Source organism: Silurus meridionalis, chromosome 22, assembly GCF_014805685.1.
Source record: "Silurus meridionalis isolate SWU-2019-XX chromosome 22, ASM1480568v1, whole genome shotgun sequence".
NCBI lineage: Eukaryota > Metazoa > Chordata > Actinopteri > Siluriformes > Siluridae > Silurus > Silurus meridionalis.
In genome coordinates, this window is record NC_060905.1 from 18,557,390 (window position 1) to 18,629,478 (window position 72,089).

Consider the following 72,089-nt stretch of genomic DNA (forward strand, 5'->3'; position numbering starts at 1 on the left):
AAGCATAGCATTAGTTTAAGCACTGGGATCCTTTCTGCCACATGCTTTAGTTAAGTATCAGTAAAAGAAAAAATGCGGACGGCAATGTATGAAATGTCATTAATGTTAATGCTAATCACTTTTTGCCTATTAAACACAAATTAGTGTAGACGATGTTAAATGTCAGTGGATGTCCTGGGAACCATTTGTGCTTTTAAGAGCAGAGGCTAAGCGAATAACTTCTGATTAGCATACTTTAGATCCTACTAATTCTCTTCTATGCTGATATGAGTCACGGGTCCTCGCAAACCATAAAACCCAGACGCAGTAAAAGACTGCTAGATGTCCGCAAAATATGCCGGCTGTCAGAGTGTTAGACTTTGTGCAATCGAATCTATTTTAGAATTATTAAATAATAGATGTATTTTATTTTATTACATTGTTGCTTGCAAGGATGAATAAACCATTCAAATACATATTAAATGTTTGGGGTTTTTTTTATACATTTTGAGAAACTTAATTTCATTTGTCTAGTTTGTTTTGTCCTCAGGGCAAGTAAGCTTATAAGCTTTGATGTAACGGATGTATTTTCTTTTACATTGCATTGATGTTACACTAATAAAAACTGTGCACCCAATAAAATCTGTGCATTGCTTTAAAATAATAATAATTAAAAAAAGAACAGGCTTTCGCTTGGGGCCTCATTCTCTTGGCTACTGGCCTCATATTTGACAGCAGGCCTGTGAGGTGAGCTAAAGTGAAATGAGTGTGTGTCCCTGATGACTAGCGTTCCCTATCTCAGCTGTTTGGGTGTAAATAATCGTTGATATGCATAAACAGCTCTCTCCATTCATTACTGTCAGCGTAGTGAGAGGCCTGCAAGCAGAGGTCGTCCGCCAGGGGTCCGCTCTCCGCTCTCAACCCCGCGGTACCCGTCATTCCAACCTGCTCCACTGACGCCCTAAACCCTCCATTAGCAAGGCTCCGGGTCACGACCTCTCTGTGGCATTTGCAATTCCAGATCGTTTGATTAGTGGCGTATTTACATATTTCAGCCGCCGAAGCTGTTGGGATGTCGGAAACACTTGAAGTGTTGTAAATTCCTTTGGCCTTTTGTCGAGCGTGGTGACTAGGGCCTGGTGCGTGTTCCCTACTTTCTTCAATTCTCCTTCAACAGAGCCAACGGTGTCCTTAGCGACTTCTGACAACTTCCCAGATTCGCTCTGACCTCTAACCTGTGACAGAGCTAGTACCAACTGGAGTGGATCATACTCCCTGCAAAACACTATGATCGCTCCTCTCAACAGTCATGTCTTAACCTCTTACAAAAGGAGAAGGAAATGCACGGTTGTTTTCCATTTGCTGAGCTTTTTATGTATTTTTAACTAGACTCTTACCAACTTAGGTGTCTAAGGTAAACCAATGTTTTGTTCCCTAATGGTTTTTAAAAATAATAAAAATGCACAATGTAGGGTAAAATGTAATAAAAAAATAAAAAAACCAAAAGACAAAGTTCGAACAACAAATTTCATCTCCGGAACAATAAAGAAAGTGGTGTATGGTATCTAACAAAGTTTTTGGACACCTCACTGTTTTTGTTGTTTTTGTTTTGTTCTTGTTTGTGGTAAGAGACCCACATATGCGCATGCATATATATATATATATATATATATATATATATATATATATATATATATATATATATATGGGGAGGTGGTAGCCTGGGTACTTGAGCGAGGCCATTAACCATCAACTGCTCAGTTGTAAGTCATAATTATGTCATAACATATGTTTGATATATATTGTACATATAATATATTGCCATATCTTGTATATCAATAAGAAGATCTTTGATGATCCTGAAGCTGCTAATGTGACGGTAATTGTAAAGAATATATGATATCAAATTTTGACCAGGAAATGCAAACATGTGATTCTGATGCTAATTATTATTATTATAATTTTTGAATAAAATCAGATTTTCACTTCTTTATAGAACTTGACATGAGTCAAAACATTAAAGAGTACAAAGCAAGTATTTTATCTAAAATAGAATTTCCAGCACCTACAAGCTCGATAATCTCTTTCTCCAGTACAACAGGATAGCAGATCAACAATTGAGCTTAATCTATGAGGTGGTGTTAAAAAAGTTTCAAAAGTAGATTGGTAACACACCAACAGATGGCAGCACAATGCTGCACGCGCAGTCACGGGGGGCACCAATAAGCCAGTGTGTCAAAAGACATCATCCTGTGTACATCGTGAGCTGTGCAACCGGTGCTATTTTGACCACGTGCGTTACCACATCGTCTATTTTGACCACGTGTGCAACTATTTACAGAGCTCTTCTCACACGTGAGTTTCACACTGGAAAGAAAACGATCTCACTTCCGCACTGACCCTACTCACTAGAATCGGCTCCTGCCAACTTCGCCCTCTTCCATAATAAGCTCCAGCTCAAAGGTTGCCGTTTTTTGACGCCGTTGTGGAGATCCAGCATGAAAAACAGAAGGTGCCTGACACATTTCAAAAACAAGACTTTCAGGACACATTCCAGAAGTGTTAGATATGCTGGTAGCACTGTATTGCTGTGCAATGGGACTATTTTAAATCTTACAGTGTGTAAACCTATATAAATAAAGTAATTTGGTGTAAACAATACACCACCTCGTATGTCACTGCTCCTAGATAGTTACACCAGATATCAGTTATAATTTACATTCTGTTTCAACACTCTAAAGCAGGGGGCACCAACATGGTGAACGTGGGCACCAGGTCGCCCGCAAGGACCACATGAGTCGCCTTTTCTAAAAATAGTTCACCATAGATGCAGCTCGCTGGTAAGTGGCGCAAATTTTTTTATTGCTATTCTTCAGATAAACAAACCGGAGTATGGTTAAATTCCTTGCCTTTATTTAGTCTGAACATATACAAGGCAGAGGCTTGAGGAGAAGTACGAACCAGAGAGAGGGTATAAACTGCAATGCGGGTAGAATCCGTAATGCGGGTAGTCCAGGGATGATCGCCAATGTGAACCATTAAAGACAAACATAGTGAGGCAAACCGTTAAAGGCAAACATTGAGCGCTTTCTCGGGAGCGTGGAGCATGGAGGTACGGGGAATACTAGTGGTAGGAAGTCCGGTAGATCTCTCATGGCAATGAGTAGATCAGACTGTGAGTGAGGTGGAATCGGGACCTTCTGAAGGGGAAAGGTAATGGGGAACAGGTGTAGGTGATTACAGCAGGGAGAGGCTGAGTGAGAGTTTGAGCCTTGGAGGGAGGCATGGCTGGTGGTTCCCTGTCAAAATTGGTGTGAATTTAAAAATGACAATATTAAAATATAGATGACTAGATATAGATGAAGATCATTCATTATTAATAATAACATAATTAAAGGTAAATTGAGCAAATTTGTTATTTCAGATGTGTGTATCAAACTGGTAGCCCTTCACATTAATTGGTACCCAAGAAGTATTTCTCAGTTTCAAAAGATTGGTGACCCCTGCTCTAAAGTATTATAATACTTAAAGGCAAATACCCCAGACATTGAGCAAATGGTCAATGTTTAGACCTCACTGATTTTTTTTCTTACTTTTCAGTAGTTTTCGCACATTATGTCCAACTCTCAGTTTAACAACCACAAAACAAGTAGTAGTTTTGAAAGTAATGACCAGGTGTGGTGGAGTGGTTCTTCAGTGAGAAAATTGCTCTATTTGTGCATGCATGGTGCTCTGCAGTTGACCGGCATCCTATCTACTATCCAGGGCATTGTGTTTTCCTGTAGCTCATAGCATCCAGATCCATGATCCTGATCAGAGGATGTTTAGATACTGAACAAAAATTTATGAATATTGCTGTGTATAGGATTTTATCATATTGCATAAATAATGGAATTAGATTCATGTTTCTAAATTTAAAGGCCCACAGAAAATTCATTAGTGTTAATTATTCTAGTTATAAAACAAGACATTTATTTAATTCCTAAAAGAAAACATTAGTGTTTAAATATAGCAATGTTAAAACTGTATAGTTATACTATACAGACAAAAGTTTGTCGACACCTGACTATAATTCCACATTTCTTTTGCAAACTTTTTCCATAAAGTTGGAGGCACACAAATTTTTACGATGTATTTGTATGAAATTTTGCCTTCTCTTGAACTAGGAGACCCAAAACTGTTTCAGCATGACAATTTATATTAAATAAACTTTGCAATGTTTATACATGGGAAAAACATGAAATGTTGAATAATGTGAATAATTTGTTTGTTTACTGTAGTATGTTATTTACTTAACTTTCATTAGAAAAAAAAACATGCCAAAGATAAAATCTTTGCAACACAGATGCATGTTTTCATGATGTATAAGAAACCATTTCACCCATTAATTTCTGCATAATATTTTGATTAAAAAAAAGGTCTGTTAATGTTAGGATTTTTTACATTTTCACATTTTTTAATCCTGTTGGAGCAATTTAACACTTCCTTTTAATTACCATTTTTAATTCAGCTTTAATTGTAAAGTTATTTAACCAATGGGCATTGTCTCAAAATCAGAGATACGTAGATCATAAAATATGAATTTATATTTTAGTACCTATTAGTTTATTGCCTATAAGTTTATTCCTAATGAGTGAGCCAGTGGCGACTGTGGAAACTCCCTTAGATATTATGAGAAAAGAACCTTGATAGGAACCAGACTCAAAAGGGAACTCATCCATATCATCTTTTTGAGGTGTGCTGTGCAGTAATGGGTCCTTTAATCCCTTTAAACCCTTTATAACCATTATTAATTTTATTTTTACTTTACTGTAGACAAGATAGTGCTAATTTCTTTGAAGGCCATTTGACCAGAACCCCTCATTTGGAGGGCTGGTGCACAGGGGGTAAGAGTGTAATTCAGAGCTATTTGTCACAGTAGCAGCGACTATGCATGCACAAGTGGAGCAGATCAATATGCAGGGTGGTCTCACCATCAAAGCTTTCAGTGTTAATGCATCTGAACATGTGCCAAGTGAAAGGGTCAGAGATGGAGTAACAGCGACAAGTTTTGGGTGATTATAATTCCAAAATAAACTTTAACCTGTGGTAATAATATTATAGAAATTTACAGCAATTAAAATACATTCTGTGTTAGTTTGTATATAGGTTTCATTATTATAGAAATTAAATGGACAAAAGGTATAGGTTAAGTTGAGGTTGGATTGTATCTTGTTTTTAAGAGTGTAGGAGATCACTGCACAATTGTTATTCTTTAAAGGAAACTCCCTGTTCCTACAATGATACAAGTGTTCTCCAACCTAGCAATTCTTCTTCTACGTAAGTTTCCTCACTTATGCTTCCTATAGCTTCCATCACTGGTTTAATATTGTAGCTTCTTTTCATATTGAAAGCCCCCACCCCCACCACCACCGAATAGCTCTGAATTACACTCTTACCCCCAAATAGAATTTATTTGTATGGATTTGTGTGTGCATAGTATGCTATGATTAATGGGTGCTACATCTTGTGTGTATTTTCTCCTCAGGTCTAGTATTCAAGGGACCAACTCTGAAAACACTTCTATCCTAACCATCCACTGCAAATGAACAAATAAATAAATAAATAAATTAATTAATTAATTAATTAATTAATTAATTAATATTCTCTAATAATGCAAATACAGACAGAGTTATGATGGTTTATATATGTAATGTTTATACATTGTGGTAGTGTAAATTGCTGTGTTTGGCTAAAATATGTGCTGTAATTTATTAAATTATTAACAGTACTTTAAGACTCCTGGGTAAGCTAGGCCATATCTCAACTTACAATATTTTCAATTTATCACCTGTATTTTTTTTTATCCTTTCACCTCTTCAAATCTTTGTTTTCTTGCATTTCATTATTTACCAAACAAGTCCTGATTCTGTGTGGATAAATTTGTGTAGAATAGACATTTTTTTCTCCGCTTCCGAAATCCACTGATAGGCAATACAAGCTGCATTGTAGATAACGTTCAATCTTTGCCCGAAGTAATAATCCAGGCTTCAACAAATCAGCATTGAAATCAGCAACGACACCAGCGAAATGAAACATTAGAGGTAAACTTTATTTGGGGAGGCTTCAAAACTTAAATAATGGACAGTGTATGTGATGGAATGTCTCCAAACATGTAAATGACAGTTTTGTGTAATTCATTGAGTTATGGAAATTAAATCTGGCAAACACAAGCTCATACCACAAAAAAATCCATACATTGAATTACTATTACTACTCAAAAACACAAAATAATGTTATATAAGAAAAAAACAGAGGGATGGAAAAATAACTACTGTTAATGAAACATTATATATATATATATATTTTTTTTTTTTATGTCAAAATTTGCTATTTCACTCGTTACGTTCTGTTCTAATGAATCTAGGTTTTAGTTCAGCAAACACATTATTTCATCCAGCACAGGATTATTTGTTGCTTGAATGGTTTAATAATTGGATTAATTGATTCATTGTGTTCCTCTCAGCAATACCTCATATACAGGCAGGTGACAAATTAAAGGAAAATGTGTTGTTGCATATATATATATATATATATATATATATATATATATATATATATATATATATATATATATATATATAAAATATTCAAGATTGTACAGAACAGACTCCAGCTGAATTCAAACCCTAAGCACACTACATGGACAAACGTGAGGACATCTGACCTTAAGATTGGTATGTATTTTTTTAACATTCTATTCCACATTAGGTCTCCAATGTATTTTTTAATAACCTCCACACTTTTGGTAAGATGTTCCACTAGATTTTAGAATGTGCTTCTGAAGATTTGTGCTCATTCAGCAACAAGCAACTGGTACTGTTGTGCCCAAATACTTTTGCCCATCAAGTGTATTTCTTATTCGTTTGCAATATGCTCAAAAAGGGATGCCAATCAAACCACTCTGAGTATCAATTACTCTTTCCAAATCAGTTATCTTTATGGGTTGGGTTTATTGGCTAGCTGGCTGTGCCAAAACTTGGCATATCAGGTTTGTTTGTGTGTTTCAAGGATAATCAGTTTTCCAGTATAAAATTTAAGTAAAGAAACAATCTGTGCATTTGTTTCAGCAGGTACATTAGGGGACACAATTCCAGGTCCAAGGAGTCAATAAAAATTGCAACGGCTTATTAAAGACACACATTATGCTGGATTTTCCTTTAATTCATCACCTATCACTTATCCTCTGTTGCATGCACACTATCATTGTTCACCAATGTGTAGGAAAGTTATATGCATACCTTATATGCAGCAATCACTTCAGATAATAACTATCTGAAAAATGAATATATAGTGTATATATATAAATGTAATCATGACCAGGTTAACAGTACGGGGAGGCCTCATGGATAGATTTTTTCTTTGTGAATATTCCTTCATTAAGATTTAGCATGTGTACAGTATATACTGCAATCAGGAAATGTTAAGATAAATGTTCGTTGTTGACTACTGTAAATATATAAACGTATTCCAACTTGCACAAGTGTGTATTCCTAAATGTGCAAATACCTAAGTATATTATTCAACATTCATAGAAATATATGGCCATGAATTTCCTTGCTTTATTAAGTATTTACCATCTGAAAATATGGCATTCTAAAGCTTTTTTTAAAAGGCGTTATAAAACACGCTACCTCCTGATCTATAGATCCGATCAGAGCTATTAAGCAAGTTTTCTCTAATGCAATAATTTAAAAGTAATTAATAACAGAGAAATCGCAGTTCTGTACATTTATATTAAGTCCTCCAGCAATAACTTGAATATCAGGGGAAAAGATCCATCATGGCTTTATGTCCTTATGTGCCATCAGTTTATATCAGTTTTTTTTTGTTTGTTTGTTTGTTTTTTTTACATTTTTCTTCTACATTTTTGTTTTTAGATCGCATAATTTTAGGAAAGACATGACAGAAAAGATAGTATAAAAACTCAAACTAGGTTAAATCAAACAAATAAGTGGAAAATAAAAACGAGTGAAAAGTAATTTCCTGCTATTTTCTGTGACATCACACAAAATATGTCATTCCCAGTACAAGTCGTTTTGGAGCTTAATAAACCTTAGGTATCCAATGAAGCCTTAAAGCAGACTATAACAGGAAAACTGGGTTCAAAGTGGAGAAATAAACCCAGGATGGAATTCCAGGCCATTACACGGCACCACATACACATATACACACACAAATGGACACACTCTTTCACACCTATGGGCAATTCATCCTAACCAATCTGAGAACTGTAGGACTCAGAGCAACATGTAAAAATCCATGCACAACTGGGAACAGTAGTATGAAGTGGTATGCTACCTACTGACCCACCATGTCACCCAGTATCATGAAATGGTTAGAACCCATGAATCATGAATGGTTCTTTAAGGGCTCATTGGATAATTAAGGGTTCCTAGCCTCCTGTTAAAGAATTCTTCCAGCGAGACTTAGACAACAGAACAAAACCTCTGAAATCATAATGACATACTCTGTGTATAATGTCAGACAGATAACCTGCAGGTTCTCTAGAAGTACCACATTTAATCTACAATAAAGCAATGACAACAATAAAATTATTCATAATACAGGCTTTGGAATTCTGTCTAACTGAAGTCCTGAGGATTAAAAGATACAAACACAGAAGCACACAAACTAAGGCTACCATTTCAATTTAGAACATCATCCTGGCCATTATTTGTAAGGAAGCAGCATTTGTAAAGGATCCACTGATGACAGTTTAGGACAGTGCATAAAAACCTACAGTACTTTGCATCAGGTTTGACATTTCGGGGGTCAAGTATGAAATGTGTTCAGGTTAAAGAAAGGAAAATGGAACATATTCGCCACATTGCTGTTTTGTTTGCAAAGTGACTTCATTTGAATTCCTCGTGTTAAAAAATAAAAAACAAAAAATCGTTGACATCGGCTTCCAATTACAGTTGGCACAGAACCTGAAACTAAAGACAAGTGAAGTACAATATATACACTTAAGTGTTTTGAATAAAATCAGCCCTCCTTGATTATGAGAACATATTACCCCCAGGGAGATAACAGATCTTTGGATGGAAATGTTCTCCTCTTTAACCCATGTAGCTGAGGTTTTTCCTGTTCAGGAAGTGGCCGCTCTGTGGGATGATCCGGGACTGGAAGGGTGTGTGTGGTCAACAGATGGGGCATGGTGGAGCCTCCTGTCAGGGTACTGGGCATTGTCAAAGGTGAGCCGATGTACAGTCTGGACATGGGTTTTCAGGTTGCCTTTCTGCGAGGCACTGTAGGGACAGTACTGACACTGGAACGGTCTCTCACCTGGAACAGACACACACAAGGGCAGGCCGAGGTCAGCGTCAAGATGAGACATTGCGAGCAGCGAGAGAGATTTTGGCCGGTGAGCTGGCTGTCAAAGTGATACTTTCCTTTTTTAGGAAGAAAATAGAGGCAGGTTGGGAGCGCAGGGGGTGGAGGAGGGGCCGTAGCCATGATTGATGAGCTGATGACATGCCATATGGAGACGGTTGACTGTTCCCCCTGAGGGGAAGTCAGCCTTTTGTTTTCTGTTTCTGTCAGCTGCTCGTAGAAACACAGAAACCCACAGACACGAGTATCACTGCCTACCTTCCCCTGAGCCATAGAACGTCATAACGACGGCGGATGTTGAAAGTCTGGGCACATGAAGTTTTGCACTGAGAGAAAAAACTTGACAGGCATGCACACACTTAAGCTTTCGCTTCTGCCCATCTCTTTCCGTGCATCAGAACAGGTATAATTGTCTTGGTCCCGCTTTTCTCTGCTTAATTAGACCGATGCTCTGCGTTGTCCTCGTGCAATTGCATAAAAATATCCCCCCACACCTGAGCAAAACAAATGAGTCTGCCATTCATTTGCTCCATATTATTATTTTTGAAAAATGAATGAATTACCCACTAGGAAATAATTGTCATTCCGAGAGCCTGAAAAAGGGGGCATTATCATAAATCACGTCTTATAAAAAAACGGAGACAGACACTATTAATCAAGACTATCTGAGTCTCGCTAGCAGCATGATAAGGTCTGAGCCAGAGTGAGCACTCCTCCCAGGGCAGTGGCCCGGGCTCCCCAGGGAAAAATAAAGTGAAATTCCGTCCAAAACACAACCCACTTAATTACATTAAAGGTTATTGTCAGTACATCACATACAGGCTAGAATACATATTTAATTTGACCTTTCCTCTCTCCCTGATTTTACCATTTGTCGTATGCAACACATGCAACGGGGGTAATTCATTAAGGGAGGCACCCTTTGCTGCAGCAGGCCACATCTCTTATTGTTAAAGCAGACGCAATACATTTGTCCTTCCAGTTTTTCCGAGAATGCCGGGCACAAAGGGACCTGTTTATTTTTAGAAAGTTGTGTGGCAGCGGTGGTCATAGCGATCACACATAATAGCTGAAGTGACATCACAGCACATGGCACAGTGGAGCATGTAGAAGATGGTACTAATGGTCTAGATGAAAAACACACACGCACATACACTCACACAACACACACACACACACACACACAGACACACACACTCAACCACACATACACACACACACAAACCCCCAAGAAAAAAAAAAATCAACATACTTGTTGGGGGGCTTCTGCAGAGGTTGGACTCCCAGGAGTCCATTGCACTCTAAAAGGTCTGCAGGAAGAAGGTGGCCAGCTAAGAAAACAAAAATTAAAAACAAAATGGAAATGAAAAATGTAATGTCTTACAATTAAATGAGTATCGCCATGGACGATGTACAGTACACATGTCTATGCTCAACATTTTTTTGCGTCAATATTTTAAAATCTTAGTTAAAGACACCGCGAAAAGGTGGTACTTTTAAAAATAAACAGGTTCTTCAATAGGACTCCAATGGGGGGTTAAAGGTCCGATCCAGGATTTGAACTTTTTCACTTCAGAACGTTTACTATTCAAATCCTTGAAATAATATGCAGTGCATACTTGTATATACATGTATATGCATTATAAAATCTGTATTCCAAATTATAAACAAATCACAATCATATTGTAACTCCTCCATCCCTCTTTTATTCTCATCAACATAAGGAGTCATACACGAGCTACCCTGGCTGCTCCCTTGCATGGAAAGACTTTCCTTTTTTATTTATTTCTTTTTTATATACGCAGATGCTGTAAAATTAAGCTGTATTTAATATTGAGGGATCACTCATGTGTCTCACAATTCTGTTTTTAGTTTTTGACTGGTTTACCCAAATTTGGCAGGTTGGTGGGTTTACTCGTGTATGGAGGGTTGGAGAGTTTTCCAAACCCTGGTCCTAACCTTCTAAATGTTTCTACACCAAGCCCTTCTATACATACCATAGTTTCTTCCAAACAACCCTTTATAATATAACATCATCATTTCAAGTACATCAGGTACTAATAAACACACCTGGTTAAAGGTCCTGTACCACAACTTGTATTTTTGCTTAGCTAATCCTTGTGTATTTAGTTAGTGTTGTATTTGGATCAGCTACTAGAAAATACCACCCAATGTACAGTCTAAAGATCTTTTTCTTTGGAACGGTCTAAATTAGACTATGTAGAATTCATTCACTCCACAATACTGTTAGTATTCTCACTCCTACATGAGACCTCAGCCTGCTGTGGGAACGTAATATGATGCTAGATGGTATCTTTTAAAAAAGAATTGTAAAAGGAAAAAGTGGCAGAAGGCCCATAAAAGCACCCCCCTCTCCCCATAGGCAGAAACCTGAGCATGGGTGTAGGTCTGAGGCAGACCATGTTGATGCAATGATCAAATTCGTCTATTGCTTGACTGAATATATGACACATGGCTGAACAGACATACACCCTAATGTGATTTGGAAGCTGAGACATGACGTTTGTGCTTATGTTGAGGAACATTTGCTATCAAGCTGCAGTATGTGACTTATTTTTGTCGGCACAGATCATTGCCTTAGACAGTGCAGCATACCAAGACGACATGCATACACAATCAGCCTACTGTTTCAAAGGTCAGGATTTCAGTCACTGCACCAAGTGCTAAGGCAACATTTCAGTCAGGGACACCTGTGTACAATGGTGTCATATAGTTAGAACCAGATCTCTCCTTGGCAGTCAAACTAAACTTTGTTTCTTCTCCTGACATGCTTTTATTCTGTCTCACCAACAGAGTCTAAAAATGTATTCATAGCCCATGATGGTTCAAGGTCAGTTCAGTTTAGATACATGGATGTATTCCACCATTTCCTTATTTCCATTGTAAGCTTTAGTTACCATCTCACGCTTAATAGCTGTCCACCCACTTAGACGGTTGTTCTAGTGTTTCATCTTAGACTCCTTTAGGCAACAGGTACTTCAACAGGAAATTGCCTGACAGCTAAAAAAAATGACAGTGAGATTGGAAGCTTGAATTATGATTTCATTCTATTAAAGACACAAAACTACCTTCCTATTCTGTCATCATCATAGGGATACAAAATTATTACCTCTGCCCACTGCATTCCTCATCAAGCAATCTGTACAGGCCACAGCCAGTCTGAACATTTCCAGAGGTTTCCTTTGCTGAGAAATCCTTCCAGTCGTGCAATTCAGCTTTTTCATGGCATCAGTTACATTGTCAAGTGTATAGATGCTACTCAGAGTCTATTCTGAACAGGTTTCCCAGACATGACAAGATGAATAACTTAAATGTAGTTGAAAACAATATGTCTAGATAATTTTGGATTAAACAACCAGATTTAATGCAATTTTAGTTGAATTTCTACCTGCACATTCATCAATCACTTGCACACAGAACACTTACTGAGTGCTGAGACCACGCCCCATACAGGCACTGTGCGTTCCTCCATAACATAACACATCATTTCTTGAATCCCGGACACATAATAATGTCAAAAAATTCCATCTTGTGGAGTATTCATGTAAAAATTATATAAATATTACATACATTTATGTTTAAAATTTCCTTATGCTGTAAAAACTTTCTTTCAGCTTCTCCCATTAGGGGTCGCCAAAGCGGATCATGCATATTCATGATCCGCATGTACGATTTGGCACATGTTTTTACGCTGGATGCCCTTCCTAAGGCAACTGGCTGGGGTCGGTTCCCTGACCGGGGATCGAACCCGGACCGCAGCAGTGAGAGCGTCGCATCCTAACCATAGACCACCAGGGAACCTTAGCTATTATGCACCGAAATTATACTAACAATTAAATGAAAGTAAGAAATGTCATTTTTATACTGTATTAGTTTGCATGTATGTCAGTTTATGACCAAACTAAATGTTTATATATATATACTGTATGTTTGTATATAATACAGTTTATATACATTTTCCCAAATTTCTCATAACTTTTAATAAATTCTAATAAACTTACTCCTGGGAAGTTTCTAAATATTTCTAAAATTCCCCAGATTAAGTTCCCATTGAAAGTTTTTTTGAAAAAAAAAAAAAAATACTGGGAATTTTCCATCCCTTTGCAACCCTCATTAAGAGAGAGTGAAACAATGCCTGAAAAACAGAGAGGTGGGTTGTTTGGGGCTATGCCCTGGAAAGACCAAGAATCTGTAGAATCTTTTGTATGATCTGACCATTGGTATGATTATGCTTAGTCTAAAATGGCTAATTTTGGTAGCTTTCTTGCCTGTTATACCACCATCAAAGCATCTTGAGATGTCTGGTGCTTTATTTTTTCTGGTGATTGTTAGCTGTATAATATTACAGCATCAGATTGACCTCAAGAAGATCACGGACATCATCCACAGACAGACTGGATAAAGACCGTGGGACTGTGTATACTCTGGGCTGCCTTGTAGAGGTGTAAATTGAGATTTGGGTTTTACTTATATGCAGATGGAAGCAAGCGGTCAGATATATAGCTCACGGGACGAAAAAAAAGGGCAAGTTCATTAACATGGGAGAGTGGTGACCGCAGCAGGTTGCTTGCACAGGGGGGTTGCTCATGTTCAGCAAATGATCCTGGCCAGGGTCACTGTAGTTACTAATCTGTATGTATTTGGGAACTAAGATAATTAGAAAATCAGGCAGGTATGAATAACTTTAGTAAATCTTAGGATGGGTGTGGTGTGTTTGTTCAAAGCAAGAGGGTTTAGTTAAACCTTTTGGCAAATTGGATTGATCCACAAGAAGTGGAAACGATAGGCGAGAGTTCCTTAGTGACAAGATTGGAATGGCGTTACAAAAACAATCTCCCGTACATTCTGTAACACCAGGAAACTGGCAACCTATTGAGTTTTGTTCAATGTTGCCCTACTTGCTCATCCGATTGGCAAAACATCACCCCATGGCCTGTTTCTTTACAGCCACAAAACAATGTCTGTTGTATGTAACGTTGAAAATTTTAACTGCTTCTTAAATGAATATTTTTTTTCAGTATTATGGGATTTGACTTCAAAGTATTCTGCTATAAGAACAGGACAGATGTATAGTTATTGTTATTTGAGCTAGAAGCAGTTTTCTTGAATAAATGGGATTGCAGATGTCATTTTTGCAATTGACAAATGTGTGTTGTCATATGTTCATATATGAATAATACAGCGCTGGCATTTTCATTACTACAGCATCCTCGGATACATCACACATGCTCGGATTAGTGTGTCAGCTGTTGCTCAAGCCATCTGGAAGCTTTATCCCTTTTTTTTCATTCAGGAATCAAGACTGCAAAACCAATTCCCCATGAACTTGTTCACCTGTTTTGGTCTGAGAACTCAGTTTAGTCCTCTTCTACAAATAATACCTAATAGCAAAGTATTTCTGCTTTACATCTTGAATATGAAATAAAATTCTGGTTCTAAAGTCTACCCAGAGCCTCTTGAATAGCAGCCAGCAACCAGACCATGCAGGAGACTCATGCTCATCCAGCATTAGCCCTAGATTAGCATCACCAGTTAGTGCACCAGAAGCAGCAGACAGCGAGCTGAAACTACCAATTTAGGCTGACATACAGAGTTAGCATATGCTAATGGAGGCCTGGGGCCCCTGCCCCATTTCATTTGGACGCTAACACTGAAGCAAGCAATCACTGATGACATTGATTATAACTCCATGTGTGGAGAGAAGCCTCTTTCTGTATAATGTAGCATTTGGCCTCTGTCACTGGGGATCAGGCTGGCTAACACGAGCAACCGTCGCACATTCTTTTAAAAGAACTTGCACGTCTCTTGTGCTTCCTGCCTGCCTGCTTAAGTGCCTCCAGTCTAACCTAGTGAACACTTCTAATGCAGGGTACTGTGTTTCAGCAATTCTTTACATGATTTTCTTTACTTTCAAATTAATAATCAGAGCAAAACCTTTGCCGGTGACGTTTTCTGTCATTAAAGAAATCCCAACATTGCAAATCACCTGCTTTCTAACTTATATCTCCTTACAAAGCAAGGCCCCTAAATCTTGTGTAAAGTTACTTCAGGCCATTGAATGTTAGTGCTGTTCTTCGAAAAGTGTTGTTCTGATACTACACAAGAGGCCCTGATCTCCTAAATGCACTATGCACTACCTTACAGATGTTCTCTATCAGTACTGTTCCATTTCATTAGAAAATACAGGATAATATTCACAAGACATACACAAATATTGTATGTTGTTTCTGGAGGTGAAAGAAAAAGTAAGCCAGCTCATCCAAAGAGAGGGAGATTATTCACAAACACATTTCCACACAGACATTAAAGTCATTTGAACTGGGTGACTTGAGCTTCTATGATTTGGTAATAATTGATGACTAGTGGCTAATTATTCAATTGACAATTGAAGTTTCAGAGTTTAAAGATTTTTCAAGAGTGTAAAAAATTTTTTATCACACAGTTCAGATCATCCATGTCTCTGTGTTTAAATGAGGATTACATGACTGTGGTACCATTTCGGCTTCTTCACTCTTTCAATTAAATAAATTACATTTTATATCCATTATCGGCAGGAAAATCAGCTGATCCGAATTCCAATCGAAAACGTTGAAAATTTCAAATACACTATATAAACAAATATTTGTGGACAGTTCACCATAAGATTTATGTGTGCTTTTTGAACATCCCATTCCACATTTATTCCACATTTGCTCTTATAATATTCCACACTCTTCTGGGAAAATGTTCCACCACATTTTGTGGAGAATCATTCAGCCGCAAGTGTGTTAGTAAAGTACTGATGTAGGTGAGGTGAGGTGAGGAGGTCTGGGGCACAGTCAGCGTTAACAGTTATTCCAAAGGTGTTCAAAAGGGTTTGGAGCTTTATACTGTAGCAGGAGATCTTCCACTCCAACCCATGTAAGGCAGATCTTCATGAAACTGGCTTTGTGAACAGGGGCATTGTCATGCTGGATCAGGTTTGGGTCTCATAGTTCAAGTGAAGGGAAAATTTTGTCATACCATACTCCATAGACGTCCTATACAACTGGGTTCCTCAACATTGTGATAACAGTTATTGGGGAAAAAAACACATATAGATGGAAAAGTCGGTGTCCCAATACTTTTGAGCACACTGTACATTTTATAAGATTGAAAATGTTCAGGTGAAAGGAACACAATGTTGTTTCATTAAGTGTTTTATTTACCAGAAACATCCACAGAGGACACAGTATGAAAGAAATGGCACCCCAATCATGGAATCATCGATACTTAAAAAACAAACAAAGATTTTTTTTTACCTGTATGAGATCTCATGTGTGTGCGGTAATGGCTTGGCTGGCTGAAGTTCTTCCCACACACATGACAGATGTACTCGCCCTCTTTCTGCCCTGACCTCGCCATCCCTACAACAAAGAGAAAGAGGAGAAAAACTATGTTGGAAAAAGGATGAAATATCGCATGAGAGAGGGATAGAGAAAGAGAGGCAAACATCATTAGTATGTCTTATGTGTCATTATGTGGAGCTACCTTGAGGGCCTGGATGAGAAGCTGTCTGGCTGCATCATGCGAGCAGTTCTGACAGGCTGACACACACAAGGATCCACACAACCGCATAAATTACAGTGAATTAAAAGCCTCGCCCTGTGATGTGCCCTCATCTACGCTACCGTGTCACATGTCAGGTGTGCCACTCTCTTCCTTTCCCTCTTTGCCCTCCCTCCTGCTCCCTCTCTCTCTCTCTATATCTCTTTCTCTCTCTCTCTATCTCTTCTCCCCACCTTTGCTCTTTTCTCCTTTAGCTGAGCAGCTGGATGCTCTTTTCCTGCCTGTCGCTCTGGCTCTGTCAAGCCTCGTCCGCTCGGGCGATTTGCTAGGACACCCATGTGGCAGCAGAAGGGCCCGGCGGAGAAACAAGAACAGAAGTGGAACTTGGAGTGGTCCGTCCTTACGGTTTCCCCTCAGGGGAGGTAAAAATTTTTATAAATTTAAAGCACGCACTGAAAAATGCTGTCCTCTTGGCTCGTGTCCGTCACTTGGCACCGGTTGGCCCTACCTGCTCTGACCCCCGCGGCCCTGCATTGTCGTGGTGACAAGCTGTGACTGAGAGCGTTGGTGGCAGAGCGAAACCAGGCCACCTTTCGTAAACATGAGTCTCCAAGTTATTAGCATGCATGAGCTGCGCTAACAGGAAGCGCAGCGGACGGCATGAACAAAAGGGAAGCCCGATGTTAGAAAGGTCACTGTATTGTATGTGACTTAAAGGGCTAAAGTGGAGCCTGATGATATCAGGCTGGACAGCTGACAGGAACTTCCTCTGTCTCTGTGTAGTTTAACACTCGAGCCCTGGTTGCGTCGGACAAGAACAGCCCCGCAAATTGTCTTGCAGCGAATAAGGTGGGGAGGAGAATAAAGTGCATGAGAGAGAAAGAGAGAGCGAGAGAGAGAGAGAGAGAGTCAGTAATCACCCTTTTTTTTCAAAGCTGCTTGTGGCTTAATTTGACTCCTCGTTCTCTTTCAGTCTCTCTCTTCCCCTCTCTGTGCTGCTTTGCATATTTGTAGCATCGAGGCGCAGCGAGCCCTCAGAGATTGCCTGCCATGCCGTCGGAAGCATGTTGTTTCAAACGCCTCTCAGCGATAGCTGTCTGAAATGTTTCTGCACATTTTAAGAGTTTGCATAAAGATGAAGACATTACTCAATAGCTCCATTAACCTTTTGAGTTGGCCGTGTGTTCGCGCGTGTGCTGTGTATCTGTGAGTCACATCAGCTCGCAGGGATCCCACCTCGTGCCACCAGAGGTCTCCTTCCCCTGAATGCGTATTGCTTTTGTCCAAATGAGCCGTTTGGATGTTTTGCAACAGGCAGAGACCAGAAAATTGAATTCGCCAATGCTTGTGCTGGTTCTATTGTTCTGACAGGTTTTTTTCCAATACTGAATAAATAAATTGCTTTATGTGGTTGTTCCAAAAAAAACCACCTTTAGAGAAATTACAGTTTTAGACTAATAAACTAAATCTGTGGGTTTTTTTGGACATCTGCAGCAAGTGGTGCCGGACCAGGGCCGGAAAGGTAGTGAAGGACCTCAATCAGCCTAGCAATGTACACTTTTCTCTGTCGTGTTCAGGGATGCACTTCTTCTCCTTGAAGGCACACACAGATAGAATAAGGAGGAGCTTCTTTCCACAGGCCATTCAGAATCAAAACCAGCTAGCACCTGGTACCTGGACCTCTCTCTCTCTGTCTACTTTTCCTTCATTTCCCTCTTTTGCACAAGTTTTGCACAACTGACACTTTAACACTGGACTGACACAGCACTACACAGTGGTGAGCTACTGGGATACTAATAATATCCATATTAATTCCCTTTTATTTTTGTATAGTATATATATTTTGTTATACTTATATTTTATGCTTTATAATTATAATTTATACTTTCATACTTTGTTGTTGTTGTTTTTTTTTTTTTTCCAAAATATTCTTTTTGTATTTACATGTTGGACAGTCGTAAAAACCATTTCTCAAAGCAGCTGTAGAAAGCTGTAAAAGTTTGTTCCTTATAATTGTAAGTTTATCCATAATGAGCGAGCCAGTGGTGAATCCCTGAGATGACATGAGGAAGAAACTTTGAGAGGATCCAGACTCAAAACATAACCTGTGCTCATCTCCAAATGTCCATTCAAGGAAATTCCCTTTAGGGAATCCCTGTAGAGTCACATGCCACTGATACCCAAATAAATACCTTCCTGTTTTCCTTGAATTTATATCCATTTATGCCTGTGACCTGAGTTTTCTCTCTTGAGATTGAGAGTATGCTTTATATTTACAAGCTTTATATTTTACAATCTGATTCAAACATCTGTCTACATTACATTCATTGTGCCTGTGCAGAAGGTATATTTTATAGTACTTAATTTATAATACTTACGAGGCTCATTATGTAAAAAGCATTCCCTCGTTATTTTTTTCCAATTTACTGGATTATTTTAGATCGATTCCACCCTTTTTAATCCGACCCAAATTTTATTCGGCGCAAGCTCAATCAGACCGACGTTTACCTGGTCACTTAATCCAATTTAGCTTTTTAGTGATTAGCTGGCTGTGTGTAAATGCACTTAATAAAGCCTTCTATATGGACAGCAGGCTTCTAGCTTCAGAAATCACAAATACCTGCCCTTTCATTCTTAACCCCCCACCCTCACTTTCCATGCAAGAAAAAATGATCGTGAGCATCAGAACACTAATAAAAAACAAATGTAAAATTGATGTTAATTAAATAAGGAACAAATAAACACAAAAAGAACATTAAGTGAAATTCAAAGGTGCCTGACAGAAAACAATAATAATGCTGTGTATTTCAGAAGGCAGCTGAATCTTAGAAACCATCATCAACATTTAATATGTGTGATGTACAAGCACAATAATGTTTTAATTAAGGTTTGTTCGGCAAATCCCGCTGTGTTGTGTAAACGTAGATCAGTTACGCAGTGACAGGCGATAGCTGCGCAACAAGTTAATAAACAAAGTCGCTTGAAGTGATGCTTCAGTAAGCAGGAATGTCTCATTAGGCAAATATGTTTGCCCTTGATTCCTCCTGGCCTTATTTGCTTTTCTTGCATGCATTTTGTTGGATGCTGGGCTCAGACATGAAAACTAGGAAACAATACAAAATAACGAGAAGACTTTTTTTTTGGTTTAAGAATGAACAAATTAATGCAAGCTTACTAATGCCTGTCCTTTATTCTGATTGACACATCAGAAGAATTCATGTATGCATCATTTAGGTTTTCTTATCCTGTGTTTGCATAATAAACTCTGATAGGCTCAAATATATATATATATATATATATATATATATATATATATATATATATATATATATATATATTTTTTTTTTTTTTTTTTTCCTATCATTTAATAATCTTTAATTTAAGTCAATTTCCAGCTCCAGGCCCCTAAATATGGTCCCAGACCACACACAAACACACTCCAGCTCCAATTCTCCAATCTACTCCAATCTATTTTGTTCTACTGATACTGGAGCATGACCACTTGACCTTCCCATCAGTAAGTCAGAGCCTTAATCACTGAGAACGGCCTGCCCATTAACGCAACTAAATCCTATTGAATACTGATCCTATCTGGGATGAACTGGATCACAAGGTCAGAAAGTATTCTTTTTACAAGTTTACAACTGTCCTGATGATTTATGTAATTTAAATTAATTGCTTTAAAACATTTACAAGAATATTTTGCCTTCATGCTCTATGTTGAGTTTGGTTTCACTAATAATAAATATACATTTGCATAAAGCATCAATATTTCTCCATGCACATGTTGATTAAAATCTCAATAACTTGAAAAGTGTGCGATTAAGTTGCAATTAATCACGAGTTAACTCATGACAATCAGAGAGAGCATGATGGACTAAAAAAGACTTTTTTTTTTTTTTATGGAGTTGAAATAATTACATTTATTAATAAAAATATAATAATTATAAAATGAAGTAAAATGTTAATACAGTACAGTACTGTATACATAAAATACCATTTTTGGGGTGGCGTCCGTTTATAATGGGTTTTCATTTCTCACGGGTTGTTATCCGCACAGGGAATTACTGTGTGTGTGTGAGTAAATATATATATATATATATATATATATATATATATATATATATATATATATATATATATATATATTTATATAGGATCAAAACATTATATCTTTGAAGACCTGAGAAAACATTTTATCAATGCCATATTGTAAAGTATAATATAATTTCTTAACCTGACATATGGACATAGTTTATAGTTCCTACCTGCTTGCTCCATCATCATGTTATTAAAGCCCCAGTGATGATACAGCACAGCCAGGTCATGAGGACTGCAATTCTTCAAGAAACTGTAGATGTCTGCAATTGCTCCTGGACTGTCTCCAGTCTGCTGCTTTTTAGCCTGTGAGTGTGAAGATGATCCACCTATCATCTGATGACTGAGCCTACTCCAGAGGTCATATCCTGGTGAGCTCTCCGTGTCCTGGGCTGGAGGTTCAGCTCGGCTAGAGGTCTGAGGTTTGGGACTTCTCTGCTCCGAGGCATTGTGCTTGCTGGTGAGCATGAAGCGGAGTCCTTCTTGAGGCATTGAGCTACTTTCCATCAATCTGCTCCCTGTCTTTTGAGGACTTGGTTTTGGTCTTGCTTTACTTGTCGATGAAGTAATATATTGATGAGAATCTGTCTTGTTCTTGGTGCTCTTGACTTCATCTACCCGGGACCTGCTGGGATTTTGTTTAGAGGGTTGTGATAGTCGTCCAGCATGCTGGCCTTTGCTTTGTGAGTAAGTGGATTCGCCGTTGCTGCTGCTGCTGCTGCTTTGAGGCTTGTCCTTGTTTCCTCTGGGGCTTAATTCAGGGGGACTTGTGCGGAGGATTCGAGTCTGAGGCAGTGAAGGGCAATCCTTGCCTTCCAAAAATGGAGGTGGTCCAGTACGCCTCTTGAATTCAAGAATGGACTTAGGTCCCTTAACACCATTTTTAGGAGCCCATTTAGGTATCAGAGTGGTGCTGTCGATTTTATGTGCAATTCTTTGATGGATCCAGAGAACCTCAGGGTACAATGTGGTATGGGAACAGTACGGGCACTCATGCCTTATTAGACCATTCTGTACTGAGTCAAGATCTTCTGCTTTACCACTTTTAACCTCCACGGAGAGATTCAATAGACTAGCATGCGTTTTGTCAGAACTGCCCTCTTCATGGCCTTTGCTCTTCTCATCTTCATTCTCATTGTTCTTGGAGGAAAGTGCTGTGCTGCTTAGTGCTGCCCTCTCCAGGTGGGTGGAGGTGCTGTCGGGCCAATAGGACTGCTGGAGTAGTGCATTCCTCAGCCTGGGGAAGCCACTGTGGCTGGTGGAAGGAGTGTGGCTTTGGGTGATCATGCTGTTTAAGGCCTCATTGCTGACAGCTGCATGCTGATTGCATACGTGAGACACCAGAGCAGCTGAATCAGCAGTGCTGAAATCACAGTGGTCGCAGGTGTATGGCTTTTTATCTACGTGCACAGAAAAAGGATAAAAGAACTTACATGAAATCGTTTATCTTACATGAGAAAATGGCAATTAAACCCAATGTATTTTTATAACAATATATTATAATGCAGTTAACAGTTGCATTATCATATTAATCATGCAGTTATCCTTACTGAACATTTATTGCTTGATGTATGCAATTAAGGTCAAAAGTTTACACACCCCAGGACAGACTTTAGAAGTATCTAGAATAACCACATCCTTTTAATAATACCACTTCCATTGCAACATCTTTTTTGATCTACTACAGTAACAAATATTCCCCAATAACTAGTATCACCAATAAATTAGCCTATAACTAAAACTGGAATAAAACTTTTCCTCTGGTGTTCTCATAATAGTGTTGGAGTGCACTGTCACTGTTACTGTCATGCTACATATGATTTACATCATCTATATTTCCTCCTCATCAAACTGTACAATGAGCCCTAGAACACTGTGGATACATGCATCCTGGAAGACACCACAAATATCAGCATGGAAATGTTTAATCATAGAGTAAATGTAATCAGTCAAAAATAAGTTTATATTGATTTTGCAATAATTGTTCAGTCTAAGGAGACGAAGGGATCCAAACTATGGCAGCTGAGCAGAGCTATTCCTTATTCTGGTCATCAATCAATCTGCTTATTAAAGACAAAGGTTCAGAGTACATACCGATCCTTGCTGTACATTATGTACAATCTACATACATGGATACTGTTGTTTAACAACAACTGCATAAAAAAAAAAAAACTCTCCTATGTTGTAGTGATTTGAAATTTTAGGCTCTAACGTTATTTCCACTTTACCCACAAGATGGCAGCACTTGACTGTGCAAAGACTGGTTCTTTCTGTTCCATTATCAGCACTGTAATATTGTACATTACTTATTTTTATTGTATTGATAATAATTATGTGGCTCAAACCAATGATCGGTGATGCTTTAGAGATAATTTGAGCTTTCTTGGAATTCACATTTGAGATCCAGGCGGTTATAAAACTTGTCACACCGGTGCAGTTGGATAAAGCGTTTCGGTATTTGTGCACACAAATGATCCTACTGTAAAATGTACTGTCATTTCGTTCAAACAAGCCCATTAAGTAATCCTAACCACAGAATGGGGCAATGTGTGTGAGCAGTAGCTGCATCCACCCACACATTCAGCTGTGAGAACAGAAGAGCATAAGGAAGGCATAAGAGGGAGTAACTGAGAGGGCCTGGGAACACAGCCTGAACCCACCTTCTCTCATCTGTCACTGAGATGTTTGTTTACATTGAGTTTGTCTGGAACCAGCCGTAGCCCTTCTCTCTCTCTCTCTCTCTCTCTCTCTCTCTCTCTCTCTTTCTCTGCCATCTGTTTTATATTTGGTGCTTGAGCCTGGCTGCTGTATGGTTCTCTTTTTGGCCTCTGAGGGATGCTTCTTCAGCCAAATCAAAGTAGGAGGTCCTCACACATTAACTCTTCACAAGTTATGACCGTTCCCATACATTACATTTCCACCAAAGCACACATAGCCAGCCTTTCGACCCAGAACCTTAGTCAGTAGTGATTACTTTCTCACACACTGCAATAAAGTGCATTGTCTTTTTCTATTTTTTGTTTGTTTTTCTTTCATTCAGGAATAAAGAGACCTTTTTTGTCATCTAGATTAAAAGCAAGCAAACCCAATCTTTTTTCAAGCCAACTCCTCCTTCATTAGGCTTTATTCATTGAGAATTCATTGGCTTCATTCTTAGTTTTGCTGTACAGCTGCTTTGGGGCAATGTCTATTGTTAGTGGTGTACAAATAAAACCGAATGAAATGAAATTGAATTGAATTAAATTTTTTATGTGTTTAAGCATATTGCTGAGTGATGGGGTAGAACATAAACAGAGGACAGTCAATGAGACAAAACAATGGACAATACAAGGTAACAGGTAAATGCAGCATGGACATGGACCTTCTCTTGATGCTTGGTTGGGTAGGGGGAGGATTATGAATTTAATAAATATGTATAACACCAACATAATGTTTTCAGATTCTGTGAATGTTACAGGTTGACTTATCCAGCAATCAACTCTCTGCAAAAATCCATACAGATAGTTTTTCCAGGTCGCATCTGTTGCTGGAGCGGTTGAGAAGGCCTGCTGTCATTACGAGAGCAGCCTCTAGAGGCGAATAACTGACTTCACATGCTGCTTCACATTTTTTTATTATAATTTATTATTGATTATTTATATAATTACATTTATTTAGATGATTAATATATTCATATTTATTGAATTTCTCACATTTTCATGATTCAGTACTGTTTTTTCTTTTTATTTTTGATATAAAGTTCAGTATAATTTTACATGGAGTATAATGTTTGTTTTTTATTCAGTACCCATTTTAAAAAGTATCAGTTGATTAATCGGTGATCAATCCAAAGTACAATCCAATCTAGCTAACAATATCGAGAAAAACAGTTGACCTCTAATACTGATTCATTCAAATATTTTGTGCCAATTGGATGGTTAGTGCTGTATTATTGTTAACTATATTAAAATTTAGCAGCTGCTTTCAAAGACTTAGGTCAGAAAGTGAGTAATGTTTGAAATGACAAGTGTGATTCCTTTAGAAGCTGATCTGTTTGAGGATGTTGTACAGAGAAGGATGTGAGGGAGTTGATCAGGACACTGATGATCACATATTGGTTAGAGATATTAATAGATATTGCAATGATTTTTTTTATCAGTAAGGAATGTTCAATACAACTGCACAGTGAACTAACCTGAAAGTTTCATGACAGAATTATTGTTAGACCTTCGTCAGGAATAAAGACTTTGTAAGATTACTGTCCTGAATGTTTTTGTTACTGAGAAAGCCTTTTGGGTGTGTATTTTTACATAAGCTCTGCATAGAAAAGGGAAGAGCACACAAGAAGGATCATAAAACAGTTCAGGGGGTTGTCTTCCTGAGACAGGAAATCCTAAAATAGCATCATGCAAAGCAAGTGCACAAAGTCCACAGTCAAATAAGCCAAAAAACAGACAAATCAGTAGTGTTTAGTTCTCTGCAATAACCGTTGTGGTCTACAGAGCTGCTTCAGATGGCCAAAACTAAGAAGCCTTAAAGGTTTTATGAAGACAGCTTCAAGAACTCTTTTTTTTCTCCATTAAATCTTTAAAAGGTGAATGACCAGGGAGCTCTACTTTCCTTAAGTATCATTCCTTAAACTAATAACTCTTTACTTTACTGGAACCCAATGGGAGTTTTTTAAGATTTGAATCTAAGATTATAATTATACAGTGATCTCACCAAAGAGTCACTGTGGTATAATCAACTGTGCTTCGACGTTTTCCCACAAGATGTCCCCCTCCTCCATTACTCAGAAAGCTCATACAGGGAGTATCGTAATCCCTCAGCACACATGCAAACCCTTTGGTGTAACAGGTTCTGCATGTTATAAGGGTTTTTTTCACTTGGCAAGCTTTTTTTACTACAAAAGGCGATTCAGCTTTAGAGCTGTATTGCAAGAAGTGAAAAACATGTCTGTACACAATAGTGCCATTGCTGCGTTTAGCTCATGGAATCAAACAAAAAGGATGCTGTCTTTCAGTACTGTCTGTATTTATAAGGTAGTGGCCACGCTTTCCGTTTAATATCCAGCATTAACACCTCATTTTAGTACCATTTGTCCTGGGTGTGCTAAAGTGTAACAGTGGTACAGTCCGACACTATTATTCTTTCCCTCACTTCTTGCTATGAAATACCATAACATTGCAACATTGGTTGGAAATGATGTAAGTGTGGCCTTCTCTTACCTGTATCTTCAGGGCAATTATTCAGGCTTTGGTCCTCTTGAGAGTTCACAGGTTTAGAAAGACCTGGCTGTGTGTTTGGAAAGAGATTTTGTAGAGAAACCCCATTTATGCTTTCGCTCATGCTGCCATGTCTTATGAGCATGTGAATCACCATCTGTTGCTGAGTTCGGAATCCTTTTCCACACTCCAAGCACTCCGAGGTCTTATTCTGGGGATTTTTATGGCCATGACAAAAAGATGGACGATATTCTGAGTCACACAAACTCTCAGCATCTCCACCTGCTATCGATGTCTGCCCAACATTTCTCTGGTGCTCGGTGGCCATGCTGGTGCTGTTCGAGCCTTGGGTCACCGTCCCTCGTCTCTTCTTATTGGGGATACTGAGAGTGGCATCCAATTGTTTCTTTCGTTTCTCCTGTCTCAGGAGAACATATTCACCTTTTTTCTTGTCATAGACAACATCTGCATCTGCTAACCTCTCCTCCCAGCCCAGGCCTTTTTCAGAAACCTCCATCACCCTGCCTCTGGTGGCCAGCTGCCACGCCTGATAACTGCTAACAGGATCCAACTCGGGGATTCTCTTACCAACCATCCCTTTTCCTTCTGAAAGCTTCTCCATCTCACCTGCCGTTCTCAAGTTTAGGCACTCGAGGAACCGTCTCTTGGTGAGAGGAGATAAAAGACCATCATCGCTGTTAGTAGAATGATCTCTGTTCTTGTGAACTTGCTCGTGGAGCTGCAAGCTTTTGCGGTCATGGAAAAAGTTACCACATTTGGCACACAGTTCATATATACAAACATCATTTATTAAGGATGCTTCGACCTGTGTCACCTCATTAACCGTCGCAGGAAGTTCAGAATCAGTCTTTGGCTTGGTCTTGGTGTTGTGCGTTTTCATGTGGCTACGCAAAAACCAGGGTTCACGGAATCGACGACCACAAATCCGACAACCATGATCCCGAGTGTTCTGATGCTTCTTCATGTGGGCTTTGAGGAACCAGGCTTGGGTGAAGATTTGGTCACACTGATCACAGGGAAAGTCCCCTTTACCAAGCTCATTCTCTTTCTCAGCTTCCTCCATGTTGGGACCTTCCTCCATTGTGGAGTTCTCCTCTGTGGGATGTGTGTTTTGTGCCTCTGCCTGCAAGTGCTTTTCCTGCGAGGAATCATGAAAGTTTTGCATATGCAGCTCCAGCTCAGCTTGACTCCGGAGCCTCTTCCTACATAGTGAGCACTGCTTTCCTCCCTCACTGTTTGCTCTCTCTTTTTTAACCCCTTTCTTTCTTGTCTTTGTGGTTTCCTCGCCACTGACCACTTTGTTGCAAGCAGACGTGCTTTCAGTTGGGCTAGAACAACCACCCTGCTCCTCAGGAACTCCACCTTCCTTGTCTCCTTCATCTTCTACCTCTTCCTCGTTGCCTCCAGTGTTCTTAATCATACTGTCTCCCTTATGGGTGCGAATGTGGGCTTTCAGACTGCCTTTTTGGGCACTACGATGTTGGCAATGGGGGCACTTGTACGGCTTTTCCCCTGTGTGCTTCCTCATGTGCTGGGACAATGAGCTCAAGAAAAGAAAGGTCTTGCCGCAGAGGTCACAGTTGTGAACTTGATTCTTTTCCTCATCAGGTTCATTATGCAGTTTTTTGGAAAGGGAGTTGTCCGTGACCTCTTTCCGTTCAACTTCCATGTCAAACTATGAGTGTTCTGCCTTGTTGCTATCTTCTGTTGCTATGTCTTTATAAATCCGTGTCTGTCTTGGTCATACGTCTTGAATGGAAGTTCTCTTCGCAGAAAGTATCATTGCTAAGTATTTTATGCAAGGTGTGTTGTTTTTATCTTGATCACAGCTGTTGGAGAAGCTTCTGCTGGGAATCATTTTTACCAACCGGAGCTTGACTTCATTCTGGGACCTGCTGAGCACACAAGTACAGTGTTATAGAATAAGCCAGATTAGGGGTGTACTATATATATATATATATTACATATAACACACTCAGCTAAATATCATCCAATTATAATTATCGATAAAATAAAATAAATTATTAAAAAAATATTAAACATTAAATTTAACGGTCATGAGTTCAAATCCCAGCCACACCAACTTGCTACTCCTGGGCCCCTGAGCAAGACCCCTAACCCTCTACCTGATTGATTGTTTGAATGAAATAAATGTAAGTTGCTCTGGATAAGTACGCCTGCTAAATATCGCAAATATAAATGTAAATAGTCGATCAGTACCATTTGTTTTAGATGATCTAAATTGCATAAACTTTCTCATCATCTTAACCCAGACGAGACAAGAGCTCACACACTGAGTACGTTAAACTTCCATGACCTTGGACTATGTGAAGGTTAAGTGCTATCAGTCTTTTTGTTTGCTTTTTTCCTCTATACAAGTTAAAGATGTGATCAGTGCAGTGTAACTGGATATGTGTACGACACACAATGGACTCTATTGATACACTATTTAACAAGAAGGAGAGCAGGATAGAGCAAACATCATTAGTATGTCTAATGTGTCATTATGTGAGATACCTTCAGGCTTGGATGAGGCGCTGCCCGATTGCACCCTGACAGTCTGATGTTTAAAAAAAAAAAAAAACAGAGAGAAAAACTTTCTAATGCCCTCACCAACTAAGTACAAATACAGTAGAAATACATGTTATACTGTCACCTGTTCTTTGTTTGTAATATCTAAGCGATATTATTTTAGTCATTACAATAAGAAGGACATTGTAATATTTCAGTAATCAGTAATCACTTAGTCCACTCAGGAACTGGGGATTTCCTGCCATTTTGTCTTGTGTTTGCATTTGCTCTAAACAGACAGTTCTCTTTCTCAGTAAATACAGTCTCTACATTGTGTCTGAGATTCCTTGTATAAAATGTTTGTTTAATGGTTTTAGAGTTCAGGAGTGGTGTATATGTATATGGATGTGTATGTTGTCTGTAAGAATGTTTATTGGTGTATAAATGTAAGTGTGTAAGGCTTTGTCTGTAGAACCAGTGCCAGTCTCATCCCAGTCCCAGTTCAGCTTCGCCTTGTAGTCAGAATGACTGATGGCTATGAGCTTACAGACTTAAACCATGTGTGTGTGTGTGTGTGTGTGTGTGTGTGCACTGAGGCATTAAGCGCTGCATTCCCCATGAGCAGGACAGGAGAGGAGCTGGGCTGGGATGAAGCCTCAGGGCCAACCCTCCCTTTTCCTAACCAATCAATAATCCATTATAAAACAACTGCATTTCACCACACACTCTGACAGAAAAAAACACACAGCACTGGACTGACTCAGAGAAAACAGACTGTACAGGAAAAAAAGAAAAAGAAAATCATTACATAAAACTAACCGCAGTTTATTTTTCAGGAGCGAGGGAGTGTAAAGTGTCTACATTATTTAAATAAAAGTCCAGATCAGAATTCAGTTCGATTTTTTGTTTGATTTCATTTTCGTGTATTTTCACTGGTAAAAAAACGCTGATCAACAGGACAGACAGTGAAATTCTAAATTACGTGAATCGTGTTTGGTACATAAACACAACGTGTTCCAGTTGCAGTGCTGCTGGGAGGTTTGGGAGGTGTGTAAAAGGACACAAACACACACTCACACAAAACATGCAAAACAACAGCAGTGGGGTTATTATTCAATCGTGCTCGTTCTCCCAGGGCTTACCTCAGCTCTGCTGACCTACTTATCCCCAGACAGTTGAGCTCATCTTGGGGCTCTATCAATGCAGGATCAGTGCATTTTTTCAAATTGAGCTTCTGTTTCTGTGTGTGTGTGTGTGTGTGTGTGTGTGTGTGTGTGTCCTTATCCAAAGGCTGTGTGTACTCAGATGCTCAGGGACAAATATCTAACTACAATGTGATCTAGGACAGGCAAGAAAACGGGAAAGTAAATTACTAGAGACAGGCCAAAGAATGTATGTATCCTGTTTGATTAAGTGCTTTGTGTTTGTAAAACTCACCCCAACCCCTCGACCTGACCCAAAAAAATCACAAGAAGGAACATGGATCAGTGATTTGACATCTTTTACAGAACAAACAAGTCTTCAGTGCTCCTGCCGTGAAGCATTTTCTAATGATAACAATAATCCTGCTGAAACGTACGATATGTTTGAACTGGGAGTGGCTGCAATGCTGTTTCAGCATTTTCCGACTGTGGCTTTAAGGAGCTTTAGTCTTATAAAACCTTGTAGGTCATAGTAACCTCTACCTAATTAACATTTAGTAATGTATCATCGATTCGATCTGCATTTGGTGTTGTTTCATTGATTTTTTTCCCCTCGTAATGCTTATTATCATAAAGTCCTGACTGTATTCATCCAGCACATGTGTAAAGTGTAAAGTACATTCTCATGAGATGAGATGATTGCTAGTAGGCACTTCCTTTTTTCTTTTCTGAAACGATCCAGAGATTCCACCAGTCTACAATTTGCATTGTGTGCCTCACACTAGAACTGTCACAATAGTTCATGTCTGTACCTCCTCTTAGCAGCAGGGAGTAAGGCACCACCATTGTTAGGATCTGGCCTGTGCTAGGGCCGAGCCTAAAACTCGTCTTCACAAAAAGACAAAGGAGAAACCATCTTATTTCAGCCTCCCCCTGAAATCCTAACGGTGATCTAGATGAGAACTCTGAACCACTGAGGCTAACGCTGGAGTAAATATAATACCCGAGTGCACCAATGGTTGCTACAACAACGTCTCAAAGGAACACACCGTAGGGATTTGTAACAGAGGAGAAAGAGAGCTGAGTGACAGCATTGCACTCTTGGTTTTGAATTGCAAACAAAAAAAAACTATTCCAGATTACAGATGTGATCACGAGATAAAACCGTGAGGCTAGAAGTTAACAACAGTTTCTTTCAGTCAGCACATGAAGCTCAGTGGTGCTGCTTTCACATGGTGAAGGGATTCCTTTGTTCACTTGTGTTTGTTAACCAGAGCCTCATGCTTTCCACACATACACACACCAGAATAAAGCATAATTCATACATCAGAAAAAAAAGAATTGATATAGGAAACTTTAGGGCTGTTGTTTTCTGGTCCATCGTTTGAGTTTTCAGAGCCAAATCTACCAGTCAAAGTGTAATTAATAATAAAGAAAATGGACAGGAGCCAAAACTAAACTAGAACAGGAATTTACCAATCATTCATTACATCAAACAACAATATTATTATACTAATGTATATTTACCGTATTTTCAGTGAGAACAGTGAGAACAGTTTCAGTTTTGTACACACTATTTAAACACTTGACATTGCAGCATTTACAGTCCCACCCTGCAGTGGATCTACTGTGGTGCTCTTCATGAGACTGCTGACATAATGAGTACAAATATGGCTCCAGTTACAAACCTCACAGCGTCTTTTAATTTCATTTTGTTTTGTTTGGTTTTCTTTTGCAGCACAAAACACCATTTCCTCATGAATATACACCCAAAAAAATACAGCTTATCTGCTGATACAGAATAATAGCCAATAACATCATTTCATTCATTTCTTTTTTTACATTTGGTCTTCATTCTGTTCTGTTAAAACGTTTGACATTTCAATTTCTAGTATTTTCTTTTAATAATGTATTTACTGATGCAGTATCAGTATTGGACCAGAATCAGCCTGAGCTGCTATCTGGGTCCATCGTTAAAGTGCGTACCAAACATCATATTGGGTATCAGACCATTATTGGAGCTCTGATATGACTATTGTATTAAATATTGTTTTGCAGGTTGAGTTTTGATTTACAGGCTGAAAGGAATACAAATTACATGCATAATTTAATACAACTGAAGGGCAGGTATTAAATTTGCAAAAGCTCGATTCAACCTTGTTTTCAATGATATCTTAATATCTACTTATTCAAAATCTAATCATGAGAAAGTTTACAAATTTATATTATGAATTCTTGGAAAAGTTTGCATTTCTTTACATAGCTTTATGTTAATAAAGATTCTATGTAATGTTAAATTGCTTTATTACTCAATTTTGATTACTCAAAAAATAAATATTTGTGATTAGATGTAAAAAAAAAAACCTTTGCTACCTTAGTAAGACTCATACAAACATTAATCCAAAAGTCAATGCACCTTATGTTGGGTTCTTATTAAATTAGAGCTGCTGTGTTATTATTTAATAACAAAATCGAATCATAACAATATAAAATTTTATTAAGTTAAAAAATAAATACATTTGTGTAGAAGGCTTATATGGCCACATATTTATGATTAATGTCTAATAGACTAGCTGGATGTTTTTCCAAATACGTTTGCACTGTTTACATTGCAGTGACGTTAAAAGCATTTAAATATCACGAAGACCTGATCAGCATCCTTTCCCAGCTGTTAGTGTTTGGAGTAGGATGGGATGGTTATGATTATACCGGTTTCTATGGCTGCTGTTACTTCAGGATACATGCAACCTTAGGTTCACCCTCCCCACTGTCTGAGCTCTGCATTTCATCTGATACATCTGCAGTAGCAGCTACTTCTGCTTCTCTCTTATACAGGCAGTACAATCTGACTCAGCACATTGCTTTCTACAGTCATCAATAAACTGAGCAATTAATTCTGTAAAATAAATGACAAATAAAAAATTAAGAAATAACATAGAGCATGTGATTATATATATATATATATATATATATATATATATGAAACCACATAATCATGCACATGCACATGAAAAGAAACAGAGAGGATAAGCACATGTAGACTCATGTCTGTAACACACAGCCCTAAGCTAGTGATCCATTTTCTCTTTTCTCCCTGCACTTCTTTCTCATGCTGATGAATACCCATGTCCAGTCAGCTGTCCACAAGTTTATTCAACCTGACGGCCAGACCAGCTCAGCACAAACACCCCATGCTCTGGACACTGCTCCTCTGCTCTGAGCCAGTGCCTGTGTGTTTGCTATTTCATGTGTGTGTGTGTGTGTGTGTGTGTGTGTGTGTGTGTGTGTGTGTGTGTGTGTGTAAAATCTCATGACATTCAGCTCTCGATTGAAGTGTATCAGCTATTTACATACTGAATGTAAATCGTCAATACATCTATGCATGTTTTTTAATAATGTGTTTGAGCCTGGACGTCACTGTGTGTGTTTTTCCAATGTGTGTGTGAGTGTGTGTAAGACCCCACACTTCTGTTGTTTCCTACTGATAATGCACATTCCAAAAATCTGTTTCAGTATTTTAACATTTTAACGCTCAGAAGTGTCTTCTCCAAAGAACACCCAAATCTCTAAAGTAATAGATATTCAGTGCAATTCAATTCAATTTAATTATATATATATATATATATATTTTTTTTTTTTTTTACGATGAACTCAGCTCTACTAATGTACATAGATTAAAGATGTAAATTTTTAATTCATAGATTATCGATCCCTAGATACTAAGTCGACTATAAAAAAGGTTGATGTTGTAATGAACAGACTTCTATAAAGCCAGTGATTTACAACCTAAACTCCATACCGAGGTTACATAAACTTTATTACCTTTAATTAACCAATCATCACCACTCGTTATCAGTTTTCTTTACATAATACAATTAGCAAGCAGGTCATGGAAACCTCAGCATGGCTGAACAGACCCTTCCCTGGATCGCCATGTGAATGTTAGGAGGGTGCGATGGGCATCTGCTGATAGGATTATAGCACTGCAGTGGCTTATGCTCCACTGAAGCACATTAACAGAGAGTCTAAATGTAGACCTGCAGGTACAGAGCCATTTCTCCAGTCCTGAAACGGTCATAAGCCAAAAATCTGATCTGAGATTTGTGCTTTTTTTTAGGTCACTTTACATTTTCCTTACATACTGACAAAAGTTGTGTAATATGTGACCTAAAACCCATCCGCTCATTACATCTTTGCGATAGGGCCAAAGTCACTTCTCGAAATCCTGTGAGCCAGGAAATAATCCTCTCAGTTTCCTGAGGCATTGAGACGTTTTGATTGACAGCATTGTCCGAAATAAAAACAAGCTTCCTAAAGCTGAGGCCGTTAGATTCACAGATGATCTCAAAACACTGAATAAATGCTACCACATTATTCACATGTAATAATCTTTGAATGGTTCCAGCCTTAGGCTCAGCAGATGTGTATAAAGAAAAGGGTTTGCTGTAGTAGTGTCCAATATATTTAACAAACAGCTGTAGCTTTAGCAAGCGTAGATTTCTAACCATGAACCAGCTCAGCTTCTGTGGCAGATCCTCTGTTGTGGCTTATCCAATCACACGTAGTCACATGCAGTGAATTATTTAGCTGTTGCCAGCTCATCAGATCAGACACTAGTCACAAGGCTAGACACATTCATTCAGAATAAAAGAAAAAAACTATTTTCATTTGTCATTTAAATCTTTTCCAGCCTGGATTGATTAACAAAGTGTATGTAGAGTGTAGAGAGAGTATAGGTTTATTCTTCCCACTTCAGATTTTAAATAAAGTGTTATTGAATTGTTTTCCTCCAGCTGTCAATATAAATCAAAGCCACATAGTCAACAAGGCAAAGAATCATTTATACTTTATATTAAACATGCAAGCTGGTGTTTGTCTAATATACTGTATATGCAAAGCTGCTAAATTCTCTTGATCAGTCAGTATGAGTATGAGTGTTATGCAAATCTACCCTAAGGAAAGGTCTATATCAGGCCAGCAACTCATTTAGAGACCCTTTACATAAAGCCAGGTGTTGACCAATCAGCAGCCCAGAATGAGCAGATTTTGTTTTCAGGATATTCGGCTTCTATTCAATGATGCCCAACAATAAAAAGGGACAGAATCCTAATTCTTACTTAATTTCACACAAAAAAATAATACTAATTTGGTATGTACCGCATGTTTCTATGTAATTCACATCACAATGACCACAATGATGTTCCCTCAATGAGAAATGATCTGTTCAGGAATCAGGAAGATGCATCAGGAAGATGCAGGTGAGTGGAAACACTGACAAATCCAAGCCGAAGAGCAACACAGAGTCATCATTAATGCATCTCCTGCTTACCACCTGGTGTTTAGACGTTTGTGATACAGGTCTACCCCGACCACTGTGTATACATATGAGACGCCTAAACTTGATCTCACGGTGACCTTTGATTTGACCTTGCCATGCTTTACATTAGAAGAGAAAAGAAATCCCAGAAAAACATCTTTATTTCTAATATATCATTTAACATATGTTTTGCTTTACTTTGAAGCTGCAAGAAATTCAAACTGAAATGAAATGTAGGGAATAGAAGTAAATACGACTTGGAAATTTGGAAACACTTTTGTTAAATAAAACTTGAAATATAAACGCAATGTCTTTCATTAAAGGTCACTAATATTATAAGCACATGGCTGCAGAACTTCTAGTCTGAATAGCTCTATTAGGATCGAACTCTATCGTCCTATAAATGCGATTCTTATATTCTATATTTTATGTATTCTTTCCATATTTTCATTGTACTATAATTTACTATTGTACTACTATCATATTACAGGAGTTAAGCAGATTACAGAGTCATGTATTCTGAAGGAGACTGAACAGAAAATCTGAATCTGAATGACTGAGAATCTTCACAGACAGTCATGTTTTCTATTTATTTATTTTTATTCTAAATATTATGAAATCATAATCTGCCACCGTACCATAAAACTGGCATCAGGTTTGGTCTTTGGTCCTCCATAGGAAAAGATTTGTGCATCTCTGGTGTACATGCACAGACATTTCTACACTCTCCCTCCTTCAATTCTGTAGATATTCACACAGTATGTAAGCGTGTGTTCAGTAAGCTTGTACATCTGTTTAAAAAATAATATAATAGTTACTGTATAATGAACAATTTATAATAAACAATGATCTCCCCCAAAAAATAAAATTTTTTAAATAGTTGCCCTCATTGTCTCAGTATGTACGTGATACACGAGGACTCTGGTTTGAAGTTGGACTATAATCCCGTGGTATTAACTTGCTCTCTAAAAAAACTCTCCCTCTCAACAGGGATTAGATTATCATGCTAAGGTCAGCTCAGACACACACACACACACACACACACACACACACACACACTCTCTCTCTCTCTCTCTTTCTTTTTTTTTTTCTTTCGCTCCTTCTAAGTGGTATAGTTTTTATGTTTACTTTATGTCTATATTATAACAATGTAACTGAAAACAAATGCATTATTGAAATGAACACATAATGTTTAATTTTAAGAATCTCATAGAAAATGCTGGAGGTGTTACTACAGGTGTGTGTGTCCAGACTCGCATCCGCTATTACACAACCAAAAACATGCTTATATATGAGTGCAGGTGAGCGCCAGACACCAAAGCTGTTTAAAGCACTAACCAGATAGAGGTAGAGGTAGAGATAGAGATAGAGGAAGATATAGAGGTAGAGGTAGAGAAAGAGATAGAGGTAGAGATAGAGGTAGAGATAGAGATAGAGGAAGATATAGAGGTAGAGGTAGAGAAAGAGATAGAGGTAGAGATAGAGAGATAGAGATAGAGATAGAAGAAGATATAGAGGTAGAGATAGAGATAGAGGTAGAGATAGAGGTAGAGGTAGAGATAAAGGAAGATATAGAGGTAGAGGTAGAGGTAGAGGTAGAGAAAGAGATAGAGATAGAGGAAGATATAGAGGTAGAGATAGAGGTAGAGATAGAGAAAGATATAGAGGTAGAGATAGAAATAGAGGTAGAGAAAAAATAGAAGTAGAGATAGAGGAAGATATAGAGGTAGAGGTAGAGGTAGAGGTAGAGATAGAGATAGAGAGATAGAGGTAGAGGTAGAGATGAGATAGAGGTAGAGATAGATATAGAGGTAGAGATAGATATAGAAGTAGAGGTAGAAATAGAGGTAGAGATAGAGGAAGATATAGAGGTAGATATAAAGGTAGAGATAGAGGTAGAGGTAGAGATAGAGATAGAGGAAGATATAGAGGTAGAGATAGAGATAGAGGTGAGGTAGAGATAGATAGAGGTAGAGATAGAGGAAGATAGAGGTAGAGGTAGAGATAGATATAGAGGTAGAGGTAGAGATAGAGATAGAGATAGAGGTAGAGATAAAGGTAGAGATAGATATAGAGGTAGAGGTAGAGATAGAGATAGATATAGAGGTAGAGATAGAGGTAGAGATATTTGCATTACCTCTCTAATTTATTAGGAGCCTAAATTACTCTGTACTCTGCAAAAAAACACACCAATTGCTGTGATTATCTAAAGCTAACCTTTGCCCAACCCCCATTCAGTCTCATTATCCAGGCCTCTGACTTCAACATCAGTATTGATTTCTATATTTACAACTCACAACAGAACAATGTAGCACAGGCAGGAAACTGAACTCACACCCAGGAATACTAAGCGTCTTGCTTTAGTTTGTTAAAACTGCTGTTTACATTATAAAACATGACCTATTTATAAACTACACTGCACACATCATCATATCACATGACTCCATCGTTCCTCCAGTTTCAGGGCTTTATCCTGGTCAGGATCAACATAAAGAGTGCAGAAATGATTCTGGGAACTCTGTGGAGGTGAGACGAAAACAAAAACTCCTGACAAAAGTATCTCCAAAATGTCTGATCAGATACCAATACTGACCCTCATCCAAACCTGCTATCTGTCTTCAAGGTTGAGTGACGCTGCAGGTCGGTCCGGACTTTGTGAGAATATCCGTCTTTGGCATTAAAGGACGCAGTGCAAGCCCAGATGCCTTTCTCACAGCCTTGTCTGTGTTGCTTCTCTCTCTGTTTATTTATTAATGTCGAGTCACACAGTGGCGTCTCTTGGACAACAAATACTGTTTATCATAGCAGAACAATGAGAGCTAGCTGGAGAGAAAGCAGACGTGATATAACGCTCCTGATCATACCACCTAGATTCCATTTCCTTTATCAAATCAATGAGGCAGGTTTTGAAAGTGTGATTTGCTGAAAATTTCCTTAGAAATCCAGATGTGCTGAAAGACAAAAAGGAGCGCATTTCAGATTTCAGGGTTCTAGCTCTAGAAGGATCATCAATGTGTCTGCAGGAAGAGCAGTTTTAAGGTTTTTTCTTTAGTAAGCCGAGTAAGAAACTGTAATCTAATACCATGAAAACCATCTCTCCCCCCCCCGACCCCCCCTCCTCCTCCTCCTCCTCCTCCTCCCTCTCTCTCTCTCTCCCTCTCTCTCTCTTTCTCTGTTCCTGTTTCGGGTCTGCTCAAAAGGTCTATCTGTCTATTACATCTAACTGCATTGCCCATCTGTCTCGTGTGTGTGTGTGTGTGTGTGTGTGTGTGTGTGTGTGTGTGTGTGTGTGTGTGTGTGTGCGTGCTAATTTCACTAAAAGATCTCTGCTCTCTGTTAGAGTTCTGACTTCCTGTTTATGAAGTGAACAGCCGAGTGCAACAATAGATTCTGGATTCTGGTCTGGCAGAAGAATAAACCCTAAACACACAGCAGTTTCTAAAGCTGTGTGTGTACACACCTTTCACAAGCCCCTTTCACCGACTCGTACCACGTCAAAGACGCAACAGGTTTTGCCACTGCATACAGAGATCTATAAAATCCAAATGTCCGAGCGAGAATCTCATTCTCATGCGACAAAAACAAAGAAAGCTGAAGAGCACTTCCTGTTTGTACCTTTTTTTTTATACACAGACAGGAATCGAGACCTTCCCTGATTTTCTCCACTATTCTAAGAGCAATGTTCAGAAAGCTGTTGATCCTGGAACAGCAGCTCTGTCTGTGGTTCCTGTGCTTCAAGACAGCTGTTTATTTAATGTGGTTGTAACATGTTATCGCTCCGATAAATACGGTTTATTAACAGGGGTTTATATGGTGTATTGTCATGAGGCTGATAATACGCAGATTAATACACATGTTTTGGATCCTTTCACCACGTCATCGACTGTTTTCTTAAATGCTTTATCATTGTCAAAGATTCATATCACCGCAAAATGCACAAAAAACATCATTATTCAGATCGAGCCACAGAACAGAGAATTCATGCAAACTATAAAATGCTACACATCATACCAAAAGTATTTGGACATCTGACTTTTCCAGCCATAAGTGGTTCTTCCCCAAACCATTCATTTCCATAGGATGTCTTTGGGTGTGGTAACATGAAATTCTCCCTTTATTTGAACTAGGAGACCCAAACCTGTTCCAGCATGCCAATGCCCTTGTGCACAAAGCCAACTTTATGAATATCTGCTTGGATTTACATTGGATGGAGTAAAAAGATCTCCTGCTATATAGCTATAAACCCTACTGAACACCTTTGGGATGAATGTGCACACTGACTGCACCCCAGGCCTCCTCACCTTCTCACCAACATCACTACCTGACTTTACTCACAACCGTGTGAATGAATCTCACACAAATCTCTACAAAATCCAGTGGAACATCTTCCCGGAAGAGTGGAGGTTATTATAACTGCAAATCGGGACTAAGTGCTGAATGGGATGTTCAAGAATGCACAAACAAATCATATGGTCAGGTGCCCACAAACGTTTGTAGATATAATGTAGTGTTAAAAGGGTGTTTATGTCAATGAATGTAATTATTGATGCATCAGCATTCCAGTCCAAACCAAAATGGTGGCCTTTACATGACATCTTCACCAAGTTGTTAAATAAACACTGGTTTAAAATGAAAATAAATTAATAATATATAATATTAAACTGTATTGTTAATCCGCTTTAGGAGGATTCTGGCTTAATTAAACACGTGTTTTTGATGAAGTCTACAAAAGCACCTTTGTGAGCCGTTCTGGATAAATGCATTTGGCGAATGCTGTAAACATAACTGTTAATGGCACTCAGGGTGCTGAAGACAAAGTGGGCTTGTGGGTGATGATATTTCAACAATAAATAAAGCAAATAGCAAAATATATAAATGTTACACTTCCACATATGAACATATGATATATAGAATTATATATATAGAATTAATTGGTTTATAGAGTTTTTTTAGAGTCGTGTGGATGACATCATCCTACACTCATCATTCAACATAATGCCTACAACAAAAATTTTAATTACAAGCATTTTGACCAGATATCAAGTCAAATATCAGCCGTACTTCAGCCATACACAGACGTTATAACTTTACCCGCTTATTTATTTATTCCCCACAATTTACAATGCAGTGTGCTGAAATCGCAAAATCTAATTCCTCATAATGGGTTGATTCGTTTTTCACAGCAGCGGCACCGAAAGTGGTTCCAGCAGTAATTCGAATCACAGGTTTCTATTCACGTGCTCACGCCATGATAATAGTGAATTATAGTTCACATTATAGAGCTGATCTTATTGGGCAATGTCACAACATCACAGAGTAGAGTTGTTTTTCTGTTACAGTGTAATATGTTATTCCTTACATAACTATTCTCGTCTTTGAGCCTTGAAACCTAAACCTTTGACACTGCCAAAAGGCTTACATAAAACACACACATACACACACACACACACACACACACACACACACACACATTAAAAAAGGGTTCGCCATTTTTAAACTGCAGCCCAAGGCGATATAGAGAGTTTGTGAAGGAAGGCAATCAACAGAAACATTAGCACATGTGGAACACCCCCCTCCCCACACACACCCACACACACTCACTCACACACACACGTCAAGGCTCACAAATAAAACCCACTGATTAGCAAATAGGCCAAGTAACTTGTGAATGCACTGTACAAACTATGAGTGAGTAATGGACAAATCAGAAGAAACGTGAACCAACAAAATGAAATTCCAACTTCTGAGCAGGAGCTGTTTAAAGAAATACAGCCACCATTTTCTGTATCTAAAAGGTATCCGTACACTTCAGACCCTGCGGGATTTTATGCAACTCCAGCTGGACATCTGCTGCCAAAATCGGCAGGATTATGCCATTTAATCTCAGCCTGACAAAGAAGTGAACTAATGCTGCTCATACTCATTTTAGCGCTATTTAACATAAAGCAACGTAATGCGATGCAGCATGCGAGAATGCCCTGACCACTCAGAGAGACAGTAGTTGTACTGTGTCTCCTTGAGATTTTAAGAAAGTGGCATGAAGAGAACAGAGATGCATTTAATTCTGAGAATTGGGAATGAGCATGCTGGTGAAATGGAGCTCCTCATAAAACGTCACAAACCCACAAAAAGCCCTTTACATTCAAACCACAAGCTAAAACAAGCATGTGCTTTGACTTCACCACTGCCAGCATGCTAATAACACAAAAACAACAACGCTGTTTTCACCATTATGTGCCCTACTTGTGTAATGGGGCTGCCAACTTAGCAAACCCCGCCACAAAGTGCCTATAATAGCTAGCAAAACCTAAGAAGGTTTGGAGTTCAGACACAGTCACAGGATGAGGCCACTGGGTTACCACCTCAATTTTCTTTGGGTCTGTTTCTACACCTCCAGAAGAGATAACATGCCCAAAATAACTTACTTTTTCTCTGAAAAACAGTTTTCTAGCTTCACTTTAAGTCCCTCAGCTCGCAGACGACCCAACGCTACCTTCAATCGCTGCACATGTTGCTGCACAGATGAAGAGACAATAATGTCATCCAGATATAACAAAACAGCTGCTTTGGAGCACTTCTCAAATCATCCTTAATACTTGCAAACCAGTAAGTGCATTTCTTAAAACAATTTGCACAACAAATTAGATTTCTTTTAAAAGCCTTTACTTTTCTTAGAATCCTTAGTTCTTAGCTCAAAAGTATTTGTTAATGAAAATCTCATAACTATCAGAATAACAAGTCATTTTGTCATCGGGCACAAACAAAATGTTTAGTCGTGTTGTCAGTATGATGGCGCAGGGTTTCAGTTTTTCCTGATGTAAACTACGGTTTGGATCACAATGAGTGAAAATGCACGAGGCTGAATTTCTTCTGTTTGGCGTCTATGAATCTCAACTGCACAAATGTGCACATTACACAGAGACCAGACAGGATTCACACTTTTACTGTACTATATTAGTGTTAATTTTTTCTTAATTGTTCATCTATTTTCAGAAATGATAATTCTGTGATTTGCTCCGTCTGTCGCCAATTAAAGGTTTATTAGTTCCACCTTTGACCTGTTTTAGAGAACCAGTTACTCATCAGTTGCTCTTGATGCCGTTTACTCTCCTTCATTAGTGACATTCAAGATTCATCTGCACAATTCATCAATTCAACACATTTACAAAACAAAATGTTGAATAGAAATTTAAGCTTCACAGATGAAGACAACTGGTTTAACCATTTTGCATTCAATGACTTATGCAGTGGATCCCACTTCATGTGGAGTTTGGACACTAAACCTCTTTGAGTGTTCAAAGGCTCTGGCATGGGGAAGCCGGCGTTGGATCTATGAGGATCTCAGATGTTGAGCTATTTTATGAGTTGCTCAGTAGCTCCTGGTTCTACAACCTCAAATGACTGTAGAAAGAACATTACTCATAATCTTACACTCCAGTGCTCATGTTAGTTTTCACTCTCCAGTGTTCTGTATTGTTTAAAGATTTATAATCACACTCTTGATATCACCCAAATGAGGATGGGTTCCCCTTTTGAGTCTGGTTCCTCTCAATGTTTCTTCCTCATAACATCTAAGGGAGTTTTTCCTTGCCACAGTTGCCATGGCTGCTCATCAGGGATAAATGCACACCATTCACCTTAACTGTTGATTTCTGTAAAGCTGCTTTGAGACAATGTCTGTTGTGAAAAGCGCTATAGAAATAAACTGACTTGACTTGTGCAATGGACTGATGCCGAAATGTTTTGAGGATTAAAACTATTCAGGTAAGAAGGAGTATAATATATTTTATATATTAATATATTAATTAAATGAATGTACCAAAGCATTTGCAATTTGATTTTAACAAGAAATTGCTTTTATGATGTGCACAAGTGATGACATGATGTGGAAATTTGAAGGCATGCAGTACATGAAAAAAATATTTTCATTTTCACAATCCTCAAAAACCTCGAAAGACACTCGAATTTGACAAAGATTCTGCATTTCACTAACCTTCATCCTTGACACGGAAGATTTGACTCTGAATGGTGACTTTATTCCTTTGACTACTGAGAGAAATCCCTGGAGCTGGTGCTAATAATAAACTCTGCATGCTTTCTCACAGGGCCAGATGTTAAAGCACACAGATTTGTTGATATTCTGGGTCTTTTTTTCCGATTTAGGAATGTGTTTAGGCCAGTGTGATCTCGACTAAGCCAAGACTGAACGAGCTGACATTACAGAAACAAATCATCGTCTTTATCAAAATATCTTTTTTCTCTCTTTCTTTCGTTCTTTCATTCTTTCGTTCTTTCATTCTTGCATGGACAAACCAAACTGAATAATTGAACGGAGCAAGCACTTGACCTCCCCAGGCTCCAATTAGTGCACATCTATGTCCTTCATTTTGCTGAACACATCCCATAGAGAGTGAAGAGAGAGAGAGAGAGAGAGAGAGAGAGACAAAGACAGTACTAAACAGTATGTAGTTAGAAAGGTTTTTCAGAAAAGAAGGTTTTAAGCAAAGTGTGATCTCTGCAATGTCATTTTATTTGTAACAATATTTTCAGTAATTGACACGCAGCAGGTTTTGATGTACCAATAAAAAAGCCAGAGGTTAAACAAGGAAAGAAAAAAAACTCCTCCTCATGTAATTCTTTAGATTTTATATATATATATAAATAGTGTATAGTATCCAGGTGTAAAGGAGTAAGGAGTAAAAATTTAGGTTGATGCAACATTAAATGTATTTGCGGAATGTTCAATATTGTGAACGAGTCCTAAGACGAGTGCGGAACACTCTTTATGATTACAGCAGCAACTCTGACATACAAATCTACTTGATTCACCTGAGATGATCCACAGAATCAATACTCTGACTTTGGATTAATCATTTTTTTAAGAGGTGCAGATCTTTAAAGTGTTGGTGTGCTGGCATCACAGAAAGTGAAATACAAGTGAAAAAGAAAGCAGAAGTAGTAAAGTGACACTCATTCAGTGTTCATTAGTTTTTTGTTTCATCACATAAAAAAAAAACATGAATTCAGATGCCTTTGTTCCTGTTTTGAATAAAAAACTAAAAGCAGAAAAGGGAGGAAATGGCTTTGTTTCTGAGCACACAAATAAGAGAAAACTTATTTACTTACTTATTTATTCTTTTTTCCTTTATTAATTTAATCACACAAAGTATAGTAATTAAAATCTTGCAATACTATATATGAACAATATTTACTGAAGTGCACAATATCCCAACTGGAAGTAGGATTTAATTAGGGTTTTTTCTTAGAATGAAATGCCCACTCTGTAGCCATGTGCACAAACAATTAATAATACAAAACAAACTAGAGCCTGACATTCAGAAATCTCAGACAATCTTGTAGGACATGGTGCAAAGTGGGGCAGGGCAGAGTGTTGCGGGGCAGGAAGGGGCAGGAGTGTTCTGCAATGAGTGTAAGAAGAGGACATGTGCAGGACTTCCATTTCCTGTCACACTCTTGTTGCTTCTAAAAAAGCACATAGATATTCATATGAACCTTTCGGTGAAAATCCTAATGACAGGTAACGTGCTTTACTGCAGAAACTCATAATCTTGTCTCTGCATTTCAATAATTTTTACTTTAAATATCAGTCTTCTTTATGATTTACAGCTTTAAAGGCACCCCAGGAATGCCTGTCTATACACAGTCTGTCTATCTGTCTGTCTGTACTGTTTGTACTGTCTGTCTGTCTGTCTGTCTGTACTGTCTGTCTGTCTGTACTGTTTGTACTGTCTGTCTGTCTGTACTGTTGTCTGTACCGTTTGTACTGTCTGTCTGTCTGTCTGTACTGTTGTCTGTCTGTCTGTCTGTCTGTACTGTTGTCTGTCTGTTTGTACTGTCTGTACTGTCTGTACTGTTTGTCTGTCCCTATGTCTGTGTTGTAGCTCTATGTTGTTTAGTGTAGCACCAGGGTTCTGGAGGAACGTTGTCTCGTTTTTACTGTGTACTGTGTACCACTGTGTAAAGTAAAAATGACAATAAAAGCCTCTTGACTTGACTTGACTCCAGACAAACATTAAAAAATGGATGGTCTGTGCCTTTTTTGTTTATTTGAGAAAAAATGTATTGTCTAAGTGTTAATGTTGATGCAGAGGTATGGATTCCAAACCACCGGACTGTTTAGTTTGGAACGCTGTACAGGAAGACGTCCACACATTGCCATGCTTTGCTGTGTGACCTGCTGTGGTGTCCTCACGTTCCTTCTGCTGCCAAGACCACCACTAGTCCCCTTCCTGAACACGAGCCCAACGCCACATTCAACACACGGAATACATATAAATATAAATAGCACACTGACTTCAAATCAGGACACGTGTATACAAACTGTATATTTTCTTACTTACTGCTTCCTCATGACCGCTGAGTAGAATACCTTTCAATTTGCTCTTTTTTCATACTTCTCAACAAATGTCATGTTTTTATCAATTTCTTGTTGAAATTTTATGTTGTAGAACATCCTAAAGACAACTCAAAATTCTCATAAACAGATATATTTATACACATATGGTTCTTCCCCAAACTGTTACCACAAAGATGGAGGCAAACAATTGTATATTTTCCCTGAATGACAATGACCCTGTGCACAAAGTCAGTTCTATTAAAATATAATTTACATAGGTTGGAAGATGTGGAAGATCTCCTGCTATTGAGCTCCAACCCTAATGAGCACCTTTGGGATAAATGTGAACTGCCTCCTCACCTCCCCTACATCTGTACCAGACTTATGGCTGAATGAGTAAAAATCTTCACAAGCACACTCCAAAATCGAGTGGAACATTGTTCCAGAAGAGTGGAGGTTATTATTACAGCAAATGGGGACTATTGATCAGGTATCCACAAACCTTTGTCTATATAGTGTCACTGCAATGACTGGTGAGAAGTGTAGACTCGGAATAATCATGACACTAATCAGTAATTTCTTTACCAAAACATCTCTTTTTGTCCTCTATATTTAACTTTATATGGAAAAAAAAAACTCCCTTCATCTGTCGGCTTTTCCATTTCACCCATAACTGCAAGTAAACACTCACACTGAAAACTCCTTTCAATAACACAAAATAAACACCCTCTCTACAGGAAACTCTATCGCCATAGCAATCATTACATACTTTTCTAATCTGATTATGCCCAGCGACTGCCATCACAAGTTCTTCTGCACGTTGTTGCTGGAAACAGCATGTTAGAACGAGCGCATTATATTAAGTCATATGTACCTGTGATTTGCTTTTGCAACCCACAAATGAATCTTCACCAGCAGAAGTAAATAGAAGGCATAATGCTCATGGGACGCTGAAACCGTATCTAATCTAATCAGGTACAGGATTTATGTACTAAACTATTATATTATGGACAATACACACAGTAATCATGCCCGGACTTGCCTAATGCTATCATATACAATAAAGAAAGACAAAATGAACGTCGTAAACAGAACACGCCAACGCTATACCAATACACAGATCCCACTACTAACAGGGTAAAATGATATCCCATGCAGGTCTTATCTTAGTGTTGTTTGAGAGCACGGCCTTGGTCAGCATTTTCATTGCTCTCGGGTTATGTATAGACAGTTTCTACTCGCTGAGTAAATGTAACCAATATTCTTTTATGCAATTTCAGCAATAAAAAGGTAAATTTTTTTTAAAAAGAAAAACAAATTACTTGTTCATTTTAAGCGACATTTTAACAGAGAGTCTTATTTTCTCTCTGTTATTTGGTATTGCTCTTCAATAGAGAAAAAGTTCATCTTATCAGATTACTCGTTTAATCGCTAGAATAATCGTTAGAATTTTTGATTAATGAAATGATCGATAGCAGCAGACCTACTTATGATAACGAGAGCATGTTTGTTAACTTTAAGATTTGAGCTTGAAATGATGTTTTAGCTTGTTCTAAGAATATTAAACCATATTAAACCAGATCCTGCACTCATCATTCTGGGAATTTCCCCTCTTACACATACACTAACTATATCACAAAACAAACAGCTAGCATACAGTTTAAATACAGCCAAGAAAAACTGTATTAGCTTCTGAGGTTCCCACAGTCAAACTATGGCTTAAAGAACTAACCTCTACTTTACGCCTGGAACAAATTAGATGTTGTCTAAAGGGTAAATCTGAACAACTGTATAAGATCTGACCCCATTTTATCTGTTATGTAAGTGAAAATTAACTTACTCAGCATGTCTCTGTATTCGTCTTGCATATGTATTTTGCATATTAAACAGGTCAGGTAACAGGGAAGAGTTATACTATCAAGTAAAGTCTATTATGTGTCTCCTTTTGTTAATGTATTTGTGCTTTTTTTGTTTGTTTTTCTTTGTACACGTTCCCAAAAAATAGAACCTTTAATACTGGCTATCATACTTTAATAGTTGGTGATCCAATCAAAATATTTGGCATAAATGAACCTTCCACTTTGCTCCATCACGTGATTCTACAGTTTTGAAACAAATCTACAGTTTTAACCAGTTTATTTAAGCATTGCTTTATTTAAAAGTTTATTGGATTATTCAAATGTTTATTCGTTAGTTTGTATGTTTACTCCAAAAGCTTGACAGACAGACAGACAGACAGACAGACAGACAGACAGACAGACAGACAGACAGACAGACAGACAGATAGATAGATAGATAGATAGATAGATAGATAGCACTATTGTCATTACATTTAGTACATGTACACGACAATGAAATGCAGTTTAACATCAACCAGAAGTTTAAATAGTAGCAACTGTGCAAACCGACAAGTGCAGAAAAATATGGAAATATATGTAGAGCATGTAATATATTTAGAACAACTATAAGAATATATATAAACATATAAACATTTATTTGAAGTTATATTAGTGCAGGATGTGTGTAAGGCACAATATGTGTAGAAAATGTAAGATATATAAATTTACAATACAGAATATGTACATTGTATTTACAACTGTACAATGTTGTGTACATACAGAAGATATATAGATATGAGGATACAGTATAAGGATAAGTTTTCTGCTGCTGTTCTGATGAATCACAACAAACACATAATATTGTCCATTCATCTTTTGTCCTTAAACACACTTAAGCCATTATGGGAAAAACCTGATTTCAGCATTCCAGCTGAACCACCATCTGTATCATGACATCCTAACTCAAATTAATACCTATAAGAAAACCCGCTTTTTGCACCCTCCTCCCTAATACAAATAATTATTAGTAGTTTTCTCCCCTTTTCCCTTTCATTCCTCCTGATACAGTGGCTCTGCTGGAGCCAGGGCATGCTAGCTATTGATCAGCAGCCTGAGCAGATTACCCTAATAGCAGGATTAGTGGCCACATGTTGGACACACGTGGGCCACGCTGCTCAGCAGTGGTGCCAGCTTCCCTCTGAGGAGAATTACAGTCACCACACATTGCTTGATTACTGTGTAAAAGGAAACAGGTGAAACTTATAGCTCATGACTGACAGAATGCACTGTTGCATCAGCTGTTTTAAGAATGTGAAAAAGCTATGGAAAAAAAGATCGGCACATAAAATCTATAGGGCATGTAAAAGCTGTGCGACCTGCTCGAATGCTCAGCAACCCACCTGAATCGAGCAGAAAGTGGAAGTTACATAGTATAAAAAGATCGCTGGCTAGTTCATTAAAACAAACCGCCAGGGGAAAAAAAGATCAAAAGTCATCTGTGAAAGTTTCAGGCTATCATAGGTTAATAAACAATATTATTAATATTATTATTATTATCTTATTAATAATAATTATCTTATATCTTATTATACTATTATCTTTTACTTTCTCTTGAAATATTTACTTTGTACATTGATCACATGCTGCGCTGGCAAGCTTCTCCCTGTAATTTACTTTCATTTATTTCATCATTGTATTCACGTTATCCTTCTTCTGTCATTCCTGCATGCAGCATGAAGCAGAAAATAATCCGTCTACATCAATCATCTACAAATAAAACATTATTTAAAAATATATAATAATAGCCCAGTCGTGAAATTAGCTTTCTGTGTGCTACTGGTTTGTCCACCTGCATCTTATCAATGGAAAGACATTGTAGATTTGTTAGCCAGTGAGTAACAGGTGAGGCGATATAACAGTTCGTGTTGTATGAGACCGGAGGAACTTTTTTTAATCTCACAGCAAGTGATTTAAATGACTCTCAAGCCAACACAGAAGTCCTGTTTGTGACGTCACTGCCGTCCTCCTCTCTCTCTCTCTCTCTCTCTCTCTCTCTCTCTCTCTCTCTCTCTCTCTCTCTCTCTGAATCTCATAACAGCCTTTTCTTAATTTTCTAAATGTAATAATGCTAGGACTCTAAAAAACCTGATTTTACAAATGTCACTAAATCCATTCATTGCCCAACAACCCCAAATTCCTTGAACAATAATAGCATTAAAATATTAAGGTGAAAGTGTTTTTTCTTGCATCCAGATGGGGAGCACTGAAAGCCTATTCAGGCAGTGAAAAAAAAAAGGAATTCCAGTAATCTTACTGCTGATCTTCACAATGGCACCCTTGTGCCTTTTGTTTTGGTCAGTCAGCACAACTGCATCCATTCTCAATGACACATTAGCAAACTGTCCCTTCACTAGACTGCCAAATTTTACAAACTAGCGGTTAGAGCAAGAGTCCTACACTAAACACACAACGGGTTTAACCGTGAACTGTAGAACTTGAACACCTACAGTGTTAAAAGTATAAGAGAAACTGTGTATTGTTGTGTGAGGTTTAAAAACCCCCCGGATCAGAGCACAGTGACCCCTTTCTTTATTTAATGAATTGTACAAGCAGGCAAAGTATAAAACTGCACTATTCACTACAACACAACAGAATTAGTCTATTACTAACCCAGTTTTATTGACCCTGTACATTCCCCGAGACCTCACACCAAAAGTGTTTTACTCAAATAATTATTTAAATGCATCTCATGGCTTTTTTTTTTTTTTTTTTTAGTACCAGAACATTGGTATTCAAAACAGAGATATTATTTATAGATCAAACTTTTTTGAGGTTTGGATTCATTTCAAGTAACAAGTCAAGTATGATGTGAGAAGGTTTTAATTGCCAAAATAGTTGAACTGGATTTTTTTCAGATGTGGACCCCCTAGATGAAACCCACACAGAGACTCAAACCAGGGGTCTTCAAAATGTTGACACCATGGATGGGTTTGAAGATATTCACCAGACGCGTGGTGTGTGGAGGAAGAGGAGTTTGAGAGTTTTACATCCTCCACTGAAGGAACTTTTGAGGGATTTTTGTGTGATGTTAATAATGAGCTGAACCTGCTGCAGGCATGGAAATGATGTTTACTGAAATCGTTTCATGTGTAAATGTGGATGGTGTCTCTTAAAAGGCAAAATTCACAATAAATAATACAGCGTGATCTCTTTAGCATTAGCAACTCTTCCACAGATCAGTACTGAGTCACGACCCTGTGGCTGGGAAGTTTATTGTAAAGCGGCAGGTTTAGAAATATTTAGGAGCAGAACTGGAGAGATATAAATCTACATTGTGTACTGTATAATACAAGTTTCCATTATGAGGATTAAGTTTTCTTTAAGAAAAAGAACCCTTGGCAAAGAATTTAATATAATTTTAATTAATGTTAAACAATAAAAAGACCTGATTTTATTATTTTATAATAATTTGGAAATGTATCTGTACCTGTTTGTAATTTTGCTTAACTATCTATACACAGAAACACAAGCACTGAGCTTCCATTTGCGTCTAAACCTCGGCTTATTCCTCGACTTCTGTTCTGAAGCTCGCAAAAACTTCCTGAAACTTGACAATTAATCACCTACAAACTGCTTTTGCCCCTGAATGCTTGAAGCGTCTAATCACTTCTCTAATCATCACAGACCTGCTACTGCTTCTGAGTCAGTTTAAAAGCAGTGCTTCCTGAGTTCTGAGACAGGTCACAGGCTTTTGCGAGGTGAAAATGATATCCGACATGCTGACAGAGCGACAACACACGAGTTTGTTTGATTTGCCTGGCGGGCGAAGACTGTGCAGTTAGCTGCTAATAAACACAGCCTGCTGGAGTCGCTGCAAATCTGGGCAGCTGCTGCAAATAAAAGGGAAGTGAAGTTTCACTCGAGAGCTCGTCCATGCAAATATCCCAACTGCTACGGCTGGGTGTCATTTAGCAAGCGGTACAGCTGGCTATTATTCTTATAAATTATATTATAAATAAATATTAAAATACATACAAATGCTAAGGAAAGGTAAAAAAAATAAACATGAAAAAGAATAAAAGAAATAGAAACCATTAACTCGTCGCAGTATCCAATCCGAAGAGCTCACATTTCCACATTACAGAATAAACTTCAACCACATTCAAGTCATCAGCACACAATGAAGCGTTTTTTTGTTCCTATTAAAAGTCACGCTTGTTAGAAACAGGGGCCCTCATCTGGATGAGCCATTGTGCTGACACCACGCTAATATTCCCCCGAGCCCTGATCCAAGCAAGTCCACATCATCATGCACTTGAACTCGTTTCAGTCACCAGTACTACACACATATACTCTGACAATCATCTAACACATGTTTTAGACCATCCAGAGAACTTAACACACATTCTGTGTTAGTTTCTGAATTGTAACCGATTATCGCTTATACACACTCAGCAGAATGCAAATGTTTGTATCCTACTGCAGGAACATGTACAAGACAAAAGGAAGTCGAGGTCCACAAATGTTGTCTGATCACAAATCTGGGTAAATAGTGTATATTATGAAGTGTGTGTGCTAGCTCGTATGCAGATCGTTTACCTTTCTAACTGCCTCCAACATCTTTTGTGTATCTTCAGCAGCTTTTTTGAGTCGAGTTTTCCCCCACCCCCCTCTCCCTCCCTGCCATTTCAACTCAAACTCGCCTCAACCATATTGTTGTCCAGCCTTTGTCCATTTTTCTGGACATCTGTTATAACTCTGGTATAACTTTGCCACATGCCCTATACTGCTTTCTTGGTGCTTGTGCTTTTTTATTTTTTAAATAGTTGTTTTTCTGTGGCTAAATTAAAAACTATATGTGTGTTTTGAAAGAGAAACATTTTTCCCACTCAGATCCTTTGCAAACTTTTGCAGTCAATTGTATGAACAGTTTCTCAATGGCTTTAAAGAAAGAACTGACGATGCACAAAAAAAAAAAAAAAAAAAAAAACCTGGTGTCATGTTTTTTATATTTTGAAATTTCATTCCTATTTTTTCTGTTCGCAAAATATAGTTGGAAAACACCTGAATCATTAATGATACAATTATATATTCAAATGAACAGTTAAGAAAAGGGAAGCAGAAAGCCGTAGCACATGGAACATGGAATCTGCTTGAAGTTTCATAATGTCAAACCTTCAAATTGAGTGTCTTTGTGTGTGTGTGTGTGTGTGTGTGTGTGTGTGTGTGTGTGTGTGTGTGTGTGTGGAGGGTGGGGGGGGTCCCAGCCTATACGGCAGATAAAGGACCTCAGTTGTGTTGAGTTTCTTATAACCTACATGCATTCTTTCGGGGGTAGGAGGGAGGGAGAGAGGTGAAGAGGGAGCGTGAACATCCTCCCCTGTATGTGTTTTCCTTTTCTCTTAGCTTTCCAATGCAAATTCGTATTTTTATCCCTGCAACTTGCGCTCGGACGCTTCTCTAATTCCTCGCTATAGTCTCAGTTTCTCAGGCTGATCTTGCTTTGGGTGCTTTGATAAGAGAAAATGTGAACTGACAAGCATCTGAGCTTTAGGGGAGCTGGAGGAGGAAGAAAAAAAAGCCCTGGACAAACAACAACAACAAAAAGTGAAAAGCAAAAAAAAAAAAGCCCCACCCTGAAATTACACCATGGCGACACTACAGCAGTTTTATCAGCTTAAGTCATCAAAATTGTTTAAGAAAGAAAGAAAAAAAGAAAGAAAGAAAGAAAGAAAGAAAGAAAGAAAGAAAGAAAGAAAGAAAGAAAGAAAGAAAATTGATGTACTCTAAAGTATCTACATGAACAGTCAGAATGCTGGGAATGAAAGACTAGGTGACAGTGTATAACGGTGTGGTTTATCTCTCTATAAATAATAAATATAAGTGCCTTTAGAAGATCTTACACCAGTCCCATCCTCCAGTCCAGAAAAAAAAAGAAAATGCTCTACATGCTGTAGAATAACTTTAAAGCAGGCCTATTCATGCCAGACAATCTTTCTTATATGGGGAAAAATATCCTCATATAACATTGTCCTGTACTTTAAATGTATTCGGAAAGGGCGTCCACAATGATGTTCCTGAGCTCCAGGACTGAACAATGAGATCAATGAAAAGCTTCCCAAGTTGAACCACGAACAGTTGTGCTACGATTAATAAGTGAACAGGGTGTTGATGGGGTATGAAAACGCTGCTAAAGCTAAGGTTAGTTGTGTGGAAAGTGTGTAGTGGAAAGATCTCAGATCGTTTCAAGCCGCACGGACAAGGAGAGAAGAGAGAGAGGGGGGAACTTCCTATAAATAGCGCATCAGGAAACCGACTAGGTTCAAGCCCTGACTCGACAATGCAGCTTTTCTGCTGGATCCTTACATGTTCAACAATGCCATTACCCATTAATGCTTTTAGATCAGCCTACTGTAGAAGCATACACACATAAACACACACGCACATGGATCTCGGTATATTACGCAGTGCCAGGGTTCCTCACACCTACAAAAAAGCGTTTATATACGATTTAGGGCACTCAAAAAGCCTTAACATTAAGTGATCTTGAGATGTTCCACGTATATCCTTAACTCACCTATCATCCAAAAAAGGAGAAGAAGAAAATGACGTAATGAAGTTGTGCAGAAGAACAACAAGACGCAAGGTGACACTCCGGCGCTCCGGCTTGGAAATGACCGCTTTCAGGGGCTCTCCTTTCTCCTCACAGTGCACTCTTCTTTAGGACCACTCGGATCGAGAGAACTTCAGATCTTACACTTGAAGACACAGAGAGAGAAGGAGTGATGTTCTCGCGACGATTTCTTCTTCTTTTTACTGGGAGAACAGATAGCGAGACGCGCGATGCGAGCGTGCGTGCGTGCGCCCTCGCCTGTGTGCGTGTGTGTGCGCGCGCCTGTGTGTGTGTGTGTGTGTGTGTGTGTGTTAGTGCGACACCTGGAGCGCTGTCGGTTCCTCCCCGTTTCTATCTACTGCTGCTGGGATGCAGGAAAGTGTGGAGGTGGAGGAGAGCTGCATATCTGCGTCAGGCGCACACACACACACACACACACACACACACACAAACACAAACACACTGTACAGTTTGGCCAGTGTTTTTATTATGCATGTAAAAACTTCTGAACGGGAAGTTATTCTTCCTGTAGTCTGTTTAGTGCCAGTTTTCTTTCCCTCAATACACACACACACACTTCACTCTACTCAATTCTACGAAATCTATTAGACCTGGCTGGATGCCACAGTGCCATGTTTTTGTCTAGCCACAGCTGAGTGGGGAGAAGCAGCTCTGGATGACTGTAGTCGAAACTGAATACCACGCGCATTTAAACTGTGTTAAAGCACAGAGCTACAAATATTCTTCTGCTTTCCCAAGAATTTGCTGTAGAGCATCTCGATGACTTCTGGGTAAATGAACACTTAAAATAATTATTGTGTTTAAGGGCAGAGATCTGAACAACTTTCACAGGGAGCCCCTCTGTTAAAGCCCAAGTACTAAGACAGACAGACAGACAGACAGACAGACAGACAGACAGACAGACAGACAGACAGACAGACAGATCCAGCTATAGTGACATTTTTGTTGTTTTGATTCTAATTGAATAATATAATGTTGTCATGATTTTCTCTTTACATTTTGTGTTAGTACAAAGCAAAACAATCTCATCTGATTTCCTATAAGGGTGTGCAGTATTTTGCATGTAAATTCAGGAAGTCTAAGCAAATATTATATAGCCTAATCTAAATTTATATGAAAATAATAAATACGTTTAGTCTGCCTGCTGTACACGTACTTAGTGCAGAAATGATCAAAAGAGTGCATTAATGTCAACCAATTTATTAAAACAAACATTTGAATAATATTTTAGTATAGTTCAAATACTCTAAAACAAAAACTATGTGATAGTGAATATAGTGACTATAGTGATAGTGGAAACCCCATGAGTGTGTGAACATGTGTGTAACTGATGCCTTGTGATCGAAGACGTATTCCTGCTTTATTATCCAGATCCATCCATAACATTATGACCCTAGTCAGGATCAAGCATTACTGCAGATTATTTACGGGATTGTTGCATGTTGTATGAATGGAGAGTCTACATGCACAGTGAGCACTGCAGTGTACTGCAGTACCTCGGGCTTCTCAGGTTGGGCTGTAAATTACAGGGGCAATTTGATCCGTCTCTGAAGTGCAGTTATCGAGTATTATCCAAGGAGGTGACAGCTGGGGCTGTGGCCGCTGAAGCTGTGCTCCTCACCCTGACATTAAACAATGTCTGAAACGCCATGCAACCTGACTCTGTGTTCTCCATTTACTTCACTCTGACACTTAACTCCACGCCATCGTTACTTCGCCCCCTTCATTACACTCCAAACACAATATACCAAGGAAGCCTTAGTCATTAATCAATCCATCTGGACAATTATCCATCTGCTTATCAAAAGAGCCTTTTGTTTGTCTTTGGGGAGCGATTTCTTTTTTCTCATATTCATATAAACTTGATTTATTCTTATCTAAGTTTGAACAACACACACTTATACAGGTAAGGGCTTTCAGAAACATCCTGATGGCCTTTTAAAACCTCGTCTTCACATGGATGTAGGAGTGTGAACATGTGAACATTGATGGGTTTTTTTCTACATGGGGGAGGGGTGGATCTGAACTCTTTCACCCCTCCCTTCCTCATGAGCAAACACAAAAGCTCAGACGAATGTGTGCCTCTGGTCTGGGCACAGGGTTATGATGAGCATGAACGATTGTCGTATACAGCTGCAGCAAATACAAGCGTGCAGGACAAATATGATTTCTCTATTCACGTGGGTTACAAAGTTATACCCTGTGTGATATCCATGTGTATATGTCTGCTTATAGATAGATAGATAGATAGATAGATAGATAGATAGATAGATAGAGAGATAGAGAGATAGAGAGATAGATATTAGTATTGAAGAAAAGCTGAATAATCAAGTACACAAAATATATGTATACATATGTGTGGAATATTAGGCAGTTCACATTATGTAAGATATATATATATATATATATATATATATATATATATATATATATATATATATATATATATACATATATATATATAGAGAGAGAGAGAGAGAGAAAGAGAGAGAGAGAGAGTACACAGGATGTACAGTATGTAAGGTGTATATATAAATAAACATATAACAATAATAATTTACACTTTGGTGCATTTTTTTTGCTTCGTTTTTTTTTTTTTTGCCCTCAACTCTCTTCAGCCACACTGTGATGTGCATTATGATCCTGAAATAAGCAAGCTCCCATAAAGACAGATAACACTGAAAAGAATAACTTCATGAAATATGCAAAAAAAAGAAAGACAAATAAGGACAAACAAATTGAAGAGAAGAAAAACACACAGCGTGGTATCAGTATACAACTCTATCATTTGTGTATGTGTGTGTGTGTGTGTGTGTGTGTGTGTGTGTGTGTGTGTGTGTGTGTCTGTGTGTGTGTGTGTGTGTGTGTGTGTGTGTGTGTGTGTGTGTGTGTGTGTGTGTGAGTGTGTGTGTCTGTGTGTGTGTGTGTGTGTGTGTGTGTGTGTGAGTGTGTGTGTGTGTGTGTGAGTATAGCACAGTGTAATGCATGTTTTGCCAATTAACTTTATCTTGAACTTTGTAATACTGAACATCAAATTAAAAAGTGAACATTAGATTTTAACTTCATTCTATGTTATATATATTATATATGGTTTATATATATATATATCTCATCTCTATAACTTTCTGATTGTTTCAGAGGAGAAACATCAAACTGCAACATTGCAACCTGTGGTTGTGATCTTCTATCACAATGTACGGTTTCATCCTCTTGGGAGTGATGTGGGGGTGTTGGGGGTGTTGGGGGATTCTGGTGGGGGCACTTTCGTATGCTGATCAGTAAGAGTGGGGGCTGAGAATACTCCGCCTCCAGGTCAGAGTTCAGGGGCTCTGGCTATGCGTGACATGTTTTCCTGTTCAACTCTAAACTTTCACGCTTTAAAGAACAACATTTTCAAGTATAAAATTTACTTTCAGCTTCAAACTGCTAACTTTATTATTCACTGATCTCCACTTGAAGGCCGTAGTAAGTGTTGCTCTGAATATATCATTTTTCTTTGCTCCATGCTTTTGTAATACTGTAGTAACTTCTAAAAAGTCTTAAAAGTGTGTACACAAAAAAGCTGATTAAAAGTAGATTAAAAGCCAAGCTTTAGCTCTTTTTTTCTTTAGCTCATCCCTGGTTCATCAGTCTCATGTGATTGGTCGACCTACTCCAGCCTGTTGCAGAGACAGCAGAAAGTTAGGAGTATCTGTTCCTGCAGCTTGGGGGAAGGGTCGAGGTCGCACTTTAGCGTTGAGCTAATCTAATCTGACACACAAAGCCAGAGACCTTGCGCCTGAACTCTATGATTAGGTTTCAACAGCACTGATTGTATTAAAATATTGAATGTTTTGCTTGTATTTCTGAATTTGCATCAGCCTTGAGTAGATCTTCCATTCTCATTCTTACATTTATCAGTTTTAAACCAATATCCATATAATAGATAGTACCAATACTACTACTACTACTAATCATAATATTAATAATAATAATAATCATAATAATAATAATAATAATAATAATAATAATAATAATAATAAAAAATATGAAAATAGCATATGATAATGATTAGAAAATACATGTATGGTGTTGGCAGTGTAGTACTGTATCTCCACTGATTTGTGTTTATATTAACCAACATCAATTACAGTTAGACACATTTATTATTATTAGTAGTAGAAATAGTAGTATTGAACACAAAAACACTCTGCCCTTTGCGCAATAAAATATAAAAAAAAACATGCGCCACTTTTATTTATTTTAATTTTTTTGTGCAATAATGCTCTATTTATTATCTTTTAAAAATGAAACGTGCAATAACTTTATACATTTAGTCTTTTTTATATATTTATTTACCTTTCTTTTCCTGTGCAACTGGAAGCTTCTGTCACCAAAACAAATTCCTTGTAAGTGCAAACATACTTGGCAATGAAGCTCTCAGATTCAGATTCTGATTCTTGTGCCTACCTGGTTACAAAATGATTAAAATATTGTTAAAAAAATATATATCAATCCTAAACAAATATATAGAAATATACACTATATGGGCAACTATGTATTAGATTGGTATGTGTTTTTTGAATATCCACTTTTACAATTTGTCCCCATTTCTTGTTTGATTAAAAGCTCTTCTGGGAAGATGTTCCACTAGATTTTGTGGAGATCCATTCAGCTACATGACTGTTAGTAAAGTCAGGTACTGATGTAGGTGAGAAGGTGAGGAGGCCTGAGGTGCAATCAGTGTTCACATTCATTCATGTTCATTAGGATTGGAGCTCTATAGCAGGACATTTTCCACTCTCAACCATGTAAAGCAGATCTTCATAGAGCTGGAGCTTCGTGCACAGATGTATTGTCATGCTGGAACACGTATATATGGATGGAAAATAATACTTTTTATCTATATAATATATAGATGAAGACTTACTGGAAGGTTTTATTTATTGTTATAGTTGTTTACTTCAGAATGATGCTAACATGACACTCAAAATGACAAATCCTCTCTGATAGATCACCCAGAATCCCATTTTAACCAGTCAGTCATATTTCTTTTAATATATGCATTTCTTGCAATAAGCATAATTGTGTACTTAAGTACTAAACATTCTCCAAGCCCAGGAATGTTCCTCAGTTGATTTACTTGCTAAAATTGCTGGGAAATTGCTGAAATTCCTTAAACTCCAGACACAACATGTGAGTAATAAGCTCACCCTTTAAACAGTACGTATTTCCAAGACTTTTCTCTTGAGCAAACATACTGCTGGTTTATGTTTCACAGTTTTGGACGTGTCCACTTGAGCTAATGCTCTACTGTGCCCCATACAGCCATCAACGCTTCAACGATTACATGAACACTGTAAACTATCTGGGCATGTGTGAATTCTACACATGTGTTAGTGTCACAACATGTCAGCTGCCTGCTGTAAGTGCATGGGTTGCCAGGATAACACTGGGGCACAAACCCACTATTAACACACACACACACACACACACACACACACACACACACACACACACACACACACACACACACACTTCTGTATTGTCAATTAGAGCAGAAATCGTATTTGTGGAGCCCCACACCATCTATCAAATCACATGTTCTTTTATCTGCCAGTGTCTCTTTCTACCTGTAATTCATTTTGGAACAGGAGATAAGATTCATTAAACCATCGAAAGAAGAATTCACTCGGCCATATTTCTTCATCGATGGCCGTTTAGAAGCTCTGTTTAAAAGATTTATTTTGTCAAGCCTTTTGTTAAAAAAAAAAAAACGGGGGTCTGTAGTGTTTAAATGTCATTAGGTTTGCAGCGGAGGCGATGCTGGATTTCAGCCACTCGTGCCCCTGGAGCTTTATGGTATTGTCCAGCTGCTTCAGTGCTTCTTTAGGTGGAGATACTTCATTCTGTTTGGACACAATCAGTAGATTACTTCTCCATAACAGCAGCTCTGACAATTGATCTGCAAGTCTTAGATGAAAGCACTTTAATATGCCTTTAATAGGTTTTAATTTGCTGCCATTCTTTCATTAGGAACTTCAACAAAAACAAAGCAATTGAAAATATATTAAATATAATAAAATGTTTCTAGTATTTCTGAGAATAAGTTTGCAGTAAATCAATCAAATATGAAATTAATTACATTATTACACCTACACTATATGGGCAAAAGTATTGGGACACCTGACTTCTCCATTCATATACAATTCTTTCCCAACCTGTTAATAATATCACTGTATGGGTAAAAGATTTCTCTATTAAAGTCATGGTTTTGTTCTTTTGAGCAACATTCTGAAGAGATCAACCAGGGCAATAACAAATAAGTGTAGGTTATTAAATCTGGACTATATGTGGAATGAGATGTTCAAAAAGCACACCGCAATCTTGTGGTCCGGTGTCCACAAACTTTTGTCCATGAACTGTATCTCTGGCCATTTTGAATTATTTCTAGCTTGGTCTAGCTATTTTTGCTCATTTAAAAATTTCTCAACAATAAGGAAACTACAAGCTTGAAATGAGCAATAATGAGCAAAAATAAGATTCATAATATTTAAATTATATTTATTTTTTAATTCATAAAAAAGTAGACAAATGTGAATATATGCAAGATATTTCCACTTGCTAAAATGATTTTTGATATCGTTTATAGTATATAACCTTCATGAAAGGAGTCTTCTGTGTCAGCACTTTTTAACAGTCAGAAGAAAAGATGTAACTAGGACAGTTTCCAACATGGGAAAATGTTCCAAACAGAGGATTTTGTGCTTCGTGTTTCTTCTTAAACCTGAAAATAGAGTCTACTGGCGAAGTTTTTATACTGTAGCGTATTTTAATATGAAGGAAGTGGAAGGTCAGGGGTTTATCATTGGACTTCTGATCTGAAAGTCTTTAGTTTCAAACCAAGCACCACCAAGTTGCCACTTCTGGGCCCTTGAGCGAGGCCCTTAACCATGAACTGCTCAGTTGTATATATAAAAAAAAAAAGTGAAAATTGCTTGTGATAAAAGTGTCTGCCAAATGCTATAAATGGGAAAATTGATTGGAACTTGTTTTGTAGATATTTACAACATTAAACCTTAGAATAAAGAATAAAGCACTTCAGGATGTGTTGTTATTGGGGGAAAAAAAGAAACTTTCTTTCGGCTTCTCCCATTAGGGGGCGCCACAGCGGATCCTCCATACGTTTGATTTGGCACATGTTTTTACGCTGGATGCCCTTCCTAACGCAACCCTCCCCATTTATCAAGGCTTGGGACCGGCACTAAGAGTGGCTGGGGTTGGTTCCCTGTTATTGGGAAAAAAAATAATAATTAAAAAAATAAAAAGAGAAAAAGAAACAAGTCCATCAAAGATGAATTAAACAACTATCAGTATCTTTATCAATTCCTCTTAAATTAACCTATAACTACTCCATTACTACTAATACAGCTTACAGTTTCAGTGCTAATCATTACTGTGCCTGTGTGTGTGTGTGTGTGTGTGTGTGTGTGTGTGTGTGTGTGTGTGTGTGTGTGTGTGTTAATAGGAGGGAGAGAGCATGATGGAAAGAGGGTGGGCTGTAGGCAGATGGTCCGGCTGCTGCGGAGTCTTCACCGGTGGAAATCCCTGAGAACTTAACCCATCCTCCACTGGGGAGAGATGGTGAGATGAACAGCAACAATACCCTCACCATATTGTCATTAGTGCTACTTGTAGGCAGCAGCTCATACCACTGTTACACACAACTGCCCTGCTGAGGCATCTGTCACACACCAGAGAGCTGCAAATACACAAGTATTAAAACATGCAGGTAAAAGAAAGGGGGGTTATTTATACGTTCACAGCCAAAACTGTTCAGACATGAATTTGAAGTGTAACAGTAAAACAAGTGGAATAGGTTGCTAGTGAGCTCCTCTCTGGCTCACAGACTCAGTGATGCACTCTGCTGGCTCTAGTGTGGCTAACATTTCTTTTCTATGTCTATTTTGCTTTGCAGGTTGCAATCTGTTAGCCAGATGTAACAAAATGTTTGTGTGTGTGCAGAAGTTGGATTCAGCTTTGACAATGTGGGGTACTTTCAAAAGAATTAAAAAGTACATATACAGTGTCAGTCAAAAGAAAAAAACTTGATAATAGCCAAAAATTCACTAGAGTTGGACAGTGAATAAGTGGATGGAAGTTCTGTTGTTGTGTCTAACAGAAGAACGATGTATGATGGAGAACAGATTTACACACTCAGCATCCACTTTGTTTCATTCAGCTGAAATTCTTTGCCGTGTCTCTTGTAAAACTTGTCAAAGATGTTCTTCACTAGTTGGAGATTTCTTTACGATGCAGTTCATCCCAGAGCAGTTTAACAGGATTAAAGTGCAGTGACTGTGCAGGCCATTGGAGCTCAGACTCACGCTTGTTGTACGGTGAAGTTGGTTCCAATGAGCCTCAGTCCAGATGGAATTGCATGGTGTAATGGTGAAGTATGGAATGGTAGCCATGTTGGTTACTTTGAGTCTCCAGCCGTCTCTGCTCCAAAACAACCCCAAAATATTGAGCTTCCATCTCCATGTGTGACTGTGGGGAAGAGATCTTCTCTTCTGTTCTTCATGATAAGGGAGAATCTTTAATGGAATTAAAGTGGAACATCTAAATATTTATAGATTGGTTTGTTACAATACAGAGTTTGTTAAATAGAAACAAAAGGATCATGCATCTCAAAAACCATGAAAGACTCACAGACAGTTTCTGTACAACAATAGCGAATAAAAGAATTATATTTTATTGATATTAAAGAAGAAGAACGAGGTGCTGACAGTTAAGTCATTATTTAACTCCTATGTGCTAGGCTGTCAGCTAAACTGGATGTTCTCATGTACATAAAGTATTACATTAATGAGCATCAAACAACTGGTACTTTACACTATAGGTGATTGCGGGTAAATTGTGGGTATCAATGAAAATGTAAATGAAAGTACAATAATAATAATAATAATAATAATAATAATAATAATAATAATAATAATGGTCAGTAGTCTATAATTATTTTGTAGATGAAGGAAAATCTGATATTTTTACTTCTTAGTTCTTATTGAACATTACAGAGGTTTAATTAATAATGGAGCTGTAATTATCTAACTAATGCTAATGTAAATCGATTTGTAGTTATATAGTAACAAATAGCATGATAACTGTAGTCAAGACAAATCATGTTCTTAGCACGATTACAGATTTAGGAGTTCGTATGAGGTTTATATGAGGATATTAGATTGCGATTACAAGATAATTTTAGTCATTGAAATTAGATTTTTTTAAAATCTGCCTGCCTGTCTGTCTGTCTGTCTGTCTGTCTGTCTGTCTGTCTGTCTGTCTGTCTATCTATTTATCTATCTAACTATAAATATATATATATATATGGGGTCATTGAAGCCTGTAGTACACTCTTTTCTCTTGTACACTTCCATGTAATATCACAAGAGGGCACACCAGCATTACAGCATTATAATCTCCCTCCACTTTCAGTGACCTTGTTATTCTCTGCATTATCACATCCTCTCTTGGCTAAATTTGTCCTGTATAGCAAAAGTGCTGATTATGTACAGTTATCTAGAGCTCTGCCTCTGAAAGGAAGTGATTTAAAATGTGAAAGCATGGGTAATAAACCAAGTCATACAGAAACATAAGGCAAACATGTTTAAACAGGGGGTCCTGCATGTGTAAAATTACTTTTTGTATTTTTGTAGAGATTTGTCAATGCAGTCAACACCTTTTATATTTCATTTCATTTTAATTATTTTTTTATTTATTTGTAGAGCACTTTTAAAAATGGACATTGTCCCAAAGCAGATTTGAAGAGGTTAGACAGTTCTATAAAATAATCTATAAGTGTGTTCCTTGTAATTGTAAGTTGATCCTTAATGAGTCAACCAGTGGAGACTTTGGTGAGGGAAAATTCCATGAGATGGAATGAGGGAGAAATGGAGGAAACCTTGAGAGGAAACAGACATAAAGGGAAAGTCGTCCTCATCCTCATCACACAATGTCCATTCATTACAGTTCCATAATTGTTCAAGTGTTCAGTGATGGGTATTTAAGTGTTGCTCAGTAATGTATTTTGTACATATTACATATGTACACAGAAATATAAACATATTTGTTTTACACACACACACACACACACACACACACACACACACACACACACACACACACACACATATATATATACAGTGAGGAAAATAAGTATTTGAACACCCTGCTATTTTGCAAGTTCTCCCACTTAGAAATCATGGAGGGGTCTGAAATTGTCATCGTAGGTGCATGTCCACTGTGAGAGACATAATCTAAAAAAAAAATCCAGAAATCACAATGTATGATTTTGTAACTATTTATTTGTATGATGCAGCTGCAAATAAGTATTTGAACACCTGAGAAAGTCAATGTTAATATTTGGTACAGTAGCCTTTGTTTGCAATTACAGAGGTCAAAAGTTTCCTGTAGTTTTTCACCAGGTTTGCACACACTGCAGGAGGGATTTTGGCCCACTCCTCCACACAGATCTTCTAGAGATCAGTCAGGTTTCTGGCCTGTCTCTGAGAAACACGTAGTTTAAGCTCCCTCCAAAGATTCTCTATTGGGTTTAGGTCTGGAGACTGGCTAGGCCACGCCAGAGCCTTGATATGCTTCTTACAGAGCCACTCCTTGGTTATCCTGGCTGTGTGCTTCGGGTCATTGTCATGTTGGAAGACCCAGCCTCGACCTATCTTTAATGCTCTAACTGAGGGAAGGAGGTTGTTCCCCAAAATCTCGCAATACATGGCCCCGGTCATCCTCTCCTTAATACAGTGCAGTCGCCCTGTCCCATGTGCAAAAAAAACACCCCCAAAGCATGATGCTACCACCCCCATGCTTCACAGTAGGGATGGTGTTCTTGGGATGGTACTCATTATTCTTCTTCCTCCAAACACATGTAGTGGAATTATGACCCAAAAGTTCTATTTTGGTCTTATCTGACCACATGACTTTCTCCCATGACTCCTCTGGATCATCCAAATGGTCATTGGCAAACTTAAGACGTGCCTGGACATGTGCTGGTTTAAGCAGGGGAACCTTCCGTGCCATGCATGATTTCAAACCATGACGTCTTAGTGTATTACCAACAGTAACCTTGGAAACGGTGGTCCCAGCTCTTTTGAGGTTATTGACCAGCTCCTCCCGTGTAGTTCTGGGGTGATTTCTCACCTTTCTTAGGATCATTAAAACCCTACGAGGTGAGATCTTGCATGGAGCCCCAGTCCGAGGGAGATTGACAGTCATGTTTAGCTTCTTCCATTTTCTAATGATTGCTCCAACAGTGGACCTTTTTCACCAAGCTGCTTGGCAATTTCCGTAGCCCTTTCCAGCCTTGTGGAGGTGTACAATTTTGTCTCTAGTGTCTTTGGACAGCTCTTTGGTCTTGGCCATGTTAGTAGTTGGATTCTTACTGATTGTATGGGGTGGACAGGTGTCTTTATGCAGCTAACGACCTCAAACAGGTTCATCTAATTTAGGATAATAAATGTAGTGGAGGAGGACATTTTAAAGGCAGACTAACAGGTCTTTGAGGGTCAGAATTCTAGCTGATAGACAGGTGTTCAAATACTTATTTGCAGCTGTATCAAACAAATAAATAGTTTAAAAACTCTTATATTGTGATTTCTGGATTTTTTTTTTTTAGATTATGTCTCTCACAGTGGACATGCACCTACGATGACAATTTCAGACACCTCCATGATTTCTAAGTGGGAGAACTTGCAAAATAGCAGGGTGTCCAAATACTTATTTTCCTCACTGTATATATATAAATATATACATACATACATACACTGGCGATCAAAATTTGAGAACAATTTATAAACAATTGAACAATTCTGAAATAATGTCATCTTCACTGTTCAACAGTTGAAGGAGTTTTTGTCCTGTCTATACCATGCTACCAGAACACCTTTTCCACAAAATAACTAAGGCATTTAAAAAAAAGAAACATTATTTTGCAGAAAACACACTGATCAAAATTAGAGAACACTTTCAGATACCTCCCAGTTATTGGTGTTAATCTGGTATCTGGTGATAATTTCCTTGATTATCTGTCAACCCCTATTTAACTGGCAGCCTAACTTCCAGTTTCACTGACTCTGCAAGATGGTGGGCTGTTCTAAAGTGACTTAAAGCCTCCGGCAGAAGGTTGTCCAGATGAAGGCCAAAGGGATGACCCTATCAACCATAGCAAGACAAGCTGGTCTTTCCAAATCTGTGATTTCAAGAATATTGAATCTTTACAACATCACAAACTCATTCAAGTCTGCCAAAAAGGCTGGTCGTCCACGGAAGACAAATACAAGAGAGGACAGGATACTGCAGAGGATCACAATGGGCAATCGTTTCCACACTGCAGCTGGAATTGCTCACCAGTTCAGCGCTGAACAGGGTAAGGATCTGTCTCATCATACAGTGTCTCGACGTTAAAGAGCATTTGGACTGAAAGCCCACTCTGCAGTGACCAAACCTCTCATTAGCAGAAAGAATCAAAAGGCTAGACTAAGCTTTGCTGAGGAGCATGTTGTGTCTACAGAGGAGAACTGGTCCAAAGTTTACTTAAGTGATGAAAGCAGGTTTAATTTATTTGGGTCCGATGGGAAACATTATGTTCGGCTACAAACTGGAGAAAGACTGAACCCAAAGTGTGTAAAGAAGTCAGTGAAAAGTGGAAGAGGAAGTGTCATGGTTTGGGGCATTTTTTCTGCAGCAGGAGTTCTTATACAGCTACATGGCAGAGTGAATGCAAATGTTGATCAGAACCTTCTTCAACAACATATGGTTCCTTCCCTGCGTTCATCACCCAATCAGCCCGCAGTGTTCATGCAGGACAACGCTCCATGTCACACAGCAAAACGGGTAAAGCAGTTCCTTGAACCTAAAAACAGTGAAATAATGACATGGCCTGCCCAGAGTCCTGATCTCAACCCAATAGAGAACCTCTGGAAAATCCTTGGCGACAAAGTTATGGCCAAGAAACCTACTACAGTCACCGAACTGTGGAGGAGACTGAAAGAAGAGTGGACCAAAATCACACCAGAGCAGTGTGAGAGACTAGTGCTGTCCTGTGGCCGCAGATGTGCTGAAGTCATTCAGAGCAGAGGCCTGTACACTTCCTACTAATTGCTGACTGTTGTAACCTTCAGAACATTTTGTTGTAATCTTTTTCTATGGTACAGTCTTTGTTGTTCTCCAATTTTGATATGTGTGTTTTTTCTGCAAAATAATGTTTTTTTTTTTTTAAATGCCTTAGTTATTTTGTGGAAAAGGTGTTCTGGTAGCATGGTATAGACAGGACAAAAAATCCTTCAACTGTTGAGCAGTGAAGATGACATTATTTCAGAATTGTTCAATTGTTTATAAATTGTTCTCTAATTTTGATCGCCAGTGTATATATGCTGTATATGGTCCTTCCTCAAACCGCTATAACAAAAGTTAAAGGCACACAAAGCCAGCACCTTGAAGATCTGCTTTACATGGGGTTGGACTGGACGATCTCCTGCTATAGAGGTCCAACTTCACTGAACAACCTTGAAATGAATGTGAAAGCTAACTACACCCCACTCCTACTCACCTCACCTACATCAGTACCTGACTTTATGGCTGAATGAGCAAAAATCTCCACAACATCTATTGGACCATTTTCCCAGAAGAGTGGAGGTTTATTACAATAGCAAATAAGGAATAAATGTAGAATGCACATCCACAACCACCACCATGCTTTACCGTTCTAGTGCAAAAAAGCTTAATTCTGGAGCTTTCTGCAGTTTATATCATTATAGTGTTGGGCTATGGTAGACTTGTGATCAGCTCTCTTATCTGCCTGGGTCATGGAGAGTCATTGTTGCTCTTAGTTACTTCTTTGTTTAATGCCCTCCTTACCTGGTTACTGGCGTTTGGTGGATGTTCTCCACTGATTGATTTGCATTTGACTTTGGATAGAAACTGCTTGAACAAACTTTCATTCTCTCCTATAGAAACACTACGTCTTTGTCAAGAGCAGACACACAACATATACCAGCACATATATTTAGGAATTTTTATTGTTGTTACTTTAAATTATCAACTGATTAAAACACATCAGAACTTAAAAACCTGGCCACTTTTACATAAAATATTCTCCGCATTATGAGTCTGTAGCACCATTTGGGACGTATACAGCGCCGATGGGCAGAAGAACAGAAATTTATTTATATGTTCAGCACTGATTCATAAACAGTACATGCATGAAAGCTCTATGAGACACAAAACACAATATAAAGACACATTAAATCAGCAGAAGGCTATAAGGACCATCATGCTCGTTTCATCTCTATTCTTTCCAACCTTTTGATATCTTTCCTTTCTTTTCTCAATTCCGTCTTGCACTTTTCATTTTCTCTCTAGCACCTTCTCTACCTTTGAAACGCCGCCATCTTGGATTTTTTTTTTTTAATCCTTTCTTGTTTTGATATAGTATATGAAAGTAATGAGAAGTAAATAATATTTCCACTTGTTGAAGATTTTTACTACATCAGTGCAATTGAAGGGCATTTCAGTAAGACTCTAAACCACTTCAGAGACTTACGTATTTTAGTATGTGTTGCATGTCTGTTAATTAATGTTATACAAATCTATTTTTTTATTGTCATGCATTAATAATATACAATACTGAATGTTATCAGGACATTTTTAAGTGGCAGAAAAAGACAATCCAAAAGATTTCTATATGCAAATCATTTTAAAACATAGAAACAAACTATACATGACAGGACAATTGACACCACCACGATGAACGCACACGATATCCAAAAAAATCAACACTACACTTACATAAAACAACCTGGAATAATTTCTCACAGTATTATATGGATTAAGGAATATACTGAATAATTTAAATGGATATATATATATATATATATATATATGCATTTGTAAATTGTAAATTTCACGTGGAGAAAAGACAATGTGATTGAAAACATTTTTTTTATATAAAAAGACACTTTTGAGCACAGGTGTAGCTATATTCTAAATTAAAATCAAGTATGAGGTGGCCTTATATTGCTTTTATTACTTATCTGAAATGCAAGTGAATTAGTGTTCTGTCATGGAGGTCGCCTTTTTTGGTAGAAAATAGGAGTTTGGTAGGAGTTTGAGCATTTTTTAGCATTTCTCCTGCAAATTTGTGTGAAAAATTATTGCATTTTAAATTATAGACACTTATTCATAGATTGATTAAAGCCAATGAGCCAAACCCCTGTGTAATATGGCTGATGTCACATGACACGAACCTCACCAGTACACACTTCCTGTCTCTCTGTAGGGAAATAATTTCCAATGGCAGGATTGTATCATTGTTTAATAAGCGGAGGTGGCCAGTATTAGTCTGTTAAACATGTAGTAAAGTGTGAGGCAGAGACCCTCTGCTTTTCCTTTTCTTCCTTCTTCTCATTCTTTCAATTTATCTTCCCATATGCGGCTCGTCTCCCGTGTCAAGTCGAGGGCTCAGAAGATGGTGCTCCAGCGTTTGGGTGGAGAACGAGATCTACTTTCTCCCTGCGATCAGAAAAGAAATGCATGTTATTGCTTATTGCTTGCATCCCGTTGTGTGACCTTTCTCCAAACTTCGCTGTAAAGTGTATGATTATGCTGACCAGGAAATAAATGGTGCCTATCAATAACAATTATTGAGGAGAAGTGAAATGGGAACAAAAATAGAGATAGAAGGAATTACAGCAATCAACTTTGATCACCTACGTCCTGTGAGTGATGAGGGCAGTTTGGGCTGCTGTTCGGTTTTACAGCTTGAGACAAAGTAAAAGTACAAAGGAAGATCTTTTTGTGTTTTGATTGTCTTTTGAAAGGATTGTCTGGTGAAATAGTGTGAGGGAATAAAATCTGTGCAATTAATTGTTGAGTGCATTAATGCAATTTATGTAAACTTGTATGCCTTGCATAGTTAGTGGGATTAATTATTCTTAAAAATAAATAAACATTTCCAGTAATGTCTCTTCTACATAAACTCATACCACAAACTTGGAGGAACACAATTATATTGGCCATCTCTGTATGATGTAGAATTACATTTTCCCTTTACATGAACTAGGAGACCCAAACAGTGCACAAAGCCAGCTCCATGAAGATAGACTTTACATGGGTTGGAATGGAAGATTTTGAATGGTCTGATACACCACCTGTGAATTAGTTGTTTCTGTAGAAATTACAACATATTCGACAGATCGCACTCATTTCTATTTCCGCTTGAACTGTTATCAAAGCTGCTCTTATTGAAAATGAATCAAGACCTTCCGACTAATCAGATTTGAGAATTCAAGAACATGGACCCATAAATCCATCTGTTATTATATTATACAAGACAAACTAGCAACCTGTATAGATGAATGATGAATTAATATGAGTCTGAAAAAGAGAATTAGGTCTTTCTTAGAATGAATAAATAATCAGGTTGGACACCAGGTACAGCTGAGTTACAGCCTCCAGTGCAGGTGTCCTGCATGACCCCAGAGGACCTGGAAATGTCATGCGTGTTAGTAATGGAAAGTGAAGATATGGATCAGTGATGCCAAATGCAGTAGAGTGAGAGAAGTGGTAGATGGGTAGATAGGTAAATGACAGAATGAATAGGGATTTTGGGGATTAGTGTCTATGCAGGTGGACATGAGGCATGTCTGAGTAGTGATGGGAAAGGAAATGTGAAGTCAGGAGAAAGGGGCTTTAGGGACACTTGTTAAATTGATAGTCCTATGTAACCACTATACATTATGGTTTTAAATGATAGAAAAGAATCTCCATGCTGAAATGAGACACATTAAATACATTTAGAGCGAGGGGGGATTTGTGATTCTGTTGTTATGGTGTTTAATATGAAACTATTTTATATATTAACAATCAGATGTTATTGTTAGCACACATTTTCCTGAACATGTCTTCTATCTTTTAGTATTTATACTGGGATCTGTACCAATTTTGGTAAAAAAGTTTCATATTGAATTTTCTTTTCAAACCATTTACTCGTAAGTGTTTCAGTAAAGACATCATGTCTAACCTCTGACCTCTGTTATCCATGTCTGACCCCTCATTTTATCTCTCCGGGCCCCTTTAGCTATAACCATAACCAGTCATACATGGATTTGCCCTGCAAGCTCTCACAAGTTTGCAGTGGTGTTGCTTCAGTAGGCTCACCAGGTTGAAGATTTTGGAGAGTGTGTTTTGTTCTCTGCGGCGTCTGTGGGGTGATCTGACACTCTCTGAGCGACGTGGTGGCTGTGAAGCCTACAAACATATCTTTCATCAACACACTGAAGACCTGAGCTGGAAACGTTCTGCATTATTATTTACACATTTCATCATGTTATATCATGTGATATAAAAAATTACATAAAACTTAACCGTAATTTTTCACAATATGATTTATATAATTGTTTTTTATAATAGTGTAGACTTTATAAGGCTACCATGACACCTGCATCTTCTTTCATAAAGATTATCAATACTGTCAAGGTAACAGAGAAGCAAGCCATGTGGTCGTTATGGAAGATAATAAAGGTCACTAAAGGTTAGTTAAGGGTAAATATACGTAATTGTGTTGTCAGAGTGTAAAAAATGCGCATTTGGTACTGATGTCATTACCACATGAAGTTCAGTTCATTAGAGCATTTTTGTGGAAATGCGTCACATGTTTCACTTTATCCAATTTATCCCTTACATGTTTTACTTGAGTTTTAATAACAGCAACACCAAGTTATTACTGTTGGGCCCTTGTGCAAGGCCCTTAACCCTGCTCAACTGCATAAATAGGTGAATTGTAATAATAAACATTATTATTATTATTATTATTATTATTATTATTATTATTATTATTATTTGGGATTTTCTCTTATATTATAAGAAGAAAATAGAAACATACACACAAAAAACGAAATTCTAAAATAAATCAGTCTCTAAATACAAATAAAAAGATATACGATTAAATTGTAATAATAAAATGGTAAGGCAGGAACAGAAAAAAAAACATTAAAATTACATATATAATTTACATT

General features: G+C 38.0%; 2 protein-coding genes across 6 annotated transcripts in view; both read right to left on the minus strand.

The window, feature by feature from the left end:
- Positions 1-6,049: 6,049 nt before the first annotated feature.
- znf516 (zinc finger protein 516) lies at positions 6,050-54,405 on the minus strand. 4 transcript variants are annotated; one of them, XM_046834744.1, is made up of 6 exons: positions 53,968-54,405; positions 26,208-28,117; positions 21,171-22,400; positions 16,656-16,760; positions 10,607-10,685; positions 9,168-9,306 (listed from the first exon to the last, which is right to left on the minus strand). In XM_046834744.1, the coding sequence occupies exons 2-6, from the start codon at positions 27,892-27,894 to the stop codon at positions 9,303-9,305; spliced, it is 3,105 nt and encodes a 1,034-aa protein (XP_046690700.1). In that variant the 5' UTR covers positions 27,895-28,117; positions 53,968-54,405; the 3' UTR covers positions 9,168-9,302. The 4 variants fall into 4 exon arrangements, with proteins under 4 accessions (XP_046690697.1, XP_046690698.1, XP_046690699.1 ...); XM_046834741.1 differs by lacking the exon at positions 10,607-10,685 and having other exon boundaries at positions 6,050-9,306; XM_046834742.1 differs by lacking the exon at positions 10,607-10,685 and having other exon boundaries at positions 6,050-9,306; positions 26,208-28,120.
- Positions 54,406-68,075: 13,670 nt separating this feature from the next.
- The window catches only part of mbpa (myelin basic protein a), a 10,837-nt gene continuing 6,823 nt past the window's right edge, over positions 68,076-72,089 (minus strand). For both annotated transcript variants that reach the window (XM_046835291.1, XM_046835292.1), the window contains 2 exons: positions 71,233-71,322; positions 68,076-69,585 (listed from right to left, as the gene is read on the minus strand). In XM_046835291.1, the coding sequence (XP_046691247.1) occupies positions 69,535-69,585; positions 71,233-71,322 (141 nt within the window). In that variant the 3' untranslated portion in view covers positions 68,076-69,534. The remainder of the gene's footprint in view (positions 69,586-71,232; positions 71,323-72,089) is intronic.

Coding starts and splice junctions, on each gene's coding strand:
- znf516 (XM_046834741.1), bottom strand. CDS start 27,894: ATGGAAGTTGAACGGAAAGAGGTCACGGACAACTCCCTTTCCAAAAAA. Junction 16,761..21,170: donor CATGATGATGGAGCAAGCAG/GTAGGAACTATA, acceptor TCTTTGTTGTAG/GGATGGCGAGGTCAGGGCAG. Junction 9,307..16,655: donor ACACATGAGATCTCATACAG/GTAAAAAAAAAT, acceptor TGTCTGTTCCAG/GTGAGAGACCGTTCCAGTGT.